Genomic DNA, 72,089 nt, shown 5'->3' with positions numbered 1-72,089 from the left:
TAGGATTAGACACAGGGCTGAGCAGTCAGTAACACACGATAGGATTAGATACACAGCTCAGCAGAAAGTATCACACAGGAGAGAATTAGTTACACAGCTCAGCAGACATTATCACACAGGATAGGGTTAGATACACAGGTCAGAAACAGGATGTGCCAAAGGAGAGGACATTTTCATTCCAAGAATTCCACTCATTCCATCTGATTTGTTTTTTCATTTTAAACGCCTCCAGTTTCCAGTTCAACTGCTATTTGCAATGTCCATTAACAATGCTCAGGGACAGTCCTTGAAAGTAGTAGGGATCGATTTAAGCAGTAGGGATCGATTTGCAATCTCCATGCTTTTGTGGCGCCCCCAGGAATATGGCCGCCACAGTGGCTTTGCCTTCCTCCAGGGAGGGTAATGCCAGGCTTGGAATCAGTGAGGGGTCTCTCTCGCAGTTAACCTATACATGCAACACAGTTCCACTCCAGGCCAGCAGGGGGTCTCTGAACTGGAATTAAGGGGAGGAGTGCTCTCTGAGGACCAAGAGGGAGGAGTGGTTAGTTAGTCTGAGGAGGGTGAAGTGTGCAGATGTGAGGAAGAAGCGCGGAGATCGAGCAGGGAGAAAAGGCTCATCTCCAGTGAGAGCGCATGAACTGGAGCCTGGTCTCCATGGTTGTATGGATACTGAAGGTCCTGCAACACACACCAGAGGAGTAGGAGGCTGTAAATGCACTACTCCCATTTAAGACTTAGAGGCACAACAGCACGGAGTGAGTAGAGAGAGGAATAGCGGCTACAGCTGTCTGCCATACGAGGACTGCTAGGGGAAGAGAATTAGGAGGAACTTCAGTGTAACTCGGTACTGGAGACACCTCAAATAAGTGCTAGGAAGAAGACTGCACAGCCCATCTGCTGAGAGAGAATCCCTGCGTTGCTTCCAGGCTGGCCTGCTCTGGTACCATCTGTGATCAGGACCCTGGACTGCATTTGCCAAGTAAAGGTACAGAAACTGCACCCCGCTGTGTCTTTGTCTGCTTCCTACCCTTCCAGCACTGCTACGTCCCCAAGCCAATCACATCTACACTGCCCTGGGACTATAGCTTCACCTGTGGGGAGCTTTTACATCTTTGCTGCACCATACCATCAGTCCCAGTGGATCTGCATGCAGTGTCGGCTTAACACCTCTCTTGCCGAACACCACAGGTGGCGTCACAAACTATTCATCTAACTACATTCACATCTTCCTATTACTTGGGCACCCAGGGCCACGGTCCGGGTCACCGCTGCTGTGACACATCCCACTGATACCGGCCCGGTACCGAGTACCCCACAGCTCTGGGAGGGCGACCCAATTTGGCGTCATAAACAGGATTACGGAGCCCGGTACCCCCCCGGGTCCTGTGTGCCATAGACTGTGTTTGTGTAAAAGACTGTTGGCGCCATTGCCGCGCTGCTTGGCGCACGCGGGAAACCAAAGAGGCGGGCCTTCGTGGGTGGAGTCTGCCGGAGAGCGCAAAACAGTGAAGTCTCGCGCGGGAAGAGGAAAAAGCGCGCGAGAGGTGGGAGGAGCTGAGGCCTGCAGCCCGGAGTCTCCAGCCTGCGAAGCGGCCGCCGGTAAGCTCACACCACCCCCGGCCCTGGCTAACGTTAACTAGGGAGGGAAGAGAATGTCTGCGCCACGCAGCAATGCAGCGGCGGACGCCGCCGCCAACCCCTCAGCGCCGCAAGGAGTAGCGCCCACCGCAGCGGTCTCCATAATGCCGCTGTCTATGCCCTACCTTCCGGGAGCCGCGTGGCTACCGCAGTACTCGTTGAGTCAAATACCCTGAGTGAATTCAAAGAGAGACTGTGCAGTTTGTTTGAAGTATACCCCCTGTCTGAAAGCCAGAACGTGAACATCCTTATTGGACAACTAACGGGTGCAGCACAGAGAGAGGTAAAAGCCTGGCAGGACACTGACAAAGTGACTGTTAAAAAGATTCTAGCCAAGCTGAGAAGCACCTTTGACACCCGCCCTGCAGCTGAAATCAAGATGCGATTCTTTGGATGCAAGCAGAGAGCGCAGGACAGTATAAGGGACTATGCTCTAAATCTGCAGGAGGCGCTGCGAGCAGTTAAGCAAGTTGATCCTGACAGTGTGAAGGAAGAAGATAAACTGTTAAAGGAGCAGTTCATTGAAGGACTCCTATCCAGTACCCACAGAGGACAGTTGCGCATCATAACCCTGCAAAACCCTGATCTGGACTTTGCTGATTTCAAGGACAGGGCTATTCGGGTACTGCTGGAGCCAACTGACAGCCGTCCAGCGCCCCCGAGGCGCCCAGCGATCACCTACCACCAGGAAGCAACATCTTTCGCTTCCATCCCTGTGGAGGCTGATGCACAGACTCTGGATAAAGATCCAACTGAAGAGCTACGTCTTCAGGTCCAGGAGTTGACCAAAGGAATGGCTGCACTTACTAAAACTGTGCAGTCCCTGCAAGTGTCCTCCAAGGAGAAGATCCAGCTTGCCTCCAGTCCAGAGGATGTCCCGTGGCTCCAGAAGAAGAGGACTCCGCCACTCCAAGGGAGAATCAACGATCGCTATGACCCGGACGGACGTCCCATCTGTCGTAACTGTCGCAGGACAGGCCACATCGCCAGGTTCTCTCATTTAAATGAGCAACCCCTGGGGCAGAGGGCCAACCCCCAGGAATAAGATCCCCAGGCCCAAAGAACTGGAGAGCCAAGTATGTTGGTGGGAGACCGATCCTTCCAGTGGTGATTGACGGCATCCCCATGAACGCTTTGCTGGACACTGGCTCTCAGGTGACCACTATGCCCTATATCCTCTACAAGCGGTATTGGGCTGACTCTGAACTCACCCGTGGCCCAACTGATGAACTAACAGTAGTTGCCAGTAATGGCCAGTCTTTACCCCAAGTAGGATGTAAAGAAATTACTGTTAAAGTGGGTAGAGTAGAGTTAAAATCTCAAGGCCTGATAGTTGTGGATATTGATCGACATGAATGTAATCCCATGATGACTCTTGGTACCAATGTAATTGAAAATTGTCTTTCCGAGGTTATTGTCTTGTTGCAACAGGTGGCTGAGACTGCTGGTTCCAGTGAACAACGAGTCCTGCAGAAAGAGATCAGAGCCCTAATGCAAAGACAACAGGTAGAACTCTCTGGCGGAGAAATTGGCAGTGTCAGAGTGAGTGATCCCTTCCCCATTGCAATACCCCCCAGATGTGAAATGTTGGTTTGATGTCGGGCAGCCATAGGTCTCAGAGGGAAAGACTACCAGGCGTGGGCAGCACGGTGGCTCAGTGGTTAGCGCTGCAGCCTTGCAGCGCTGGGGTCCTGGGTTCGAATCCCACCAAGGACAACATCTGCAAGGAGTTTGTATGTTCTCCCCGTGTTTGCGTGGGTTTCCTCCGGGTACTCCGGTTTCCTCCCACACTCTAAAGACATACTGATAGGGAATTTAGATTGTGAGCCTCATCGGGGACAGTGATGATAATGTGTGCAAACTGTAAAGCGCTGCGGAATATGTTAGCGCTATATAAAAATAAAGATTATTTATTTATTTATTTATTATTGGTAGAACCAGCATACTCTGATAGCAGACCCACTTTCCTAACAGTCAGAGGGGTGGTTGATGTCAGAAAAGGGAGAGTACCTGTACGCCTTTTGAATTGTGGGGAGGAGGAGGCCACAATACCTCGGTACGCCACAGTTGCTAAGCTGCTCACCGTTAATAACAACTCATTGCAGGCAGCAGAGCCCTTGGTCTCATCTGATCGGGTGGAGGACAATGACTCTGTGAAGCAGCCAGAGGAGTGGTGCCAGCAACTGCAGGTGGGGACTGACTCTACACCTTCATACCAGAAAAATGGGGTTTACAGAGTGACACAAGAATATGAGCGGGTATTCAGTAAACACCCACTAGATTTTGGGCAGGCAAAAGGGTTCAACATCATATCCCTACTGGAGATCATCCACCCATTAAAGAAAGGTACCGTCCTATACCCCCAATACAATACCTATGTGTTAAAAGTATGTTGAGAGAGATGAAGGAAGCTGGGGTTATCAGAGACAGTTGTAGCCCCTTGGCAGCTCTCATAGTTTTTGTAAAGAAAAAGGATGGTACCATGAGAATGTGTGTTGATTACAGGAAAATTAACAGCATTACACATAAACATGCCTACCCATTACCTAGAATTGAGGAATCATTAGCTGCACTTAAAACTGCTAACTACTTTTCCACCTTGGATCTCACTAGTGGGTATTGGCAGGTTCCTGTGGCAGAGGCAGACAAGGAGAAAACAGCATTTACCACTCCAATGGGTCTCTGTGAGTTCAACTATATGCCATTCGGGCTCTGCACCGCTCCAGGAACATTTCAACGGCTGATGGAGTGCTGCCTGGGACACATGAACTTTGAGACAGTCCTGTTGTACCTTGATGATGTCATTGTCTTCTCCAAGACGTATGAAGACCATCTGGGACACCTGGCTGAAGTGTTTGAGGCTTTGTCCAATTTTGGCCTAAAGGTGAAGCCTTCCAAATGCCACCTCCTGAAGCCTAAGGTACAGTACCTCGGTCATGTGGTGTGTGCAGAAGGTGTGGCACCAGATCCTGACAAAGTCACAGTCATCAGGGACTGGCAGAAGCCCAGCAACCTCCATGCAGTATGCCAATTCCTTGGACTGGTAGGCTGCTACCGAAGATTCATCAAAGGGTTTACTGAAATAGCCACCCCTATGCAAAATCTTCTGGTGGGGCAGTCCAAGAAGACCAAACAGAAAAATTCCACCTTTGAATGGACTGAGGAGTTGGAGAGATCCTTCACTTGACTGAAGATGGCTCTCACAGGTGATGAAGTTCTGGCCTACCCAGATTATGACAAGCCCTTTGTGTTGTACACTGATGACAGCAACGTGGGACTTGGAGCAGTACTGTTGTAGGTACAGAATGGAAAAGAAAGAGTGATCTCCTACGCCAGCAGGAAGCTGCGTCCCACTGAAAGGAACCCGGACAACTACAGTTCCTTCAAGATGGAGTTCCTTGCCATAGTCTGGGCTGTCACCAAAAGATTCAAACATTACCTAGCCTCAGCCAAGTTCACCATCTTCACGGACAACAACCAGTTGACTCACTTGGAAACTGCAAAACTGGGTGCACTGGAACAGCGATGGATGGCTCGGCTATCTAACTATGAATTCACCATCAAGTACCGAGCAGGGCACACAAATGCCAATGCTGATGCGCTGTCCAGGATGCCTAACTTGCCAGATGCAGGAGAAAACCCAGAGGCTCTTGAAGAAATAGAGTTGCTTCCCTTCCACCGGCCACTTGCGGCCCAACGTGCTCAAGGAGTGAGAAACAGACAGTTTGGCTTGAAGGAGGTCACCCTGAATCCATTGCCCCATCATGACTGGGCAGAAACGCAAGATAGTGACACTGCAGTCTGCCTGGTGAAGGAGCTACTGTCACAAGCTGACTCATGCCCAGAATCGAATGCTCCTGAAGAAACCCAGAAGTTGTGGAAGGAAAGAGGCCGGCTGTTCATCTATGAAGGAAAGCTGTGTCAGAGGAGTATCAATGCCCGCACTCATGAGCTGGTCTGGCAGGTGGTAGTCTCAAAGAGAGAGGCATCAATGGTCCTGGAAGCATACCACAATGGAGCTGGACACTTCGGATGGAAGAAGTTGGAAGCCTTGCTCCGGGAGAGGTTCTACTGGGCTGGTATGAGGAAAGCCATTGAAAAGTGGTGCCGAGAATGTGGACAATGTAACCTGCGCAGAAAGGATCGAAACAGCCAGAGAGCTCCTATGCAGCCAATAGTAACCAAACAGCCACTCGAGTTGGTAGCCCTGGACCATGTGAAGCTGGTTCCAAGCCGGTCAGGCTACATCTATGCTCTTACCATTGTGGACCACTACTCAAGATTTCTGGTAGCTGTGCCTGTCAAAGATCAAACAGCCAGGACAGCAGCCAGAGCATTCCAACAACACTTCTGTAGACCACATGGATATCCTGAAAGAGTACTTACAGATCAAGGTCCAGCTTTTGAAGCAGAAGTATTCCAGGAATTCTGTAACTTGTATGGTTGCAAGAAGATCCGGACAACCCCGTACCATCCACAGACCAATGGCATGTGTGAGAAGATGAACTAGGAAGTGATTGACCTACTGAAGACATTGCCTTTTCTGTGGCCAGAAAAGTTGCCAGATCTGGTAGACCTCAACAACCATATCCCTGTGAATTCCACCAACTGTACCCCAGCCTACCTAATGAGAGCGAGGCCTGGTAAGCTGCCTATTGATTTGGACATGGGAGTCCTGACACTTGAAGTAACGTCACCAGATGCTGACTGGGATACAGAAAGACAACAGTACAGAAGAGTTCAAGAGGGTGTGGAAAAGAGTCTAGCTCAGGCAAGACAAAAGCAGGAGAAGCTTTACAATCAAAATGCGCCTGCCGTTCCCTTGTCACCAGGAGAACAAGTCTTAAAAAGGAAAAGATGATTGCATAAATTGGATGACCAATGGGAAGCTGAACCCTACACCATTCTACCCTCAAATTTCGACAATACCAAGGTGTGCCTTATTAGTAAAGACGGTGGAGAAACCTCAGTAGCCGTATCAAGGGATCATTTGAAATTATGCCCTGACCAGTTAAGAGAAAGAATGGAAGAACAGAATAACATCCAACCCATAGAAGAAAAGGTCAGCACCATACTTGGAGAATTCCCTGCAAATTGGACTAAAGTAAATGATGCTATAGTGGTGCCAGTGTTGACATTTCCCCAATTGGTAGCACAGGAAGACGTGACTCAAGAAAATCCTGAAAATCAGGAAAATCAGGCAGCAGATGCCACACCAGCAGTGGAGCCAGAGAACCCTCGCCCTGCCAGTGGCGAATGTGTTATACCCATGGTGAGTCTAAGAGCTCCTAGACAATCTAGTATCCCTGTGCTACACAGAACCACCAGTAGTGTATCCAGTACATCACACACTACACCAGTAGTTAGCACCAGACAAACAGAGATTTCCAGTCACACCAGTGTTACGCAGGTCCACCCGTACTACACAAGGTATACCGCCCATCAGATATCGCGTATAGATAAGTAAATGTAAATGTTGAAATTGTATGTATATATGTAACTGTTTTCATGTTTTGTGCCTACAGGTATTCTGTAAGAGTTTCCTTTGAATTTTCCAGTTTTTACCTTGTTTCATGGACACTGAACCACAGGACTGTGTGCGGTCAAAAACTTACCTTGTAAATAGTTCACCATTTGCCCAGGAATGGACCATGGTCATTGATGCTGGACTTATCATCATAGGACTATTTTTGGAGCTTTTGGTTTTTGTAAATTTTTCCCTTTTTCAAATCTTGTAACCTTTATAATTGTTCATATTGTTTCTATGTTTGATATGTTTTTCATCAGCCCAGGAGTGCTGACTTGCACTAATGTGGCGCCCCCAGGAGTATGGCCGCCACAGTGGCTTTGCCTTCCTCCAAGGAGGGTAATGCCAGGCTTGGAAGCAGTGAAGGGTCTCTCTCGCAGTTAACCTATACATGCAACACAGTTCCACTCCAGGCCAGCAGGGGGGACTCTGAACCGGAATTAAGGGGAGGAGTGCTCTCTGAGGGCAAAGAGGGAGGAGTGGTTAGTTAGTCTGAGGAGGGTGAAGTGTGCAGATGTGAGGAAGAAGCGCGGAGATCGAGCAGGGAGAAAAGGCTCATCTCCAGTGAGAGCGCATGAACTGGAGCCTGGTCTCCACGGTTGTATGGATACTGAAGGTCCTGCAACACACACCAGAGGAGTAGGAGGCTGTGAATGCACTACTCCCATTTAAGACTCGGAGGCACAAGAGCACGGAGTGAGCCGAGAGAGGAATAGCGGCTACAGCTGTCTGCCATACGAGGAGTGCTAGGGGAAGAGAATTAGGAGGAACTTCAGTGCAACTCGGTACTGGAGACACCTCAAATAAGCGCTAGGAAGAAGACTGCACAGCCCATCTGCTGAGTTGCTTCCAGGCTGGCCTGCTCTGGTACCATCTGTGATCAGGATCCTGGACTGCATTTGCCAAGTAAAGGTACAGAAACTGCACCCCGCTGTGTCATTGTCTGCTTCCTACCCTTCTGGCACCGCTACATCCCCGTGCCAATCACATCTACACTGCCCTAGGACTATAGCTTCACCTGTGGGGAGCTTTTACATCTTTGCTGCACATACCATCAGTCCCAGCGGATCTGCATGCAGCGTCGGCTTAACACCTCCCTTGCCGAACACCACTGGTGGCGTCATGAACTATTCATCTAACTACATTCACATCTTCCTATTACTTGGGCGCCCAGGGCCACGGTCCGGGTCACCGCTGCTGTGACACATCCCACTGATACCGGCCCGGTACCGAGTACCCCACAGCCCTGGGAGGGCGACCCACTTTTCTGATGGCCAACATTACTGATCTGTTCAAGAGTTGGAACTGCCAAAAATCTGTTCATCTTTGCACCGAAAGGAAAAACCAAACATGTTGTTTATCAAAAGGCTCTTGAATGAGTTGAAAATAAAATACTATCAATACTTGGGTAATCGTTTAGTTAATTTGTGTTGCAAATCTGTAGTGTTGAATATATGATGTGAAATGTTTTTATGTGCAATATAATCATTATAATTTGTTATAACTAACCACAGTTGGTTACTATGCCCAGGCAACGCCGAGCTCTTCAGCTAGTATATATATATATATATATATATATATATATATTTATAAAATTATAATATAATATATAAATAAATACTATAATATAAAATAATATAATATGTACATACACACACAGTGGCTTGCAAAAGTATTCACCTCCTTGGCATTTTTCATATTTTCCTACCTGACAACCTGGAATTTTACTCTTCTTTTTTAGGATTTGTATCTGTTCATGTAAAGAACATGCGTATAACTGTGAACATTTGATTTTCGTTTTATTGTGAAGCAAACAACAAATAGGACATAAATAGTGAAAACTTCAGTGTGCAGAACTATTCACCCCCCCTAAAGTCAGTACTTTGTAGAATCTCCATTTGCAGAAATTAAAGCTGTAAGTCACTTTGTATAAGTCTCTATAAGCTTTCCACATCTTGCCACTGGGATTTTTGCCCATTCCTCAAGGCAAAACTGCTCCAGCTACTTCAAGTTAGATGGTTTCCTCTAGTGAACAGCAATCTTGAAGTCTGACCACAGTTTCTCCATTGGATTAAGGTCTGGACTTTGACTATGCTACTCTAAAACATTTAAACGTTTCCCCTTAAATCACTTGAGTGTTGCTTTAGCAGTATGCTTTGGGTCATTGTCTTGGAAGGTAATCCTCCCAGTTCCAGTCTCAAATCACTGACAGACTGAAAGAGGTTTTGCTCAAGAATAGCCCTCTGTTTCACACCATTCATCTTCCCCTCGACTTGAACCATTTGCCTTGTCCCTGCTACCAAAAAACATCCCCACAGCATGATGCTGCCACCACCATGTTTCACTCTGGGATGGGGTTCTTCAGCTTTGTTGGTTTGGCGCCAGACATAGCGTTTAGCCAAAGTACAATTTTGGTCTCATCTGACAACAGCACCTTTCTCTATACATTTGGGTAGTATCCCACATGTCTTTTGGCAAACTCAAAAAGAGCTTTACAATTTGTGTATGTAAGTACAGGCTTTTTACTGTCCACGCTTCCATAACGACCACATCTATGGAGTGTATGACTTATTGTGGTCGTATGGACAGATACTGTACTCCAGTCTCTGCTAGGGAACGCTGCAGCTCCTTCGGGGTTACCTTTGGTCAGTATGCTGAATCTTTGATTAATGACCTCCTTGCCCAGGCTGATAATTTTGGTGGGCGGCCCTCTCTTGGCAGGTTTGTTGTGGTACCATTGTGGTAGGGGCCGGGATTGGGGGGAAGACCGCTGCTTACCAGACGAGGTACAGACGAGACGGAGACAGAATCCAGTTGTAACAGTTCCAGGTTTATTTCGTCGTCCTCCTGACGACCACTGCCACGCACCGCAGCCGCCTGTACAATTCTCCGTTTCTAAGCCCGGGAACCTTTTCACCTGTCTTTAGTCGTGTTGGCGTCCCTCGTGGATCTTTCACTGGGGCTGTCCTAGACCCATCTACCGCCAGCGCTTCACCTGCCCGAGGTCGCCGTCCCGTCGGTACTCCCGGGGCCTCACTTGTCCTGCGGTACGTCACCTCGCCTGTCCTGCGGTACATCGTGTCAGGGCCACCCCCCTGACTGTCCTCTTTGTCAGTCCCCTGGCCGAGCTTTCTCTGTTCTTTGTCTTCCACCTTCTTCTGCTAAGCTCCTCCCGAGACTGACTCTCTGGAACCCCAGCCACTCCTGCTTATCCCCTCTCTCACCGGGAAGTCCCCTCCTGGGTTCTTATCTCCCCGCCCCCCATGACTGTGCGTTTCTCGAGCCATAAGCTGCTGTAAAGTCCTCAACTAATCTCCCCTGCCATCTTGTGGTCACTTCTCAGTACTACACCCTCCTATCCTGCCTTTCCTAGCTGTCACCCTTCTATCCTGGCAATCTCTGTCTCTGGTGTACAAACCGTGCCCTCCTACTGCCAGTCACGTCTGTCCGTCAAGTCACTATCCCCACACCATATTCTTTCCATTTGATGATAATGGATTTGATGGTGCTTCGGGAGATCATCAGAGATTGGGATGCTTTTCTGTAAACCAACCCTGACTTGTACTTCTCAACAACTTAATCCCTGACTTGTTTGGTGATCTCCTTGGTCTTCATGGTGTTTGGTTAGTGGTGACTCTTGCTTAATGATGTTACAGCATCTGTGGCCTTTCAGAAAAGGTCAGAAAAGATGTGTATATGCTGACAGACATGTGACACTTAGATTATACACAGGCAGACATCCTGTCACTAAGCATGTGACTTATGAAGGTGATTGCTTGCATCACAAATTTTAAGGGGCTTTGTAGTAAAAGGGATGAATAAATATGCACATGCAATATTTAGTTACTTGATCCCAAATATGTAATTTATGCCTGTATTTTTATCACTTTACGTTACCAACTTAGACTATTTACTGCTGATGCATCACACACAATCGGATTACAAAGATATTTAAACACAGGTTGTAATGTAACAAAATAGGTAAAAAGCTAATGGGGTGAATACTTTTGCAAGACACTATATATACTGTGCAAACATTTTAGGCAGGTACGGGAATATTGCTACAAAGTAATAATGTTTTAGAAAACACAAATGTTAATAGATTAGTTTTATCAATTAACAAAATGCAAGATGAATAAAAAAAAGAAATATATAAATTACAGTATTTGGTAATAGCCCTTTGCCTTTCAAAAAGCATCAGTTCTCAGTCACTTTCACACAAGTTTTGAAGGAACTCGGCAGAAAGGTTGTTCCAAACGTCTTGTAGCACTGACCCAAGATCTTCTGGGTATGAAGCAAATCCTTCTGTCTCTTCATGCAATCTCAGAAAGACTCGATGTTGAGATCAGGGCTCTATGGGGTAGAATCATTACTTCCAGGACTCCTTGTTCTTGTTTACACTGAAGATATTTAGGCTGTGTGCCCACGATGCGATTTTTAAGCGTTTTTGCCGCGAAAACGTTTAAAAATCGTGTACAGAACGCACCCCATGCATTCCTATGGCATTCCGCACATGCTGTGCTAATGCTGCGCTTTTTTCCGCGGCGGAATCGCATCGCGGAAAAAATCGCAGCATGCTCATTCTTTTGTGCGGAATCGCAAAGAATTGCCGCGATTCCGCACCCATAGGAATGCATGAGAATCGCTTACTTCCCGCATGTGGCTATGCCCACCATGCGGGAAGTTAAGCGTCTCATGTGCGGTTGGTACCCACGGTGTGGAGGAGAGGAGACTGTCCTCCAGGCCCTGGGTACCATACCCCTGTAAAAAAAAGAATAAAAAATAAAAAATCGGGGTATATTTACATTCCGACGTCCCGCGCTGCATTCCCGGCCTCAGCGTTCCCAGTAATGCCTTGCGGCAAGGTCCTGTGATGACGTAGTCTCGCGTGACTCTAGCGGTCTCGTGAGATCGCTATAGCAACGCGAGACCAACGTCATCACAGGTCTCGCAAGGCATTACTGGGAACGCTGTGGCCCGGGATGGCAGCGCGGGACATCGGAAAGTAAATATACCCCGATTTTTTATTTTTTTATCATTTTTAACATTCTATCCTTTACTATTGATGCCGCATAGGCGGCCTCAATAGTAAAAACCTGGTCACACTTGTCAAACTATGTTTGACGAGTGTGACCAACCTGTCAATCACTTTCCAAGCGATGCTTCAAATCGCTTGGAAAGTGCTTGAGAAAATCGCGGCAAAATCGCGAACAGAATCACGGTAAAATCGCGGTGAAATTGTGCAGAAAAAAACGCGCAATTTCTGGGAAGGAGTCCGGTTTTCAGTGTGCGTTTTAACACGCAACGTGGGCACATAGCCTTAAGATATTTCTTAAATGACATTGACTGTATGTTAAGTTCTGAGCTGATGGCTTCCGATTTCAAAGTAAAGTAAGCCTGATGTGTCTTTCATCAGCTGCATTAATTTTCTTTGGCTGACCATTGCGTCTTCAGTCCTCACTTACCTACATAAATCTGGCGACATGGGTCATGGACTATACATGCAAATGTCACCACTGAGGCCAATTATTTCTGTGGTCCTTATGTGAACATTCAAATACTCATAAATACCTATGTGCTACATTTAAGGGGGTTTTACAAATAGCGATATCGCTAGCAATATCGCTAAAGCATCACCGATTTGGTGACGCAGCAGCGATATCGCTAGCGATATCGCTATGTGTGATACTTACCTCCAACCGGCTCCCCCGCTGTCTGTCGCTGATCGCGCAGCTCCATTTCTGGACGCGGACGGGAGGACGTCAGGATCGCCTCGTCTGACAGGTAAGTAACGACCGCTGCGTCGCTGCTGCATCGCTGTGAGATCTGCCTGTTTGGCAGCTCACTAGTGACCATTTAGCGATGCACCAGCGATCCTGACCGGGTCATATCGTTGTCGGGATCGCTGGTGCATCACTAAATGTAAAGGGGCCTTTAGGTTAACACATAAATACCTTCATGCTATGTGGAACCACAGTAACTGTCAACAAGATGCTATTGATAGATTCGCTATTCGTTTGAGACAACCATGATACAGACACTTTTATAGGATCCCTTTAACTATGGCAACACTGAACCAACCATGATAACATCCACCAATGGTTTGGGGGTTGTAGCCATAATACAGAGTTAGTCTAAGTGTATGTGCAGACGATGTTTGCATGTTTGCTGCGTCCAAAGCGCTGACGTCTATTGAACACAGGTTAATCGGCATTTGATCACTGAACTGTGCAGATTCACTGTGTCCAATAGATTGTCATGGTGAAATTTTGTTTTGTGGAAAAGAGAAATTGACCTGTTGCGGTCTGGAGAGACGCGCCGCATGTCTGTCTCCATGGGTGAGCTGCAGGCGTCTGTGCACGCAGAGTGTACATGGAAGTTCTTAAAATCTCATACACTATGCTGTAACATCTGGACTCCACGGGTTGAATGCTGCGGATATACACAGTGTCCAATCCGCAGCAACTCCAGATCGTGTGCGCATACCCTAACTGATCAGTCAACAGCAGCTTGTTCACAGTTTCCACCTAGCAAATGCAAATTAAGTGTGTACATTTTGGCAAAATTAAAATTTTGTTTTGTCCAAGCAGGCTTGCCAGAGGCAGTGTCCCCTTTCCCTTTGGGCACTATGCTTTTGATCAGGTCACAAGTGGTTTTCCCTGTCAGGGTAGCTATTTAGGGAGGGCTAAATTAACCCTTCACAGTTGAGCCAGTGATTTCCAAATTGATCCACAGAGTTTTGCTAGCAACTCAAATGACCACACGGAGACGAGGGTCTCTGTACAGGAGGATTGAGACAGATCGCCAAGCCCCTTTATTTTAGTCACTTCTTTTATAACATTTTGCTTAATTATGCAAAGTTCTCAACTACCAATAACATCATTTCACTTTATAAGCCAATAGTATTGCAAGAAAACCGGAAACTACATATATGTCCGTATCCAAATAGAAAGTAGTATAATGGCATATTCTTCAGAGTTTTACACCCCCGACTCCCTTATCTTGCACCTGATGGGAACAGTCTGGTTTCATGACAGCCCATCCCAATTACAAAAATGTATCTTACAGCAACAAAATGGAGAAACGAAACCTTCAGAGAGTGGACAAAACGCAACTTCAGCTCTGATTTTAGTTTTAACCCTTCACATCCCCACTTTTGTCATGAATGATGAGATATTTCCCCCTGTACAGTCAGGACCTCTGCATGACATATCAGCTGCATGACATCCACTAAATGTAACAAGTGCAGATTTCCTTCATTACGCAATGAGGAAGCGATGACACTGACCCTCCCCAGTGGAGGGAATCCACCTCTGATGCACAGTCCTCCACTCAGCACAGCAAGGACTACAGCAGCATGAAGTAACTGGACAGGACTCTGCTTGGACCTCACAACATGTCCACTATGGACAACAAACCTCTCCTGAGCGACCCTGAAAAATCAAATTATCAGTCTGTGGGGAAAGCCCTGAGAGAAGCTGAAAAGAAATATATCAAGTGAGTGATCAATCTATGTATCCTATCTATCTGCTTATCTTTTTATCTATCTACTTATGTATCCTATTCATCTACTTATGTATCCTATTCATATTTCATATTTTTCATCTATGTATTTCATATCTATCATTTATCCATATTTTCATATCTATCTATTAGCTAAGTAACATTATTTCATATTTTCATGTCATTCTATCATCTGTCTATCTAGTTATATGTTTTTCTGCCTTCTATCCATCATATTTATCGGTTCATCTTTCTATTATTTATGTTTCTTCTCTATCCTTAACTATCTCCTCATGCCTTTCTGTCAATATATTTATATTTATCTACCGTAGATCTATCTATTATATATCTATCTATCTGTCTATCTATCTATGTCTATCTATCTAATATCTATTATCTATCCCATATCTATTATCTATCTACTATCTATCTAATATCTATTAACTATCTATCTATCCCATATCTATCTATCTATCTATCTTATTATCTATCTATCTATCCATCCCATATCTATCTATCTAATATCTATCTATCTATCTATCTATCTAATATCTATCTATCCCACATCTATCTATTATCTATATATACGTATATATATCTCATATCTATCTATCTATCCCATAGCTATCTATTATCTATCTATCTATCCCATATCTATCTAATATCTATCTATTATCTTTCTATCTATCTAATATCTATATATTATCTATCTATATATCTATTATCTATCTATCTATCCCATTTCTAGCTATCTATTTATAATAATAATTTTACTTCTATAGCGCCGACACATTCCGAAGGACTTTACATTTCAGAGGGGACTTCTACAGACAATAGACATTACAGCATAACAATAATCACATAAATTATAACAGATACCAAGAGGAATGAGGTCCCTGCTCGCAAGCTTACAGTCTATGCGTAAAAGGGGAGACACGAAAGGTGGACAGTAACAATTTCTTTCGTTGTTTGGACCAGCCAAAGTGTAAGAATCGGGTGTTCACGTAATGCTGCATGAACCGGTTTTCAGCTTAAGTATGTAATAGTACAGACACAGAGGGCTATTAAATGCATAAAGCATGTGAGATCATGATGTGAGGAACCTGGATATGGTAAAAGATTTTGAATGGGCAACAGAGGGATAGTTAGATTAATGCGTTGAGATGGTAGGCCAGTCTGAACAAATGCGTTTTTAGGGCACGCTTAAAACTGTGGGGATTGGGGATTAATCGTATTAACCTGTGTAGTGCATTCCAAAGAATTGGCGCAGCATGTGAAAAGTCTTGGAGATGGGAGTGGGAGGTTCTGATTATTGAGGATGTTAACCTTAGGTCATTGGCAGAACGGAGGGCACGGGTAGGGTGGTAGACTGAGACAAGGGAGGAGATGTAGGGTGGTGCTGAGCCATGTAGTGTTTTGTGAGGGTAATAAGTTTGTACTGGATTCTGGAGTGGATGTGTAACCAGTGTAATGACTGACACAAGGTAGAGGCATCGGTGTAACGATAGGCGAGGAATATTATCCTGGCTGCAGCATTCAAGACAGATTGGAGAGGGGAAAGTTTGGTAAGAGGGAGACCGATTAGTAGAGAGTTACAATAGTCCAGACAAGAATGAATAAGAGAAACAGTAAGAATTTTTGCAGTCGAAAGTAAGAAAGGGTCGAATCCTGGAAATGTTTTTGAGGTGCAGATAACAAGAGCGAGCCAGTGATCTGATGTGGGGGGTGAATGAAAGCTCGGAAATCAAGTATGACCCCAAGACAGCGGGCATGTTGCTGGGAGTAATGGTGAAACCACACACAGAAATGGCAAAGTCGGGCATAGGTACATTAGTAGAGGGAGGAGACACAAGGAGTTCATTTTTTGACAGGTTCATTTTCAGATAGAGGGAGGACATGATGTTAGCGACAGCGGTAAGACAACCACCGGTGTTTTCTAAAAAGACAGGCATGATATCAAGAGAAGTGTATAATTGGGTGTCATCAGCATAGAATTGGTACTGGAAACCAAATATATGGATTGTTTGACCAATAGGGGCAGTATACAAAGAGAAGAGAAGGGGGCCTAGAACGGATCCTTGAGGAACCCCAACAGTAACGGGAAGCTGAGAGGAGGAGGAGCCAGCAAAAGATACAGTGAAGGAGCGGTCAGAATGATAGGAGGAGAACCAGTAGAGAATGGTGTCCTTGAGGACGATGGAGCAAAGCATAGTGAGGAGGAGCTCATGATCCACAGTGTTGAATGCTGCAGAGAGATCCAAGAGAATTATCATGGAGTAGTGACCATTAGATTTAGCTGTTAGTAGATCATTAGAGACTTTAGTGAGGGCAGTTTCAGTAGAGTGTAAAGATCGGAAACCGGATTGTAACAAAAGGGGGATATTGATATAGAAGGGTTAATGGTTTGCCTTTAACTGCCTTTAATTTTTCAATTGCCTTTTGTCTTTCATTGCTAGAATTTATTCTTATGACACAGCAGTTTGCCAGTCTCCTCTTCAAGGAAACTATGCTTCTTATCAAATATGTTCTCAATAGTCAGCCACTACGTGTTCTGGGTACATGGTAAATAAAGTATGACCCTGAGGTGACGGTGGGGGCTACATGAGCTCCATAGAGTTACATATTTGTTGTAAATGGTATAAAAGATTGCCTTGTGCTTCATTACGTCAGATAAAGTGACTTTCTCACAACCTGTGTGCAGTTTTCTTTTTCTCCAAGCGCTTGAAAATTAAGGGTGTAAACTCCTAATTTGGCCTCACTGGTGATCTGGCATGCCTGACTTTGGGTCAGAACGAAAACAGCTACAACAGGGTTGAGAAGAGTTATCTGAGAGATAGCGGATAAGACGGGAGTGGACCAGGCATTCCAGGAGTTTAGAGATGAAGGGAAGATTAGAGACAGATCTATAGTTAGTGGCACAGTTTTGGTCGAGGGATGATTTTTTAAATAATGGATGTATGATGGCATTCTTAAATGAGGAGGGAAAGATACCAAAAGAGAGAGAGGTTGAATATTTTTGTTAGGTGAGCGATGACAGCAGGGGAAAGGGACTGGAGGAGATGTGACGGAATGAGGTCACTGGTGCAAGTGGTCAGGCGAGAAGATGCAAGGAGCCTGATTACTCTTTCTTCTGTGACTGGTTCAAAGTCAGAGAGTGAGCTAGATGCAGTGGGGGAGGGAGGACAATGCATGGTATGATGGGATTGAGAGATAATTTCCTATCGGATATGGTAATTTTTTTCTTTGAAATAATTGGCCAGGCCGTCAGCGTGGAGATCCGTGGTTGGGGCCTGCACTCTTGGGTTGAGTAGGGAAAGAAAACAGTCAAAAAGATGTTTTGGGTTATTGGATAGTGAGGTGATGAGGGTGTTGAAATAGGTTTGTTTGGAGAGGTGAAGGTCAGTGTTGTATGTTTTAAGCATCAACTTATAATGGATGAAATCTTCGGGTAGATTGGATTTTCTCCACAGACGTTTGGCGCACCAGGAGCACCACTGCAGGAAACATGTTTGCAGCGTGTGCCACGGTTGTCGCCGTCTGTGCCGTATTGTTCTGTGTATAGGAGGTGCAGTTTCATCCAAGGCACTTTGCAGTGTTTCATTGTAATGCTTCAGTGCAGAATCAGGACATGAGAGGGAGGAAATAGGAGCCAATGATGACTACAAGTTCTTTATACGTTTCTGGGTGTTAATGTCCTATATGTTTCTATAAGTGTGGAAAGTAGGGGTGACCGGAACGGGATGGCAGTTCTTGATAGAGAATGAAAGAAGGTTGTGGTCAGAAAGCGGGAGAGGGGAGTTTGTAAAATCATCCACTGAGCAAAGCCGGGCGAAGACCAAGTCGAGGGAGTTTCCGTCTTCATGTGTTGGTGAGTTAGTAAGCTGTGAAAGGCCGAAACAGGGGGTTAGAGATAAAAGGTGAGTTGCAGATGGGTAGAGGGGAAGAGCAATGGGGATGTTGAAATCACTCATAATGAGGGTGGGGATGTCACAGGACAGAAAGTGTGCAAGACAGGTGGCAAAGTGATCCAAGAACTGATGGGAGGGGCCCGGAGGGCGATACACCACCGCCACATGCATGGAGAAGGGGATGTAGAGTCTAACATGATGGACCTCAAAAGAAGGGAAGACAAGTGAGGGTACTTGAGGGATAACCTGAAAGGTACATTTGGGTGATAGGAGCAGACCAACACCTCCACCTTCTCTGTTGTCCAATCTTGGGGTATGAGAGAAGTGTAGTCCACCATGTGAGAGAGCAGCAGTAGAGGTGGTGTCTGACTGTTGAATCCAGGTTTCAGTAAGAGCCAGGAAATAAGAGAATTAGAAAGGAAGAAGTCATGGATGAAGGAGAGCTTATTACACACTGAGTGAGAATTCCAAAGGGCACAATTGAAAGAGACAGAAGGCATGCAGGGAATATTAATAAGAGTATAATGGTTTCTGAGTGCAGCAGTTGGGGGTTTGACTTCCTATAACATGAGGGGCCGGGGTTGGGAGACATGTCTCCTGCAACTAGGAGAAGGAGGATAGAAAGTGAGCAGATGGTTAAGTGATTTGTGAGAGCATCTCTTGTGTTGGATGGTTGAACTGAATGGATCTGTTCTGTTTAGCAATGTGAAAAAAGCATGAGTGCTATACATAGGAAAGGAGAGGACTGAGGGGCCAATATATATAGAGTGTAAAAAAGTTAGCACAAGAAAGGTGGATGTGAGTGAATGCAGCAGACAGGACATACATTATGCAAATGCATATGATAAATAATTGTTGTAGTCCAAATGTACTGGGAATAGGTTTGTATAAATGTCTTACCTATCTCCTGCCATGTCTAACTGGCATGGTATAACTGCCAAGTACTTTGATGAAATGTACTTTGATTAAATGTACATAAATGCTAACCCCTGCACAAATGCTTCCCCAGGGTGTGTCTCAAAATATAGGAGACTAGCTCTAAGATATCTCACTATTTTACCTCATTAGCAATCAATCAACTAAGTTAAGACAGCAGGAGTCCATAAATAAACTAACAAATAAACAACTATGCAGACCTACATGGATCATAAACCACTTTGAAAAAATTGCTTGACCTTACAGCATAAAGGGACAAGCAGAGTAAGTTTAAATGCCTAAATACCAATACATATACTATCTATCTATTATCTACCTATCTATTTATCTTCTATCTATCTATCTATCTATCTTCTTCCAGATTGAATTAGACCATTTCTTCATTGTAGGTTTCAGACAGGATACAGTAATTGTCACTTCTCGTTTTTGGAAATGTTACAACACTTCAAAATGTCATTGACATAGAAATGAGTGCTTGCTGAATGGAAGTCACTTGAGTAATAGAATATCTGTACCCTGTGTGCACAATTATTATGCAATGTATGTTTTTAATGAAGAATTTTATTATTGAACAATTACAGAACTGTTGGTCTATCCAAAAGCTAAATAAACCCAAAAACTGAATATTTAAGAAAGTAAAGGTGTGGTTTTCTCTTTCTTAGGCTACTTTTACACATGCCAGGATTTTTGCCGTTTTTGCAAATACGGGCCGCAAAAAAACCTTCTCGGATCGCCGTTTTTCCCTGTTATAACAAATAGCAGGGAGAAAATGGTAATCCGCAAATACGGTGTACCACAAAAACAAGCAAACGTTGTTTTTGCGGTACCATTGAAATGCATTGCGGCCGTGTCCATAAGCCATGAAAACTATCGAGCAAGCTCGATATTTTTTCACGCCTGCAAATACGGCCCTCACGGCCATACGGAGCACGGCCCTCCTACTAAATTTTGCGGGCAGATTTTGCCGCCCCATAGAAATCTATTTGGGTTGCAAAAACGGCCCGCAAAAATACGGCAAACGTAAAACCAAGAGAATATCTCTGTGTGCAGAATTTTTATGCAACTATATGAAAAATGTAAAATGTCAGTCTCAATTGTTTATTTTCATCTGTGAAAGTGAGAATAAAAACCAAACAACTCAATATGTACAAATATAAATGTCTGATATTTCCATAAAAATATCAGTGACCAATATAGTTGCCCTTCATTTTCATTTTCAATAAGCTGTCCATCCATGCCGTCTGTCAGTTTCTTAAAGGGATTTTCCCATGAAGGAACTTCATTTTAATCAACATTAGAATCAATAGATCTTGGAATAATAATAAGCTACACAATTGGATGCGTTAAAAAAATGCTCCTGTGTTGAGATAATCTTATAAATGTGCCCCTGCTGTGTACTGTGTAATGGCTGTGTCTGACCGTGCAGGAACATGGTCTGATCATACCACAGCTCCTGGGCAGGGGAGGAAAGAAAAGAGTATACAGACAGGACAGCACGGGATCACAGCCAGTTATTTCTTTGAGGTAAAGCACAGCTTGAAAAACAGGCAGAGAAATGTTTTACCTCAGAAAAAGAATAATTTGTGATCCCCTGCTGTAATATATGTATATTCTCTTTAGGCTGGAGTCATACTTCTCGTATAAAAATACAGTTTGTATTTTATGGTCGTAATACGCAGAAATGTTCCCTGAACAGTAATACGTATGTGATATTTTGGCAAGGCATTGCTGCATTTTTTGCGCATGTAAACATCTGTATGACATCCGTATGGCATCCGTATGCCGAGATTTTCTTGCCAGTTTGAAAAATCGACATATAATGGATCCCAATGACAGGTTAAAACACAAATGAAAGAATAGATATAGACACATAGAATACATATATATATACATGTCATTGAGACAGACACATATATATATTTATATTTCATAGAGTTGTAGATAGCAGAATAGCCGCTAAATCAATTGCTGGCTTCTGTAAAATCAATACAAAACAAGACATGAAATGACACCTGGTTTACATACAGTAAACCATTTTTTTTCAATTATTTTTTCATATGTCTTTGACTAATAATTCGATTAGGGTATGTGTGTAAAATTGGGAACATGTAGGTGTTAAATTAAAGGGTTAATTTGTTGAAAAAAATTGTGTGAGCTCCCACTGTAATTTCTCCACCAGAGAGGGAAACCCAGTAAGTGTGAGCAGGTATTAATAGCCTAGAGAGGGACCATTGTTTTTGCCCCCCCCCCCGACTAAAAAAATCTGCCCCCAGCCACCTCAGAAAAGGCGCATCTATAAGATGCGCCTTTTCTGGCCCTTAGCCTCTCTATTCACATTGCCTTGTAGCGGTGGGTAATGGGTTAATAATAATGGGTTAATGTAATCTTGCTTTTTGAAAGGTGACATTAAGCTGGGTTAATAATGGAGAGGTGTCAATAAGACACCTATCCGTTATTAATCCTATAGTAGTAAAGGGTTAAAAAAGACACTCACATACGCATTAATTAAAAAGAATTTTAATGAAATAATCACACCAAGTTTTTGACAACATTTATTAATCTGCTAATCCAAAAAAAGCCATGCATGGTTCTGTAAAAAAAAATAAAATAAAAGAACAACAATATACATACCTCTCCGTCTCCGCTGTTCAGTCAGGTCCCCCACTGCAATCCATCAATGATTTTACAGAAGCCGACAATTGATTTAGTGGCTATTCTGCTATGTAGAACTCTATGAAATATATATATTTATGTGTGTGTCTCAATGACATGTATATGTATATATATTTATATATATGTATGTATTCTATGTGTATATATCTATTCTTGATTAAACATGTCAGTGTGATTTTACTGTATCGCAAAATGAATTGCCGGCTTTTGTTAAAGGACACCGATGCGTATTTCTCGCATGTCACACGTCTGGTCGTGTGTAATCCGTATTTTTCTCGCCCCCATAGACTTGCATTGGCGTATTTTTGGAGGAATACACTGACAATCACAGCATGCTGCGATTTTCTCAGCCTGTAAAATACAGCCGAGAAATATACGACTGATGGAAGCTGCCCCATAGAGAATCATTGGTCCGAGTGCAATGCGTGGTTTTTACGCCTCTCACTCATCCATATTTCTCTCTAGTGTGATGCCGGCCTTAGCGTCTTCACCTGCCCAGGAGCTGTGGTATGATCAGACCATGTTCCTGCACTGTCAGACACAGCCATTACACAATACACAGCAGGGGCACATTTATAAGATTGTATCAGCACAGGAACATTTTATTTAAACACACTAAATTGTGGAAGTTATTATTATTCCAAAATCTATTTATTAAAATGTAATTTAAATATTTTACTTTGCATGTGATATAACCCTTTTAATCTGTTGATGATCAACTTTTTTGGCACCAAGCACAAAGGTGTCTGTCTTGCTTCACCATAAATCTCCTGTTTAAGAATGGCCCATAAGTGTTCAGTAAAGTTTAGGAGGCGTGAGGAAGTAGCCATACCTATATTCTTTCATCTTTAAAGTGTACCTGCCGTTTTAATTTTTATTTCATAAATAAATAGTACACATGAAAATAAGGTAAAATCTGTATTCAGTGTAGACAGACTTTCCCATTACTGAGGTAGGAGATGGCAACTGCTACTGATGCACTTCTATGTAGATGGGAGGAGGGATCAGCTCTGTCTCTAACTCTTACCTCCTCCCATCTACATAGAAGTGCATCAGTAGCAGTTGCCATCTCCTACCTCAGTAATGGGAAAGTCTGTCTACACTGAATACAGATTTTACCTCAGAATTGAGATTTTTGATAATGACCAATCAATTTTGGCAGAGATAAAAGAAAATGTATCTGATAAGATATATTACAGAGTTGCTTATTTTCACGTGTACAATTGATTTATGAAATGTTATGAAATGTTAAAACATCGAATACGCTTTAAGGTCCATATTGGCACACAAGAAGTGGAGTTTTCATTGCTGTAATGGAGCATGTCCTCCATAAAAATCCCAGTTTTCTTGAAAGATGCAGACTTTTTCCTCCACCACTGCCAGAAGAAAGTGTCTTCTAAAATTGGCAGTAGGTTTGGGAGTTGATTTTGAGCTCATCTTTAACCCCAAAAGGTCCAACTACCTATCTTTAATAATCCCAGCCCATAGCTGTACCCCACTTCCTCCTTGCTTGTGTCTGAGTGCATATGGATGTCTGTGCCCGTTACTTCTCAAGCCATGGGCCATCCAACTGGTCTGTCAAGTGTCATTCTCCTCTCATCAGTCCATAAACCCTTTGAACAATCTGTCATCTATTATTTCTTGGTTCAGTGGTGATGTTCCACCTTCTGTGTCTTGCTTAGTGGTGGCCTGGTTCAGGATCATCACCTCGGCCATGTCTCTGAGCACTGAACACCTTGTACTTCTGTGTCTTGATCAATGCTGGTTAGGTTCAGCCTCCTCACCTTGGCTGTGTCTCTGAGCACTGAACACCTTGTACTTCTGTGTCTTGATCAATGCTGGTTAGGTTCAGCCTCCTCACCTTGGCTGTGTCTCTGAGCACTGAACACCTTGTACTTCTGTGTCTTGATCAGTGGTGGTTGGGTTCAGCCTCCTCACCTTGGCTGTGTCTTTGAGCACTGACCACCTTATACTTCTGTGTCTTGATCAGTGGTGGTTGGGTTCAGCCTCCTCACCTTGGCTGTGTCTCTGAGCACTGACCACCTTATACTTCTGTGTCTTGATCAGTGGTGGTTGGGTTCAGCCTCCTAATCTTGGCCATGTCTCTGAGCACTTAACACCTTGTAATTTTGTGTCTTGTTCAGTGGTGGTCGGTGTCAGCCTCCTCACCTTGGCCGTGTCTCTGAGCACTGAACACCTTGTGCTTCTGTGTCTTGCTCAGTGGTGGTCGGGCTCTGCCTCCTCACCTTGGCCATGTCTCTATGTACTGAACATCTTGTCCTTGTGGCAGCTCCAGGGAGACTGAAGCTCTACAATGTGTCTGAAGGGATGTCACAGTGTAGAGGTTTCCATCCTTAATCTTATTTGCACATGAAAATGAAACTGGTAGAAGATACAGATTAAATATTAGAAAAAACTTTTTGATTTTGATGGTGATGAATGAGTGAAACAGGCTGCCACAATGAGTTCTCCTTCAATGGAAGTCTTCAAACAGAGGCTGGACAGACACCTGAGATGGTTTAGTGAATCCTGCATTGAGCAGGGGGTTGACCACGATGACCTTGGAGGTCACTTCCAACGCAAACATTCTAGGATTCTATGAATATGAAAGCACTTGAGCATAATGGTTTCCTGATTGCTTCAAGTTTGATTTTTCTCAATCATTGGCAGTTAATCTTTGCCTTTTGTTCTCAACACATTTTTTGTGACCCTGTTGTCCATTTGCAAGAAAAAAATTTTGATGGTTCTGTGATCGCCCCAATATCTAATCAACATCAAGAGCACTGCATCCTCTGTAAGATGTGTAACAATTTGTGATTTTTCCTTCAAATAAATCTCTGTTTTGGCTCATTTTACTTAAGGAAAACAAGCTGCCTAATAATTCTGTACACCTTGATAAAGGACATTGATATCTTTAGGCCAGACTCTCCTCATTACACAAATACACCTCACCTGATCTGCTTCGTCCAATAAGCAATCAAGTTTATACAAGCTTGGAGTTGAAAAATCGGCAAAAATGATGTTATGGTCACAGTACCCACTGCCTAATAAGTCTGTACGCAGTGTATAACAGTGTTACATGCTGATCAACTCTGGGTCCCCCTATTCCTTAGTAGAGTCCCAGTAAAATGTGTAGTCATATGGTATAAAATCTCAAGTATATCCAGGCATGGACTGGTCCACAGGAGAATCCTCCGATGGGCCCCATGCAGGACTGGGCCAGCACCCTCTTATGTGATCAAAACTTGGCACTATATACTTGAATCACTAAGAACATATACAGGCAGCATTGCATTCATTTAATCTACCCAGTTCATTATTATGTACATTTGTGATGAAGGATAATGATACATTTGTATGTAGCTGAAAAGTTGGGCCTTGGAGTTGGTTACTAGTGGGCCCTTGGCACTCCAGTCCGACGCTGTGTATAGCAATTTCATAATTTTTTTACTTTCTTCTATTCAGTTTTGCACAAGTAACAGCTGCGGTGCAATAAACCATTGATCCAAATTGTATGTCCACAAAAAGAGTTGCCCTTGTCAACAATGTTGAGATTATTTTCCATACCCAACTTCCACATATGTGGAAGAACTGAGTATGAAGGACCCAGTCATCAGAGTCGTACCCCATTTTTGTCTCTCCAATGGCTGAAAATTGCTACTGGGGTACGAGCTCTGAGTCATCTCATCCACTAGGTCAAGATTTGATGACAAGAACCATCACTAAGTTGGGGGTCCCTATTTTGAAACTCTTCTTACCTTTTCCCATACAGAACACTAAACAACAAGAAGATGTTCTTGGCTGCCTTTTCCGCCGTTCTTGGTAACTTCTCCTTTGGTTACGGTCTGGTTTACCCCTCACCTGTGCTGCCAGTTCTGGAAGAAGATACTGATCCAGTCTTGCACATTACAGATGCAGAAAAGTCATGGTTCGGGGTACAGATCTTTTCTCTCTTTGTATCTTTCCATGAGTTCTGAGTGGTATCACAGCTTGGCTACATTGAAGTGAATATGACTAAGCTGCAATACCACACACAACCTGTGAGCAGCTGTGGTGCTATTATTAGAAGAAATCAGCCATGCTTTTCTGATCCTGAATAATGCTTATAAATGTAATTTCTTTTTTTCCTGAACAGTCCATCTTTGCTCTGGGATGCTGTGTCGGAGGGATAAGCTCGATGTTCCTAAATGACCGACTAGGGCGTAAACTGAGTATCATGTTCTCGGCTTTTCCCGCAGCGGTGGGCTTCCTGCTCATGGGCAGTGCACAACACGTCTCAATGTTACTTTTGGGTAGGATTCTAACGGGTCTGGCCGGAGGACTGACATCATCCTCTATACCGGTAAGACGTCACTTGTGTTTACTAAAATCTGATTAATAATACAGAGACATGTGAATAATAATACAGAAACAACAGATTAATAATGCAGAATAATCTAATTAATAATGCACAAAATAATACGAAAAACAGTTAATTCCCTTCTAAGGCTGGTTTCACATTTGCAGACGGAGGGCTGCGGACTTCCTCCGTGAAACCCCGTCCCCTGCCACGCCTCCTCCGGTTTGCTCCGCATGTTTCTGCATGCGGCTTCATGCAGCTTGCGTACCCTATCTTCAACATTGGGTACGCAGGTCGTGCCGCAGTATGCGGATGCCGCTGCATGCAACATTTTGACGGTGTGGCGACCCACGTAGAACGCATCATGTTGGAAATTTATGCTGGCACCGCATCGTCAATGTTAAAGATAGGGTACGCAGGCCGCATGAAGTCGCGTGCAGAAATAGGCGGAGCAAACCGGAGGAGGCATGGCAGGGGATTCACATAGGAAGTCCACAGCCCTCTGTCCGCAAATGTGAAACTAGCCTAAGCAGGATCCATGCCCAATTCCATATTACAGATCTAATATCAATATCTTCCTGTCTCCAATTTCACATACAAAATTCTGTCATGTGGCTGTCATGATCTCAGTGCGGGTTTGACTCGCACACGTGGGTTAATGTCTGGAACCAGTGCTGATGACTGGCATTTCTGGGGTTAAAGGTTGTGATCCCAGTGCAGGCTTACCTGCACACCTGAGGCTATGATTGTGGCCTCTCCCTGGTTCTTGGAGAGGTTTCTTATTGCCTCAGGATGCTCCCATCCCCTTCAGTTATACTTTCGCCCTTGGCATTGTGTGGTGACCCCTGAGTGTGTTTGTGCTGTGTTCTGGTTGCTTGATTCTCTGCGTACGACTCGGTCTGTTCTCTGGATATTGCTTTGGATTCTGCTTGGTACCTTCTATGTCTGTTTGGTTTTGACTTCTGCTTGGCCCTGACTATCCGTTCTGTCTCATCCCTGGTACTTCACTGATATCTCTGTGTATGACCTCCGTTTTGCCTGACTCTGAGTATTTCTGTATAGTGTCCTGCCATCTCTGAAAGCAGGGCGCTAAGCCCCGCGCCCTTGCAGTCACATGACCGTAGGTCCTGTGACTGCTTGCTAAACTTCAGCGTGCACAGGTCCTGTGTATCTGTACTTTCCGGCTGTACCTGACCCCGGGCCCCCTACAGTGCAGCTGAGTCCCTGCTCAGCGGAGGCTGCACGCCGGCGCTGACAGTATCCTGACATTATAACCGACTGTTAAGTTTTTGGGGTTTTTTTTTCTTTCTCTGCTGAGAAATATGGATCCCATACAATCTCTTGCTGAGCAAATGACAAATCTGAGTCAGATGTTTCAGGGTTTATCTCTGGAGCAGCAAGCTCTGGCTTGTTCTCAGCAGCAGGTTTCTGAGACAGTGCGGGGGGCTTTAGCTGCTGGGTCTCTGGGGACTGGGGCGAGTGATGTTGTTTTGGTGTCCCCAGAACCACCTGTTAAACTGCCTGACTTCTTTTCTGGGAACAAAAAGGAGTTCAGGGTCTTCGTGGAGGGGTGCAAACTCTTCTTTAGTTTGAGGCCACGTTCCTCTGGGGACGAAAGTCAGAAGGTTGGGGTCATTATGTCTCTGTTAAGAGGGTCCCCACAAGCTTGGGCTTTCTCCCTTCCTCCCACTGCCCCTGAGAGAGTGTCTGTGAATGCGTTTTTGAGGCCCTCGGGCACATATATGATGAGCTGGACCGAGTGCGATTGGCAGAGGACATGGTGATGAGTGTCTGTCAGGGGAAACACTCGTCTGAGTGGTTTTGTACAGAATTCCACCGCTGGGCCGCAGAGGTCTCTTGGGACGATGCCGCACTCCGAGGACTCTTTCGCAGAGGCTTGTCCGAGCGGTTACAGGATGCCTTGACATTACATCCCCCACCTAACTCAGTCGAGGACGCCATGACCCAGGCCGTCCGGATGGACCGCAGGCTGCGGGCCAGGGGGGTGATGCAGGCGGAGACTCCATTGTTCCCTAGTGGAAAAGAGACTGTTTCTGTGCCCATGGACGTAGGGGCTCTCTCCCTGAAGGAAAAGGAGAGACAACGCCGGAGAGAAAAGCAGTTATGCTTCTACTGCGGTAAAACGGGACATTGGAAAAGGGAGTGTCCTGATTGTCCATCCTCAACCCGGTCGACGGGAAACGACCAGGTCTGGGTAGTCAGCGGGGAGACTACTCAGACCCTCAGGTACCCTTTTCCTCGTTTTCTAAGGTGTTGCTTCATGTGGAACTGTTAGTGGACGATTGTTGTTTTCCCTCTACAGCTTTCGTGGACTGCACATCATCCATCAATCTCATTTACTCCCAATTTGTCACACGCTGTAAGATAGGGGCAGTTACACTTAAGGTTCTGATCAAAGTGGTGGCCATTGACTCCTCCCCCCTCACTAAAGAGGGAATTCTCTTTATGTCTGACTTGTTTTCGCTCAAAGTGGGCGCTACCCATGTGGAAAACTTAAGTTGTTTGGTTCTGGACAATCTACCAGCTGGATTGGTGTTTGGCATGCCCTGGTTACAACGCCATAACCCAGTCATTAACTGGAAAACGGGGGAGATTATTCAGTGGGGGTTTAATGATTCAATGTTATGTGATAAGTTTGTACTATTGGTTGAACCTGTTAAATCTGTATCTGTGTCATCTGTCGAGCTGGAAGGTATTCCGGAGTACCTGAAAGAATTCAAAGATGTGTTCTCTGAAAGCGAGGCCGAGACATTGCCGCCACATAGACACTTTGACTGCGCTATCGAGTTAGTCCCTGGGGGCTAAATTGCCTAAAGCCCGTCTGATTAATTTATCTGGCCCTGAGCGCTTGCCCATGAAAGATTACATTGCTGAGAGTCTTCGCAAAGGACACATACGTCCCTCAGTCTCACCTGTGGCGGCAGGGGGTTTTTTTGTAAAGAAAAAAGATGGTGGTTTACGTCCCTGCCTCGATTTTCGTGAGCTCAACAAGATTACTGTACGCAATACGTACCCCCTTCCGTTGATTCCCGATTTGTGTAACCAACTATTGGGGGCAAAATGGTTCTCCAAACTGGATCTTCAGGGGGCATATAATTTGATAAGGGTCCGGGAGGGGGATGATTGGAAAACCGCGTTCCTCACGACCGAGGGACTGTTTGAAAATTTAGTCATGCCGTTTGGTCTTACCAATGCCCCAGCCATATTTCAGAATTTCATCAACGTGGTATTCTCGGATCTCATTGGTCGTTTTGTTGTTATTTACTTAGACGATATTCTGATATACTCTCCCGACAGTCAATTTCATCTGGATCATAAAACACAAATATCCAGTCTGGCCTAACCTGTTACAAGTGGTTCAGCCGCTCGACCCTTATTCACATTCACGCCACTTGGCAAGTGAAAAGGTTTTAAATACTAGAGTAGGGACTGTCCCACAAGGGTTGCCGTGACGTGGCGGGATGGCTTGTACATTATTTTGATCAAAATTATGTTTACTAAATACCCTTATTATTATTATTATTATTACCTTTATGCATTATTTGCAGTATATTTTTTACTTTTAGTTCAGGATATTTGTGTTTTTTGCTTTTTGTTTTCTCTGGTTAATGGTCATGTGTTAATATGCACTTACATTGTGCATACACATTAACTTACTTTTCTCAGTTCAGATTTGTTTTTTATTCATCTGAATCATGTACGAACCGTTCTCCAAAGACCGAGGGAAAATCATCTGTATGCCAAATTGGAGAAATGTGTGTTTTTTGTTCAAGAATTGTCTTTTTTGGGATTAATTGTGTCCTGTGAGGGTTTTCGCATGGACCCCAAGAAGGTGCAGGCCATTGCGGATTGGGTGCAACCCCGAGACCTTAAGGGTCTTCAGCGCTTCTTGGGGTTCGCCAATTACTACTGCAAATTTATTCGGGGATTTTCACAGGTGGTCAAACCACTCACAGATCTTACTTGTAAAGGTGCGGATGTGAGAAACTGGTCCTCGCTTGCAAAAGAGGCCTTTGCGACCCTGAAAAGAAGCTTTATGTCTGCTCCCGTGTTAGTACAGCCAGATCCGTCCAAACCATTGGTCGTGGAAGTGGACGCCTCTGAGGTGGGGGTGGGGGCGGTGTTGTCCCAAGGGCCTGCCACTCTAACCAACCTCAGGCCATGTGCTTTCTTTTCCAAGAAGTACTCTGCTGCGGAAAGAAATTACGACATAGGTAATAGAGAGCTTCTTGCGGTCAAATTGGCGCTTGAAGAATGGAGGCACTTTTTGGAGGGGGCCAGTCACCCGGTTACAGTGATCACGGATCACAAAAATTTGTCATACATTGAGTCTGCTAAAAGACTTACGCCCAGACAGGCCCGTTGGTCACCTTTTTTTTCCCATTTTCAGTTTACAATTACATTTCGTCCAGGGTATAAGAATGTCAAGGCTGACGCCTTATCGCGCAGTTTTCAGCCGGTATCGCCCCCTGAGCCACCGTCCTCCATTCTTCACCCTGGGGTTGTGATAGCAGAGGTCTCATCTGAATTGGAACGGGAGATTGAGGGGGCCCAGTCGCGGGCCCCGGCGGCCAAGCCGGAGGGGAAGTTGTTTGTCCCAGAGCAAATTCACCTGAAACTCTTGCAGGAGTTCCATGAATACAAGCTGAGTGTTCACCCTGGTATTTCAGCCACGCGTCTGGCGGTGGCTAGGATCTTTTGGTGGCCTACCCTTGGTTCAGACATAAAAAAATTCATTGCTGGTTGTGCTGTCTGCGCTCGTTCTAAAAGCTCTCATAGCCGGCCGGCAGGGGAGCTGATGCCATTAGCAGTGCCCGAAAGACCATGGACTCACTTATCCATGGATTTTGTTACCAATCTCCCTCCATCTAAGGGTAATGCAGTGGTATGGGTAGTGGTGGACAGGTTTTCTAAGCAGGCTCATTTTGTACCACTGTCCACAGCTGAGACGTTGTCCAGGTTGTTTGTGCAGCATGTGATCCTGTTGCATGGGGTACCCCTGAATGTGGTATCTGATCGTGGTGTGCAGTTTGTGGCTAAGTTTTGGCGTGCTTTCTGCAAAAAATTAGGGATGTATCTGTCCTTTTCGACTGCATACCATCCTGAGAGCAATGGTCAGACGGAGCGCACTAACCAGTCCCTGGAACAGATCCTCAGGTGTCTAACCTCTGCTAGACAGAATGACTGGTGCGATGCACTGCCGTTGGCTGAATTTGTCTTCAATAGTTGGGTGAGTCAACCCACAGGTATGACTCCTTTTTTGATCAATTATGGGTTCAGTCCTCATTTTGGTGAGTTTTTTCGTCTGGACTCGGGGTGTCCCGGGGCTGAGGGCTCTGTTCAGCGATTACAGAATATGTGGGCAGAAGTTCAGCGGAGTATATCTAGGTCTCAGGGCAAGTATAAGTTTTTCGCGGACAGGAAACGAACACCAGGGCCCACGTTTCGCTCTCCATGCGAAACATTAAGTTGAAGGTTCCTTCAGCCAAGTTGGGGCCCAAATTCATTGGCCCATACAAGATTGTGGAAAAAATCAATCCAGTGGCGTATAGGCTGTGCCTTCCACCCTCTTTCAAGATCCCTAACGTCTTCCACAAATCTCTACTGAAACCTTTTGAAGCAGTCCGGGGAGCCTCCGAGTCCGCTGCTCCTCCTGTTTTGGTCGAGGGGCAGGTAGAGTATGAGGTTGGTCATATCGTAGATTCCAGGTTGGTACGGCGGTCGGTACAGTACCTGGTTCATTGGAAGGGGTATGGACCGGAAGACAGGTTCTGGGTACCGGCCCGGTTGATGCATGCTGATCGCCTGGTGCGGGCTTTCCATGCTAAGTACCCAGGCAAGCCTGGGGGTCCAGAGGCCCCCCGTTGAGAGGGGGGCACTGTCATGATTTCAGTGCGGGTTTGACTCGCACACGTGGGGTTAATGTCTAGAACCAGTGCTGATGACTGGCATTTCTGGGGTTAAAGGTTGTGATCCCAGTGCAGACTTACCTGCACACCTGGGGCTATGATTGTGGCCTCTCCCTGGTTCTGGGAGAGGCTTCTTATAGCCTCAGGATGCTCCCATCCCCGTCAGTTATACTTTCACCCTTGGCATTGTGTGATGACCCCTGAGTGTGTTTGAGCTGTGTTCTGGTTGCTTGATTCTCTGTGTATGACTCGGTCTGTTCTCTGAACATTGCTTTGGATTCTGCTTGGTACCTTCTATGTCTGTTTGGTTTTGACTTCTGCTTGGCCCTGACTATCTGTTCTGTCTCATCCCTGGTACTTTACTGATATCTCTGTGTATGACCTCCATTTTGCCTGACTCTGAGTATTTCTGTATAGTGCCCTGCCATCTCTGAAAGCAGGACGCTAAGCCCTGCCCCCTTGCAGTCACATGACCGTAGGTCCTGTGACTGCTTGCTAAACTTCAGCGTGCACAGGTCCTGTGTATCTGTACTTTCTGGCTGTACCTGACCCCAGGCCCCCTGCAGTGCGGGTGAGACCCTGCTCAGCGGAGGCCGCACTCCGTCGCTGACAGCATCCTGACAGTGGCAATGTTCGTTTCCTGCAGTGGTGCTCCAGGTGCGCCGAACGTCTGTGGAGAAAATCCAATCTACACGAAGATTTCATCCATTATAAGTTTATGCTTAGAACATGCAACACTGCCCTTCCCCTCTCAAAACAAACCTATTTCAACACCCTCATCACCTCACTGTCCAATAACCCTAAATGTCTCTTTGACACTTTTCATTCTCTACTCAACCCAAGAGTAAAGGCCCCAACCACGGAGCTTCAAGCTGACGATCTGGCGAATTACTTCAAATAAAAAATTGACCAGATCCGACAGGAAATTATCTCCCAATCATCTCATACCATGCACTCTCCTCCCTCACCCACTGCATCTAGCTCACTCTCTGATTTTGAACCAGTCACAGAAGAAGAAGTAAGCAGGCTCCTTGCATCTTCTCGCCCAACCACTTGCACCAGTGACCCATTTCCGTCACATCTCCTCCAGTCCCTTTCCCCTGCTGTCACCCCGCGCCTAACTAAAATATTTAACCTCTCTCTCTCTTCTGGTATCTTTCCCTCCTCATTTAAGCATGCCAACATACATCCACTACTTAAAAAACCATCCCTCGACCAAAACTGTGCCACTAACTATAGACCTGTCTCTAATCTTCCTGTCATCTCTAAACTCCTGGAACGCCTGGTCCACTCCCGTCTTATCCGCTATCTCTTTGATAACTCTCTTCTCGACCCTCTCCAATCTGGTTTCCGCTCTTTACACTCTACTGAAACTGCCCTCACTAAAGTCTCTAATAATCTACTAACAGCTAAATCAAATGGTCATTACTCCATGCTAATTCTCTTGGATCTCTCTGCAGCATTCAACACTGTGGATCATCAGCTCCTCCTCACTATGCTCCATTCCATTGGCCTCAAGGACACCATTCTCTCCTGGTTCTCCTCCTATCTCTCTGACCGCTCCTTTACTGTATCTTTTGCTGGTTCCTCCTCCTCTCATCTTCCCCTTACTGTTGGGGTTCCTCAAGGATCAGTCCTAGGCCCCCTCCTCTTCTCTTTGTACACTGCCCCTATTGGTCAAACAATGACTAGATTTGGTTTCCAGTACCATCTCTATGCTGATGACACCCAATTATACACTTCTTCTCCTGACATCACGCCTGCCTTTCTAGAAAACACCAGCGATTGTTTAACATCATGTCCTCACAATAATGTATCTGAAACTGAACCTGTCAAAGACTGAACTCCTTGTGTTTCCTCCCTCTACTAATGTACCTATACCCGACTTTGCCATTTCCATGTGTGGTTCCACTATTACTCCCCAGCAACATGCCCGCTGTCTTGGGGTCATACTTGACTCCGAGCTTTCATTCACCCCCCACATCCGATCACTGGCTCGCTCTTGTTATCTGCACCTCAAAACATTTCTAGAATTTGACCTTTTCTTCCTTTTGACCCTTCAAAAACTCTTACTGTTTCTCTTATTCATTCTCGTCTCGACTATTGTAACTCTCTTCTAATCGGTCTCCCTCTTACCAAACTCTCCCCCCTCCAATCTGTCTTGAATGCTGCAGCCAGGATCATATTCCTCACCAATCGTTACACCAATGTCTCTACCTTGTGCCAGTCATTATAATGGCTACCCATCCACTCCAGAATTCAGTATAAACTTATTACCCTCACCCACAAAGCTCTCCATGGCTCAGCACCACCCTTCAGTATACCACCCTATCCCCACTCTCCGTTCTGCTGATGACCTGAGGTTAGCATCCTCAATAATCAGAACCTCCCACTCCTGTCTCCAAGACTTTACACGTGCTGCGCCAATTCTTTGGAATGCACTTCCCAGGCCAATACGACCCACAATTTTAAGCGTGCCCTGAAAACGCATTTATTCAGACTGGCCAACCGCCTCAACACATTAACCTAATCTATCCCTGTGTGGCACAGCCAAAAGTTTTACCATAACCAGGTTCCCCATATCATGTTCCCACATGCTTTATGCATCTATTAGCCCTCTGTGTCCGTACTGTTACACACTTAACATTATGGCTGGTTCTTATAATCAGGGCAAATGTTACCACCCACCTTTCGTGTCTACCTTTTCCCTCATAGATTGTAAGCTTGTGAGCAGGGCCCTCATTCCTCTTGGTATCTGTTATGATCTATGCTATTATTGTTATGCTGTAATGCCTATTGTCTGTAGAAGTCCCCTCTGAAATGTAAAGTGCTGCGGAATATGTCAGTGCTATAGAAATCAAATTTGTTATTATTATTATTATTATTATTATTATTATAATGTTTGCTGAGTTATGGAGGAGTTCCCACCTGAAATCACCTGAGACACTGCACAGTGGCAACATATAGTAGATACGTCTTTGTAATACACAGGCATAATGCCTTTATGTGCCATCGTACAGGGTCGGGGTATGTGACTAACTGTCTGCATGCACTGACTCCTATGCTCCTATGCTAACTAATGTAAGACAGACTGTTTACTATAGATACAGTGATAAATCATTGTCAGATAGCATATCCATAGCCACCAGTCTGGCTCTAAATGCTGATAAGACATGCAAACTACAAAACGGGAAAAAAGGCATGGTTGCGGCAAAAGTAGAAAAACGGCAACAATAATACTTACACCTGGATTTCTATGGGAACAAAGATAGATCAACATTTAATGATATGGACCAGGGAGTTCTACTGAAACGGACTTACATCAACATGTAGTAACATGGACCGGGGACCTCTATTGAAACGGATGTAGATCAACATGTAATGATATAATATGGACCAAGGAGTTCTACTGAAATGGACTTAGATCCACATGTAAATAATATAGACCAAAGGTACTACTGAAACAGACTTATGATATGATGGATGTGAAATTAATTATATATTATGGTCCAAAGAGTTCTAGTGAAACGGACTTAGACTTGTAATAATATAACATGGACCAGGGGGTAATATAGAAACTGATTTTTTCAACATGTAATAATATAATATGGACTAAGAAGAGAGGAAAATGTTTCTGCCATGTCTTTGTTGGATAAAGATGAAGGGATAGACGGAAAGTAACATTTCTAAAGTCTCAACTTCCAAATTACTACATTTACAATGACACTTATTTGATAAATATATGGACACCTTCTACCAAAATGAATACTTCTTATGGGCACATACATCTTATGGTTCCCATATCCCATAATTGTCCCTCTGTTCCTCACACATAATATGGACATCCTGTCACATACCGTGGATATTTCCATAAGCATGGGCTATGCATTCCAGGATTTCCACTTCTTAGCCTTTTTAATGTACAATATGTTCTACAGAATGAGGACCGTACCATAGCAATCCCCATATCTCAGTTCCCTATTTGAGGCTTTTAGGCCCCCATGCAATACCCTGTTCTAATCTATGGTATGTGTAAGCTGCTCTCCTCATATTTGGGGACAGAAGGGTCATTTATGGTAACTAATCAGCATAGCAAATTTCAATACCATGCTGAAGTCCAATTTTAGAGCGACAGGATTTTTTTAGGGTTTTGCAAGCAAGTACAGTATATCCCACCGCCATGGAAATGACTCGCCATCTAATATTTATTGATTTCACAATTATGAGTCAGTGTCGACTTCAGTTCTGGAAATCTTTTAATGAATCAGGAAGTGCAGGATGAACAGTTAAGGTCATGACTCACAATGCTGACATATATGATGTTTTGTGTGTTCTAGGTTTATATATCTGAGATCTCCCACGCTGGCGTACGGGGGACATTGGGGGCCTGTCCTCAGCTGATGGCTGTTTGTGGAGCTTTGGTTCTCTATGCATTGGGTAAGGCTACTTTCACACATCAGGTTTTCGGCGTCAGGCGCGATCCGGCGTTGTGCCGGAACGCCGGATCCGGCAAATGTTTAGTAAAACCGGATGTGACGGATCCGGTTTTCTGCCGGATCCGTCTTTTTCTTGACAGACAAAACCGGATCCGTCTCATCCGGTTCATCCGTTTTTCGACGGATTACGCCGGATCCGGTTTTTAAAATTGACCCTTGTGGCCTTCCGAACGGGATTGGCTACTGGAAAACTATATATAGCATGTTCCTACAGCCCTTCTTTGACAGGTTGTAGAGGAGAAAGTACAGGTTGGAGAGAAGAGCAAGTTTACTGGCGAAGATGGATGTTGTCATTGGAAATATTTTGAAGAATTTGGCGGATTTTACAGCGGAGGCAAATCGTTTGAGGGTGATTGTTCTGGAGAAGGAGAGAGCGAGACAGCAGCGCATCAGGCATCGTAGACGACGTTTGTGGATCCACCCCATCACAGCCAAGAGAATGACGCGTGGGGTCTATTCTACACTATGCATGGACCTTCGACGAAACCCGGATAAATTTTTTGGATATGTTAGGATGAAAATGGAGAATTTTGATTACTTGGTGGAGCGCATTGCACACCTCATAAGAAAAGCGGACACCTATTGCCGCTTCTCCATTTCACCCGCAGAGCGTCTGATGGTGACTTTAAGGTAAGCCACATTTATTGGATATGATCGCATCAGAGCACACTTTCACTGCAATCTTGTTGGTGGTAATTTGTATCTCCAAGTGTTAGGTCAGTTTTGGTATGTAATGCTGTGATTTAAAACTAATTTATTGTTTGTTAATTCCCCACAGATTTCTTGCAACTAGAGAATCCCTTTCGTCACTGCATTTCCAGTACAGACTCGGGATTTCCACCATATCTGGAATTGTGAAGTACACATGCCGTGCACTGTGGGACTCCTTAGCTGAAGAGTTTTTACCAGAGCCCACAACAGAGAGGTGGATTGAAATTGCTGACAAGTTTCAACAGATATGTCAGTTTCCAAACTGCTTGGGCGCTGTGGACGGGAAACATATCCGCATTGTAAAGCCAGCTGGATCTGGATCGGAATATTTCAATTACAAGAAATATTTTTCAATTGTCCTCATGGCCATCGCTGACGCGGAATACAAATTTATTGCGGTTGATATTGGGGCCTATGGCCGCTCCAATGACTCTCAAGTTTTCAAACTGTCTGCCATGGGGCGTAAACTGTATGGAAACACCTTCCAGTTCCCACCACCTAGACCGCTGCCGCAAACATCTGGTCCACCTATGCCATTTGTCTGTGTAGGGGATGAAGCCTTCCAGCTGTCAGAACACCTTTTGAAACCGTACTCTAGCAGAGGATTGACAAGACCAAAACGCATTTTTAATTACCGCCTCACAAGAGCAAGAAGAATGGTTGAATGTACCTTTGGTATTCTGACAGCCAAATGGCGGGTCCTATTGACTGCGATCAACCTCAAGACAGAAACTGTGGACGAGGTGATCAAAGCGTGCGTGGTACTCCACAATTTTGTTATCTGCAAGGAACCCATTTCCATTGAGGACACCTCTGAAGAAACCACCTTGCAAGATTACCATGACATTACCACTAGAAGTTCTGTGACGGTTTCAGTAATGAGGGACAATTTTGCACTATACTTTATGTCACCTCAAGGCAGAGTACACTGGCAGGATGACAGAGTGTGAAAGATTTGTGCCCTAACCAAACTTGTGTACCTTCTGTACCAACAGTATATACCTTTGCCAACCAAAGTTGGCTATCTTGTCATGGTCTCTATTTTTAGCTTTAGGCCACAGGTGTGTACCTGGTTGTGTTTTATGCAAAGTATTTCACCTTTTAACAAAAGTTGTGTACATTGTTCGGAAATCACCAACAATAAACACAACTTTTTAGGTGAAATACTTTGCTTCAAACACAACCAGGAACACAACTGTGGCAAAAAGCTAAAATTTACCCACAGTTATATACCTAGTTTTGAATACCATTTCACCTTTTAAATACCCTGTATTTAACCTTTTTCGCCGCAGAAAGAAATGACAGACAACCAGTGTAAAATAATTTAACTTTTATTGAAAAATGTTTTTTTTAGTAAACTTTTTTAAAATTTTAATAAACATGTTTAATAAAAATTTGAAACTATAAAACTGAAACCATAAAACTGGTCATTTTTATTTAAATACACACATTATAATTCTGTGTAGTGTGTGGTGGAAATACTGCTGTAGGGGCTGCGGGACACTTCGACACTGGGAGTGTGGAGAGAGGACTGGGATCGTTGTGGGGAAGGAACAGTTAGAGGTGAAGGTGTGGAAAAAACTACTGAATGGGTGGACATGTGGGAAGCAGAAGAGGTGGTGGGTGGTGGAGTGGAGGGTTGGGCAGGGACTGTAGGAGCAGATGATGTTGATGGCAAGTTGTATGGGGAAGGAGTTTGGTACGGGGCAGGTTGCTGGAAGTGGGGAGATGTCTGGTACGGGGCAGGTTGCTGGAAGTGGGGAGATGTCTGGTACGGGGCAGGTTGCTGGAAGTGGGGAGATGTCTGGTACGGGGCAGGTTGCTGGAAGTGGGGAGATGTCTGGTACGGGGCAGGTTGCTGGAAGTGGGGAGATGTCTGGTACTGGGGAGGTTGCTGGTACTGGGGAGTTTGCAGGTACTGTGGAGGTTGCTGGTACTGGTGAGGTTGCTGGTGCTGGGGAGGTTGCTGGTGCTGGGGAGGTGGCTGGTGCTGGGGAGGTGGATGGTGCTGGGGAGGTGGATGGTGCTGGGGAGGTGGATGGTGCTGGGGAGGTGGATGGTATGTAATAGGAGGGGGAGGATGGAAAGTGGCTGGAGGTGGATGGTATGTAATAGGAGGGGGAGGATGGAAAGTGGCTGGAGGGGGTGTAGATGTAATAGGAGGGGGAGGATGGAAAGTGGCTGGAGGGGGTGTAGATGTAATAGGAGGGGGAGGATGGAAAGTGGCTGGAGGGGGTGCAGGTGGAGGAACTACTGTGGTGGGAGGAGGAGGAGGAGGTTGGGAGGTAACTTGCTGGAGAGCAGCGTGGCATGAATGCATTACATGCATCTGCTGGGCAGGAGAGAGCGTTTCCATGCGCTCCACAACAGACCTGAAAAAGGTGTGGTTTGGCGAAGATCTTGATTCTGAATGCATGGTTTGCAGAAGTGTCTTCACCTCCAGAATGCTGGAGTTGATCTGCTGATAGCCTGCGGAGATTTGCTCTGACAAGACTTTTAGACAGTTCTGGAAAGATGCATTCAGATGCAAGAACTCTGGCGCATAAGTCTTTTCCTGACCCCTCTGCCGCTGCCGCCCAGTACCCGCAGGTGTACTAGAGGTGGCAGGGGCAGAAGGGTGGGGTAAAGGGAAAGCGATCTCCTCACCAGCAGCTTCATGTAATGTAGGCGGCCACGATGCTCCTGTGCTGGTGGATGGGACAGATGGGTCGAATGTGTTGGAAGGCTGGGAAGGTGCAGATGTACCGGGGCGGTCGAAGTGTCCCTCGGTGCCGGTCTCCTCAGGGATCGCCTCAGAAGGGTCCAATCGTGCCGGCTCCCGAGTGCTGCTCACCGTGCTGTGGAATAAAGAGAAAAAAAACAATTAAAATACTGACATGGTATGGCCCTGGCTGAAAAAAAAATTTACATCTAACATTTTTTTTCACATGTGGTGTGTAATATTTACCTTCTGGTGACCATTGTTTCCCGGAGGAACGACAGGGCTTCTGCGTACTTGTACTTGCTCCTGCGTCCTCCAGATCCACTCGGGGCCCGCATCTCTTTATTGAACTCCTTCTTGAAACGATCTCTCACAGACCGCCACCGATTCACAATTCTGTTCCCTGAAACGAGAAAGGAGTGGTTAGTATACAACATCAGTGTTTCCCAAACTCCAGTCCTCATGGTCCCCAGGGGTCATGTTTTCAGGATTTCCATAGTAAATAGAAATCCTGAACACATGATCCGTGGGGACCACGAGGACTGGAGTGCGGGAAACACTGGTTTAAATCAAGCAACCGGTACTGTATATACTTACGCTCTGTAATCTGGGCCCGAACATCGAGGTCCTCCCAGCGGCCCACAAGGAGCGAACAGATTTCCTCCCAGAGTCGTCGGGTAACGATCAGGTCAGCGTGGCGGCGGTCAGCCATATTCCAGAGCGGCTCCCTTTCTCTGACGAGATCGATGAGGCGGTCCACATCAATCCCTCCATCCTCAACGTCAGAGTCGGGAGCACGCTGTGAAGGCTGTTAAAGAAAAAGACAAAAATAACATAATTAGCCTCCACAAAAGAAATGAAATAAAAAGTGCAAAAAAACAAAGCAAAAATATTTATACTTACACGCTGGTGACCGCCGCGTTGCTGTCGCCGACGACCCTGGGAGGCACTGCGAGCACCTCTTGGCCAAGCACCAGATTGGGAAGACTAGAGAAGAAAACAAAAAAAGTTATGTCTTTGGATGTAGGCATTTGTTTGCTGTGTGTGGTCTGCAGAACATTGTTTTCTATGTGTTGTGTGTAGTGTGATGTTGTGTTTCTGCGTTTGATGCAAAAAACTTACCAATTGTGAGCCCACTCCAGGTGTCTGTCCACCCCTTCCTTCTTCTTCTGGGAGCTCCTCTTCATCTTGTGATTCCTGTTTTGAAATAAAAGGCCATGAATAGACATATATTACAGAGAAGATGGATTTTGGAAATAAAAACTTACCGTCAAACGCTGACGATGCGAGGGAGGGCTCCCAGAAGATGATGTGCTGTCTTCCTGGTGGCCACACTCCATGCCTGTGGGTGGTGTTCCAGCTGCTGCCATTGCTGCTGCTGCTGCTGCATCTATTGGGCGGCTGTTGAATAAAGAGAAACAAAGGGCCAATGAATATCTTGATATTCAATAGCCCTAGTTTGGAGGAATGGGTGATTTGATAATTACCGTCTCTCATCTGCTGCTGGACTCCCCTCCCGTTGTTCAGCATGCTGCTCCAATTGGGGTGGTGCTGATGGTGCTGCTGCAGATGTCTCCTGCCTTCTCCTGCGCCTGGTTGCTGTCTTGGGTGGCATGTTGGGTGTGGCTGTGGGTCCCACTGTCTTGCTTTTATATATGTCTTGTGGGCAGAGCTACTGAGCATGCTCAGACCCAAAAACCGGATCCGTCCGCCGGATCTGGCTTTCGCCGGATCCGGCGCATTGCGGCGCTCATAGGCTTTCATTGTGTGAACGTTACAGTAGAACGTTACAGTAGACGTTTTTTCCAGACGCCGGATTGCGACACATTGCGACACATTGCCGGATCCGGCGAAAACCGGATGAAACGCATGGCCATCCGGCGCGATCCGGCGCAAATGCAAGTCAATGGGGGGGAAACCGGATCCGGCATTGCATTTCGCCGGATCCGGTTTCTGTCAAAAGCGCCGGATCGCGCCTGACGGCGAAAACCTGATGTGTGAAAGAGGCCTAAGTGTAACTGCCAAGCTGCAGTTTTTAATCCCTCAATTACATGTGACGTACTAGTTATGTCATATCATATGCCATCTCCCTGACTTTGATGCAGTTGGAATTTTTTCCCATTTTGCAGTACGTCACATGATAAAACGGATACAAAAATACAACTCGTCTCGCAAAAAAACAATCCATCACATGGCTATGATGGAAAAAAAGAAAAAGGAGCGGAAAAAAATGAAAAATTGTCAGGCATTTAATGAGTTAATCCTATGTTTTTTGGGTCCAAACAACATTTGAATTGCTTTTTATTGGATATTTTTGAGAGGAGGTTTGGGAGACAAAAAAAAGCCCAGCAGTTTTGTGATTTTTTTGTGATTTAGATTTTTGTTGCTTTATGGTGTATGAGTTAAATAATTTTATTTCTATAGATCAGATCTTACCAGATATGACAGAACCAACTATGCTCAAACTAAGGTCTCAGAAAATGGCGACACAAATCAAATTTCTTTTTTTATAAAGTTCAGAATTTTCTTTGTACACTAAAATAATAATTAATTAAAAAGCTCTACAAGTTTTGTGTCGCCGTAATCGTTCTGAGCCGAAAAATCATGTCTCCAGGTCATTTTTTTTATTGACAATTTACCCCATAAAACAAAACCCCATAAAAATAATGGAAGAATTTCAATTTTTTTTTTCCCCTGCGCATGGACATTTTCTTTGTCTTTAAGTACATTATATTGTAAAATGAATGGTTTCATTTAACACTACAAGTCATAGCGCAAAAAAAACAAACCCTCATATGGGTAAAAAAAAGTTGTCGCTCTTGGAAGAAGCGGTGGAAATGAGAAAGCGCAATCTGACAGGATTAGTGCTGGCCATTAGTGATGAGCGAGTATACTCGCTCATCATTACTGGCCATCTTTGTGTCTTCTGGAGTGAGTGTTCCTCTGGTAATCAAGAAACCACTGGAGCCATAGGCGGAGGAGGACATGATTTGGGGATGGGTGGACCTTTACTCCTGCAGCTTTTTTGGTATAGTGTAGATTTTTAATCAAGAGTGATGTTGCATTCAGAGTAAGAAGCACAGTATGTCTGTGCCTGGTGGGTTACTGTGAGGAGGGGGGGGCTTATATAGAACAGGAGATCTGTGTCTCTTCCTCTTTCATGGCAGCACAGGATGAACAAGAGGAAGCATTTCTGCAGTGTCAGGGAGTATAATACTGGGGTTATCACCTCACATGACAGATGATAGGAGCACATTCACCTCAGACATCATGTACTAGTGTAGTATCAGCTCCTACATTATGTATGGGATCAATATTACCTCAGCAATTCATGTAGCTGCCATGTCCCTCATGTGCATGCTACATTTTCCTCACAGACTGTGAGCTTCTGGGTGACCTCCCTGCAGACATGTTTGATATACGACTCTGCATTCACCTCAGACATTGTGTAGTGTGTACTAGGGTAGTATCAGCTCCTACGTCATATCTGGGATCACGATTACCTCAGAAATTCATGTAGCTGCCATGTTCCCTCACTTATTGCAGAGGCAGCTCTTGTGTGTCCTCCCTGCAGACATTTCTGATATACCACATTAATGCTGTATTGTACAGAGTCTTCATGAGTTCTGGGTTTATGTATGATAGGACAGAGCAGGGACACATACAGTGTCTGCCATTACTATGGTGGAGCTGGGCAGTCACATGTATTAGAGACACTGGTGAGAGGAGCAGTCGGGGGATGGTATATGTATGATGATGAGAGGCTGCACTTCATGTCAGTGCACTGTATACTGACCCTGCTGTGTGCTGATTATCCCCCCTTCCCAGTTATGGAGTCTGATGATCTGTATGTGACCTCATCTCTGTTACATACTGTGAGGCTGGGTGTGCAGATCCAGTGTAACCAGGTTACTCGCTATATGAGGTATATGTGTAAAGGCTCTATTCCTGTGCTGTATACTTAACCTGTACCACAGGTCTGTATACATGATATCACTCCTCACTCTGCTATATACGGATCATGCTGGGTATAGACATCCTGTGTCTCCAGGTTATTTTCCTGGCTGTACATATAACCTGGACATGACTTCCAGCTTAGTGCTTGATTTCTGTAGCTATTGCTGCCTTTAGTCCTCCCTCATATGTTGCATGATCAGGGTATACCCACCAAGAGCTTATTTTATATTACCTAAGATGGTGGATAGCACAGGCCTGAATGGTTTATGTTTTATCATGTGTAAAATAAATAATCGGGGAGTAACTCGGCACACTTGAGTGGGCACTAATAACTCAGCACATGGCAGGCAGTGAGTGGGCACTAATAACTCAGCACATGGCGGGCAGTGAGTGGGCACTAACAACTCAGCACATGGCAGGCAGTGAGTGGGCACTAATAACTCAGCACATGGCGGGCAGTGAGTGGGCACTAATAACTCAGCACATGGCAGGCAGTGAGTGGGCACTCCTAGTGTGAGGCTGCACATTGCTCTGGAGGACACATCATGGGCCCAGTTTTCAGCCCTGTCTCTCGTCTATTGTATGTAGTAGAGTGACTGGGATACAGAACTTGCAGTTTTCTGCTCACACACCTATGGCTGCAGGCAGCTTATATTAGACCTACATATTTCTTACCATTTATGCACAGCTGGTGATTAGAGTCTGTAACTGCTGTAGAGGAGCAGGCGGCTTCTCATTTATTGTTACAGCATATAACACAGCATTGCCCATCTCTGCCTATTCCTGGACCTTACGATGGGATATTTTCCATTATTAACCTGTTGTATACCTTGGTTGTAAACCTGCATGGTTTTCACCCTCACTTATCCCACATGTTTTTGTGCGGTTGGAGGGGTCCTTGAAGTTGGTTAAATATGGTCTGGGGATCCATTGGGATATGGTTTCCTCCTTTTGAAATTCAATATGGTTCTGGATCTGGTGAAAGGTGGAGGGGAGTTTCGGCAAGGGTTTGTCGGATCCCCAGGAAATTCAAGTGAACATTGGAACCCTTGTGGTTATGGTGCTCCCAAGCTAGTGGGGTAACAGCTGGGAGTAATTGTTGGTACATTTCATGTTCACTTTATATTTGGTAATCACCAGATTTTTTGGGAGCTTCAAGGACTCCTACCAGCGTGTTAATATTATTTATGCTTTGATGTTTTATGGTATGTTTGTTTTAATGAAGGTGTGAATAATATATATATAAAAAAAAAAAAAAAAAAAAAAGGGATCGGTGTATACCCACCAAGTGCTTCTTTTATATTACTTAAGATGGCAGATAGCACAGGCCTGAGTGGATTACCTGGAGCCTGGTGGTTGGGGGGGGTCCTTGAAGTTGGTTAGAAATTGGTCTGGGGGATCCATTGGGATATGATTCCTCTTTTTGGAAGTTGATATGGTTCTGGCCCTGGTGAAAGGTGGAGGGGAGTTTCGGCAAAAGTTTGTCGGATCCCCAGGAAATTCAAGTGAACATGGGAACCCTTGTGGCTATGGTGCTCCCGAGCTAGTGGGGTAACGGCTGGGAGTAATTGTTGGTACATTTTATGTTTGGTAATCACCAGATTTGGGAGCTTCAAGGACTACCCCCAGCATGTTAATGTTATTTATGCTTTGATGTTTATTTTATGTTTATTTTAATAAGAACATGAATTTAAAATTTAAAAAAAAAAAAAAAAAGTTATTTGTTTCCTTTTTAGTGGGTCCTTGGAAGTTATTTATAAATTGGTCAGTAGGGGTAACCATATTAAGTATGGACCTCTGGGGTGGGGTTCTTGGAGTTGACGCTGAATCAGCGAAAAGGAATTGGAAGTTAAAATTCTGGATCTGGCTTTTTGGTTACGGCTCTGGACGGGTAACTCTGGACGGGGTGTTACCCGGGAGCTTTTGGATCTGGCTTTTTTGGTTACGGCTCTGGACGGGTAACTCTGGACGGGGTGTTACCCGGGAGCTTTTGGATCTGGCTTTTGGTTATGGCTCTGGACGGGTAACTCTGGACGGGGTGTTACCCGGGAGCTTTTGGATCTGGCTTTTGGTTATGGTTCTGGACGGGTAACTCTGGACGGGGTGTTACCCGGGAGCTTTTGGTGGTTGGACTTCCCGGAACGGGATGTTTGGTGCCCTCAGGCTGGTGGTTTACGGCTGAGGGTAACGTGGATTTTTTAAGTTCTTGTGTTTTTGCCAAATATTTAGCCAGAATTTTTGGGGCTCCAAGAACCCTCCCCTCATGTCGTATAAGATTGTGTATTTCATACTTATTGTAAATGTTTGTTATTTGTAAATAAACTGGCCGCTGACCCCCCCCTGGGTTTGGAAGGGTAACCATTTCAGGTATGGCACCCTGGTTTTGAGGGGTAACCATCTTAGGTATGGCCCCCTGGTGTGGAGGGGGTAACCATCTCGGGTATGGCCCCCTGGTATGGAGGGGTGACCATCAGGGTATGGCCCCCTGGTCTCCAGAAGCATTTTTATTTTATAGGACCCTGTCAGGGTAAAGGCCCTGGGGTCATGGCAATCATATTTTGCATGCCTACAGAAGAAATTGCCTCCTCTGAGCCAGGAACAGCGGCTGGAGGGGAGAAGAGAACTAGGTTGTCGTCTGGACAATGCAGTTATCTAGAGCATGAAACTGAAGAGCAATGGGGCAGTATGCCTACTCCCGGTGCCCTTGAGCCAGTGGGAGCGGCTAAGGGTAAAGTAATGAAGTGAATAGAGGTCAACAGTAAATGTTATCAAGCGCATGAAAAACAATGAACAATGGCGTGTCAGTTTTATTAATAATGCCTTTGTAGACTTTTTCTGCTTTAGGTTTATTTAAATTCCTACTTCCAGATATTCTGAACGTTATTTTATGGTCGGTTATAATGTTGTTATATTGTGTATAGTTTTTAATTACTCCCGATTTATAATATCTTTCTATTGATATGTTCATCACTTTTCGGGTAGTGATAGTAAGTGGGTCTAAGAAATTTTACTGCACTGCTACTGTAAATAATGGTGGTTTCTAGAACAAAAATCTGTGATTTGGTGAATTATTAGAGCTGGCTACAATACGTGCGGTATGATCGTTTTTTGAGGCATGACAGATGTAATTATACAGGTATTCAGATTGTGGCTACGGCCTTAATTATGGTTTACTTTCCACATTCCCCATTATGGGATCCTCATTGCATGATGTTTAGCAACTGCTATTTTGCTGTAGTTACAGTATTATCGATCATAACTTGGTAGCATGGCATTGATAAAATTAATCTGTCTGAGCTCTGGAATTTTAATTTGATTACTTGTGTGCACAGACTTTCCATAGCATGTAGAAATGGTTGGTGGGGGTCGAGTCCATTTAAGGTGTCAAATGGCCTCTCTGGTGGCGGTTTAGGAGTCAGGTGGAAGTTGCAGGCAAGTTAAGGGGGACTCATTTTAACTAATAGAGGATGTAAAACCTCATGGTGGTGAACAGGCTCGGCTTTGGTGGCCAGCCTCAAGGACGTTGTAATGGTAACGTCAATCAGGGGCAGGCACAGTGGTTAAGCACAGGAGTGAGGATAATAGGGTCATTGGTGCCCTGAAAGTTTACTGGCTCTGCTTGAATGGCAAGCCAGTGCGTGCCTCCCCTTTATGGCTGTCTGGCCTGGTTCTGTATGTCAGACAGCTGGGGATATCACAGTACTTGTGAATCCCAAGGTACTAGCACTTCACCTGACTCCTACTGTGATTGTTTTAATCCTGTGATTTAAATAAAGCTGTGGCCATTTTGACAACCAAAATAATGTGTTGTGTATTTATTCTAGTGCCTAGGTTTACTGTAGTTATGGTGGTTTTAAGATGGAGTGGGGGTCCGTCCCATATCCATAAGTCAAGAAACCACTGGAGCCATAGGCGGAGGAGGACATGACTTGGGGATGGGTGGACCTTTACTCCTGCAGCTTTTTTGGTCTAGTGGTGTAGATTTTTAAGCACGAGGGATGTTGCTTTAAGAGTAAGAAGCACAGTATGTATGTGCCTGGTGGGTTACTGTGAGGAGGGTGGGGCTTATATAGAGCAGGAGATCTGTGTCTCTTCCTCTTTCATGCACAGGATGAACAAGAGGAAGCATTTCCCGCCCTCCCGCCCTGTATATAATCATTGTCCTAAAATGTTTTAATTAATGCTTGTCCGATGAATGCTTTATTGTATTTTTGAACTTACCATTGTATATTTTGTTCCAGGTTCAATTTTATCATGGCTATAAAGAGTTAACAGCATTAACCTTCTAAGCCCAAGGGAAGGGCAATCCTTCAGCCATGGTTCCCTAGAGGTTTCCTCCACAGGGGGTTTTTCCTCTCCTGAGTGCTGTAGGATGACTCTGTGTGAGTCGGAGGTTTGCCAAGTTAGTCCCCTTAATGCTTTTGCAGGGACTTCTAGCCTATAAGTTTACTAAAGTGATTTATAAAAAAAAAAAAATAAAATAAAAAAATAAAAAATAAAAGGTGTCAAATGTGAATTTATAACCCGTCACAGCTTTGCGGTTTAGGAGTCAGGTGGAAGTTGCAGGCAAGTTAAGGTGGACTCATTTTAACTAATAGAGGATGTAAAACCTCATGGTGGTGAACAGGCTCGGCTTTGGTGGCCAGCCTCAAGGACGTTGTAATGGTAACGTCAATCAGGGGCGGGCACAGTGGTTAAGCACAGGAGTGAGGATAATAGGGTCATTGGTGCCCTGAAAGTTTACTGGCTCTGCTTGAATGGCAAGCCAGTGCGTGCCTCCCCTTTATGGCTGTCTGGCCTGGTTCTGTATGTCAGACAGCTGGGGATATCACAGTACTTGTGAATCCCAAGGTACTAGCACTTCACCTGACTCCTACTGTGATTGTTTTAATCCTGTGATTTAAATAAAGCTGTGGCCATTTTGACAACCAAAATAATGTGTTGTGTATTTATTCTAGTGCCTAGGTTTACTGTAGTTATGGTGGTTTTAAGATGGAGTGGGGGTCCGTCCCATATCCATAAGTCATGAGCTGTCAGTAGCAGATTGTTGCAGACATACAGGGGTTGGACAAAATAATGGAAACACCTAACGTTTTTGCATCATAATCTTCGAACATGTTATAAACATGCAAACCGTGACATATGGTAATGTTTTGTAGTTGATTATTTGTGTTATGTGATATGTGTATGTAAATTAACTGTTTGTTTTGCAGAATTGTAAGAACATTGATGAGAACCTGATACCAATGGCAGACCTCTCGGATTTTCAAAGCGGCCAAATTGTTGGTGTTCGTATGGCAGGCGCTAGTGTAACAGAAAGTGCCCGAATGCTTGGCGTGTCAAGAGGTACTGTCTCCAAAGTAATGAATGCGTTTGAAAGAGAAGGAAAAATGTCTGCAGCAAAGCACAGGTCCACCCGAAAGTCGAAGTTGACAGAGAGACCGTCGGACTCTAAAGCGAATTGTGAGAGAGGATCGCAAGACCACGGCTCCAAAACTCACTGCTGAGTTCAATGAACACCTACAGAACCCAGTTTCCACGAAAACTGTTCGTCGAGAGCTGCACAAATCTGGATTCCACAGAAGAGCTGCAATTAGAAAGTCGCTGCTCTCAATGACAAATGTTTCCAAGCATTTAGAGTGGTGTAGAAACCTCCAGAATTGGTCCCTCGAGCAGTGGAAACATGTGATATTCTCAGACGAAGCATCATTTACCCTATTTCCGACCTCCGGCCGAGCGTACGTTTGGAGACAGCCGAAAGAAGCATTCCATCCAGACTGCCTTCTCCCAACCGTAAAACATGGTGGAGGTTCTGTGATGATCTGGAGTCCTACTTCGTGGAGATCCGCCGGGCCAATGATATCCCTTCATGGAAGAGTTAACAGCCGCTATTATTTAGGCATTTTGGGCGACCAAGTGCATCCTATGGTTCAAGCACTGTTCCCGGAGGGGAATGCCATCATTCAGGATGATAATGCACCAATTCATACAGCTAGAATCGTTAAAGCATGGCACGAGGAACATTCTACTGAAGTTGAGCATCTCATCTGGCCCCCACAATCCCCAGACCTCAACATTATTCAGCAATTATGGTGGATTTTAGAGATTCAAGTTAGACGTCGATTTCCGCCGCCATCGTCGCTCAAAGAACTGGAAGGTGTTTTACCTGAAGAATGGGCTACAATTCCTTTGGAAACAATTCACACCTTGTATGAATCCATACCTCGGAGAATTGAGGATGTAATCGCCGCAAAAGGTGGACCTACACCATATTAAGGCTGTGTGCCCACGTAGCGATTTTTAAGCGTTTTTGCCGCTATTTTCGGAGCGAAAACGTTTAAAAATCGTGTACAGAACGCCCCCCATGCATTCCTATGGCATTCCGCACATGCTGTGCTAATGCTGCGCTTTTTTCCGCAGCGGAATCGCATCGCGGAAAAAATCGCAGCATGGTCATTCTTTTGTGCGGAATCGCAAAGAATTGCCGCGATTCCGCACCCATAGGAATGCATGAGAATCGCGTACATCCCGCATGTGGCTCTGCCCACCATGCGGGAAGTTAAGCGTCTCATTTGCGGTTAGTACTCACGGTGTGGAGGAGAGGAGACTGTCCTCCAGGTACTGGGTACCATACCCCTGTAAAAAAAAAGAATAAAAAATTAAAAATTCGGTGTATATTTACCTTCCGGCTTCACGCGCTTTATTCCCGGCCTAAGCGTTCCCAGTAATGCCTTGCGGCAAGGCCCTGTGATGACGTAGTCTCGCGTGACTCTAGCGGTCTCGCAAGATCGCTATAGCAACGCGAGACTACGTCATCACAGGTCTCGCAAGGCATTACTGGGAACGCTGAGGCCCGGGAATGCAGCGCGGGACGTCGGAAGGTAAATATACACCGATTTTTTTATTTTTTTTAGCATTTTAACATTCTATCTTTTACTATTGAGGCCGCATAGGTGGCCTCAATAGTAAAAACCTGGTCACACTTGTCAAACACTATGTTTGACGAGTGTGACCAACCTGTCAATCACTTTCCAAGCGATGCTTCAAATCGCTTGGAAAGTGCTTGAATATCGCAAGCGAAAATCGCGGTGAAATCGCGCGGAAAAAAACGTGCGATTTCTGGGAAGGAGTCCGGTTTTTAGTGTCCAAAATAAAACGCTACGGGGGCACATAGCCTGAACTAACTTTTGTTGATGTTTCCAGGTGTTTCCATTATTTTGTCCAACCCCTGTAGCTTGGCCGCGTTTATGGCTACTCATGCTAGCGCAGAACAGTATTTCTCTGAGTATTTTATCACACCATGACTGTCAGTCAGAGAGTACAGGAGCGTCTCTGCCCTGTGCTCTCTCTGTCACTTTGTCTGTGAGGTAATTTTTTTTACACCTAACTTTATTAACAACATGTCATGGCCGACAGACAGTCATGTACACAGCCATATAGTTATTACCGCAGCCAACCCACAGTCATAAGTAACGTGTCAGCATCCAGCTCTCTCGTATGCTTTGTGTTACAATTCTCCACCATGTTTATGATCTCTGCTTCCCATTAGTGAATGAAAACCAAAGTGTCTTAAAGTTGGTGCAAATCGATTCACATGTCCTGTCCATCAGCCATGATAGCAATGAGTACCGACATTTACCTGATGACATTTGCGGCCCTTCTTTTGATTAGCTGGCCTCGCACTGCAAAGATGACTTTGCTCCAGGCTGGCTAATGAAAATGGCTTCTGTCTGATGGCCTGAGATTACTGACTTGGCCGTTAAACCGAGTCATGCAAATTAATTTGCACCAACCCTAGCTTTCACCCCTTCCCGCCACAGCCAATTTTTATTTTTGAGCTTTCATTTTTTTCTTCCCTTCTTTCCAAGAACAATCACGTTTTTTTTTTTCCATCCCCAGAACCGAAAGAGAGCTCAGTTTTCTTTTTTCGGCTGGGCGGGTTTCAGTTTGGAATGACACTGTTTATTTCACCACATAATGTACTAAATGATGGGGGGGGGATTCCAAGTGACAAGGTGAAAAAAAATACATTTTTTGGGTTTCGTATTTTACGACTGTCATTGTGCCCTAAAAATGACCTGGAAAGGTTATGTTCACACATTGTGTTGTTGTAGCCTTTTCCATGCGTTTTTTTAGGCATATTTTCAGCTGTGTTTCACAGTACCAGCAAAGTCTATGAGATTTCACAAATCTCATTCACACAACTTGTTTTTTTTTCCTGACTAAAATGTAGCATGTCACTTCTTTCATCATGTATTCAGCGTTTTTCACCCATTGACAGTGGGTGGTGCAAAAAAACCTTGCAAAAACGCAGGTATCAGGTTTTGCTGTGTGCCAAAACCTGATGAAGTTGAATCAGATTTTATTTTTAGCGCTAAACTTTATCAGCATGCTCAAGAGACAAATGTACCCTGACAAAAACACAGCAAAAAAACACAACAAATACTCAGCAAAACCTGCTTTTATGACATTGTGTCTTTACTGCCAAGAGAGTAAGTTTTGCCTGCAAAAAAAAAACCACATCAAAAATGCAACATGTAAACACAGCCTAACATAATTCTCCAGGTCAGGTCAGTTTTTTATTTACGTGTTTTATGTCGCCATTTCTGAGATACGTAACTTTTACTTTTTTGGTGGAGCTAAGTGAGGGCTTGTTTTGTTTTTTGTTTTTTTTACTTTTTTGCTTTTTGCATGGTGAGGTGTAGTCCTTACTAGTACCATCCCAGAGTACATATAGTGTTTTAAACGCTTTTTAGTGGAGGTGCAGCCTCTAAAAATCGACCGTTCTGGAGCATTGACATTTTTTGCTTTATATCGATTACTGTATGGGTTTAATAATTTTATACATTGATAGATTGGACTTTTACGGACACTTTATGCTTTAATTTTAAAAAGGGAGGGATTTGATTTTTTTCATTTTAGCTATTTTTAAACTTTTGGGGGTTTATTTTACTTACTTTTTATTACCCATAGGGAACTTAAACTTGTGATTACTCGTATGTAACAACAATACTGTGGTATTGCAGTGTGTAGGGAAGATGACTGTGTCCTATTAATTTCATGTGTAACACAGCTCCTGAGCATACTCCAACCACAATCAGTCTGACATGAGTATGTGCTAGGTTGAGAAGAGCTTAAAGGGATATTCCATTTAAAAGATGTCTTATCACAGGGTCGAGTTTTTGTTGTTTTTTTTATTCCCCCTGGTTCTCTGAATATTCCTTTTTTTTATTTTATTTTAGGTCCGTCATATGATTCCAGATATGTGACTTTATATGATCCTTACCAAAGGGGTGTTGCTCACAGGATCCTCTGGGGCGTGTCTTTAGGCCCCTCTGCATAATTATCCTTCAAAAAAAACAATAAAAATTAGCACTAAATAAAAAGGGACATATCTGTGGAACCGTAAGCAGATATAAAAAAAGCAACCCAAATACTCAGGGGAACAGCAGGAATAAAATAAGAGTAAAACTGTTTACTTTTGAACTGGGGACAAGCTGTGTTTTACTTTAAGAGGATAGAAATCAGTCTTATTCATGGGATCATTTCATTATGATTGATAATGGCATCATATACTTTTGTTTAACCCTCTGTTCTCTCCATCTCATCCTCCAAGGGCTCATCCTGCCATGGCGCTGGCTGGCAATAGCTGGTGAGGTGCCAGTGTTCCTCATGCTCTTCCTTCTCTGCTTCATGCCTGACTCCCCCCGTTTCCTAATATCTAAGGGTAAGGATGAGCAGGCCCTTCAGGCGCTGGCCTGGCTCCGAGGCCCCAACACGGCATACAGGGGGGAGTTCCAGAGGATTAAAGAGAGCGTCCTGAAAGCGGTAAGGTTCCAGTGGGAGTTATGGATAGATGGATGCTGGGAGTAGTGATTGAGATGATTGTGGAAATGTATCTTTCTATCTTTTCAGAGCAGTTCTCTCACCTGGCGCGAGCTCTCCGACCCATACTACTACAAGCCCATCCTCATCTCCGTATTCATGAGGTGTCTGCAGCAATTATCCGGAATTAATCCAATACTGACCTACCTGGAGCCCATATTTAACAAGACCAAAGTCATTCTGGTGAGGACTGTTGTGCCTTTGAGTTTCCCACTTACCAACGTCCTTAGTGGATATCCATTACCCTGCAGTTCTTACCACTGCTGTTGTAGTGACTTTTCAAGCCATATGTAAAATACAGCCATACAACACCTAAGTAATAACTCCATACAGTACTCAAACAATAAATCTACTTGATAATGCTCTCATAAAACTGACATACATTACAAACCAATACTTACATTCACTGCTTTGCAAAGTTACTGCGACTGACAATGATGTGGCACAATGTTGTCATTTATCGCACTAATAATACTCGCATTCACTAAAGCACACCAGGAAAGGTGGCCATACACATCAGGCGGCTGTTGTCTGAACGTTTGTTCGGCAGAGAGCTGTCTCTTACCACTTTCCCATATACACGAGCACTTGGCTTGTGTTTTCAACGGGAAGAGAGAGGAGACAGCCGCTACAGGCTTCTTCCATGAAAACAAAAGTATCAGCCTATGAATTTCCAACATCTGTTGGGGAGAGTTGGAAGACCCCATACACATCAGGTAGTCGGGCAGTCATATAAAAAATGGTGGTTTTGGCCGACTTTCATCGAATGAGTATAAATGATCACTCTGCATACTACTAAAACTGGCTTTGGTGCAGAATACTGGGAGCCCATGGAAAATGGAGGACCGAAGCAGTTGCCCAATTCTGATTATCCAGCCCAGTCCTAGTAAATTAATAGTTGCTACTACCTTATAGTCCAGAAGAAGTAGAGGGAGTCCAGCTTCACAATCACAGTAAATGCTTCATTCTCAGTGTGATCGAGTAGAATCATAGAATCGTAGAGTTGGAAGGGACCTCCTGGGCCATCTGGTCCAACCCCCTGCTCAAAGCAGGATTCACTAAATCATCCCAGACAGGTGTCTGTCCAGCCTCTGTTTGAAGACTTCCATTGAAGGAGAACTCACCACTTCTCGTGGCAGCCTGTTCCACTCATTGATCACTCTAACTGTCAAAAAGTTTTTTCTAATATCTAATCTGTGTCTCCTCCTATTCAGCTTCATCCCATTGCTTCTAGTCTTTCCTTGTGCAAATGAAGTGAAGTTAAAATATTATGATAGAAAAATAAAAATTCCATCTCTCTACTACTTTGTAATCCTTTGATCCTGACAGCAATTGTTGATATCTCAGTGAGTCTCAGATACCAGGGATATCTCACAGACTACTTTAGTGATAACATGGCACCCACCACAATATGGACTGAGATATCGTATCTACAATGATAGAAAACACAATGCAGCGTGTAGGGACAGGGATCGATGCACTGATGATGTATGAGGACAATTCCTACTGCCCAGAAATGTTGGGTAATTTTATATGTTGGATGGTGCCTGTAGGTGTTCCTTGACCTGTGGCGTCTTCTTCTAGAGAGGTGGATATGATGCTGCCCTGGTCGGACTTGTGAGATTGGTCTCAGTGCTCATGGCAGCTGCAGCAATGGATAAAGCAGGCAGGAAAATCCTCCTTTTTATATCTGGTAAGTATGTGAATCCAATCAATGCTTTTCCATGGACTCCACACATGGTGCCCTCCTCATCCGTCTCTTCTACCTCGTATGACAGGTTCTCTGATGTTGGTGTCCTCGCTGTCCATGGGCTTGTACATTCATTTCACAGTAGATATGAAGAACAATTCCACCAACTTGACAGTGACTGTGAATGACCCATACACCAATGATGCTCATGTTAACTATTTGGAAATCATCCCTCTTGTATGTATCATGTTGTATATATTAGGTAAGTGACTTGATGGCACGTATTCTCAACTCCATGTGATACCCTCTATAAACAGGTGCAGACCATCTTTTCTGTTCATGGCTCTATATACCTATCCGTGGAGAGTAGCTTGCCTCAATATTACCACTGGGGTCCAACATGAATGGGGTCCGACATGTTGGAGACCACTAGTTGCCCATTAGAAGCCTGTGCACTTCTATAGGGTGTAGAAGTGTTACTGCATAGCTTATGAAGTTATGGATAAACCTTTGTACTCTGAGCCCAATGTTTTTTTATTTTATCTCAGCTCGATGCTCAAAAACACTTTAAACTATCCCTATTTGTAAAAAGAGACCTTCTCCTCTTGCTGTAACATCCAGCAATCATCTGTAATCTGTAGCAAAACTATTCAATTTCCCTGCAGTGCCTCTAGAGGCGATTGGAAATATTATACAATGCCCATTTTTTTGTGGTTGCCTGTGTGATGCACGGCAGGAATGGTCCTTCATGGAAAAAGATGCTCGTTGTAACCACTTTCCTCTTTGACCAAGAGATGAAAATCCTAAATAGGGGGGTCCCCTTTTTATTTAATCTGAATTACCTAATGGAGTTTAGAAAAATGAGTTTTCTAAATTACACAATACCATTAAGTGCACACTCTATGGGCAGTTGAGTAATCAAAATTCTCAGTACCTGTTTCATTGTCCTAACACTATCTCCTCTTCAGGTTATGCTTTTGGCTGGGGACCTATCACCTGGCTTCTCATGTCTGAGATCCTACCACTGAAAGCCCGAGGAACGGCTTCAGGCCTCTGTGTGATGGTCAGTTGGATCACCGGCTTTATACTCACCGAAGCTTTCCTGCCTGTTGTGGTGAGTACCATGGAAGGAATGCGAGCCATGCAATGGGTCCTACTTATACAGCACAGCCCTGTCGCGTTGGTGGTTGGGTTGAAGTCTACTCTATTAAAATTTAAGCAATATCTTCTTATGTTGCAGGTGAGGTTGTTCATTATGAGACCTTTGGGCTCTGATTTTTAGAAGGGACACCTTGGCTCCACTGGTTGTGTCTATGGTCAACACATTCATCATGAGAACTAGGGTATCCCACCCTAAATTGTCCATACACCTTGAATAGCTGTTGACTCCCCATATCCATGCTTTCTTGGCTCAACCGCGCATGTACGTGTTTTCAGTTGGGAGAGACAGGGACCCTCCCCTTCTCCAATTCCCAAAAGGATCAAGCATTAAAATGTAGCTACTTTTGCCTGGCATCTGCCACTAGGTGAGAATTGGGAGGCCTCTATGCCCAAAAATCAGCAGATTTGACTGACTATTCTCTAAAGTGTATGAAGGCCTTAACGCAACCAACGGCTCCAATGTCCAAGTCCTTGTCTTCTAGGATACGTAATGGATGTAAATACTTATGTCCCCCAAAAAATTGAGAAAAGTATTCAAGTGTGATACCTTTATTGGCTAACCAGAGAAATTGCTTGCAAATATAATTTCTCTGGTTAGCCAGTAAAGGTATCACACCTTGAATACTTTTCTCAATTTTTTGGGGGGGACATAAGTATTTACATCTATTTTTCTGGCTAACACGGTACCACAATATTATTTTGTATTGTACATCGTAAGGATACGTAATGGGATGGCAATGTACAGGGTGGGCCATTTATATGGATACACCTAAATAAAACGGGAATGGTTGGTGATATCAACTTCCTGTTTGTGGCACATTAGTATATGGGAGGGGGGAAACTTTTCAAGATGGGTGGTGACCATGGCGGCCATTTTGAAGTTGGCCATTTTGGATCCAACTTTATTTTTTCCAATGGGAACAAGGTCATGTGACACATCAAACTTATTGAGAATTTCACAAGAAAAACAATGGTGTGCTTGGTTTTAACGTAACTTTTTTCTTTCATGAGGTATTTACAAGTTTATGACCACTTATAAAATGTGTTCAAAGTGCTGCCCATTGTGTTGGATTGTCAATGCAACCCTCTTCTCCTACTGTTGACACACTGATAACAATAATAATAATAATCCTGTTCTCATTGAAAAAAATAAAGTTGGATCCAAAATGGCCGACTTCATAATGGCCGCCATGGTCACCACCCATCTTGAAAAGTTTCCCCCCTTACATATACTAATATGCCACAAACAGGAAGTTGATATCACCAACCATTCCCATTTATTTGGATGTATCCATATAAATGTCCCACCCTGTAGTGTAGATGTGGTTATGTTTTTCTGACATTGGGTCTCACTAGAAAGTGTTATACTTGATGTTGTGATAAATTGATTTGAAATTTTCATCTTTTCACAGAATGCCTTTAATCTGGAGACTCCGTTCTTCTTTTTTACCATCATCTGCGTCTGCTGCATCATCTTCACTTATTTCTATGTCCCAGAAACCAAGGGACGGACTCTGGAACAAATCGAATCCTACTTCCGAACTGGTCGACGTTCCTTCATCAAGTAGCCACTGGAGCTGCAGGAAGACCGCAAAAATGGTTTTATACGAAGAGCAGAAGAAGCAATGTAACAGTGTACCTAGGAGTGGCCCTTTAAATGGAATTGGATGTGTTTTTCCCCCAATAATCAAATATTAATGGCCTATGCATAGGGTAGTCCTTCAATTTCAAAGGACCAGGAGTGTCCAGTTATGCAGATGATGGGCAGGAAATTTCAAATATGTGAGTAATTTGACCTCACTATCGGAGGAGGTTTTATCACCGGCAGTGGCATTGAAATCCCAATTAACTCTGATCATGTGCTGGGGGCTGATGGCAGAAACATCGCTGACATATAAGGGTCATGACATTGGAGTTGGCGATGTGCGGCTGGGTTGCCTCTACCAACCACTAATCCCCAATGAACTCCCAACCCACCTGAGCCCCAAATAACACCAGGACACCAGAATGGAATATAATGGCCACAGCAGCCTTTTATTTAAGTAACATACAACAGTTATAAATATAAACGCAACCTTGGGAGGGTCCTTGAAGCTCTCAAATCTAGAGACCAAAACGTAAAGAATACTTTTTGTGGACAAACACATACCATAAATTACTCCCAGCCGTTACCCCACTGGCTCGGGAGCACCAATACCCCATCGGGGTTGCACTGTCCACTTAATCCCTGGGGATCCGACCATCCACTGCCGGAAGTCCCCCCAAATCACCAGACCCAAACTACAGATAATAACATTGAGGAATTCATATTACCACAGATCACCCAAAACAAATTTAGCACCAACTTCAAGGACCCCCTCCCCCCCAAACGCCAACCGGCCACCATGACCCGTGACATTGAAGAACATACTCCCAGACACCAATCCTGCACAAAAATAGGGCGGAACCCCTCGTGGCTCCGGAGCGGGAACTAAAGGTAAACGCCCCCTCAGCCTCCTAATATACCCCCCTTTTCCACCTCCTCCACCCCCTGGTATAATTAACCCTCACTGTCATGAAGGTCCTCCACTTAGCCGCTGGGGGGGGGGGGAGTTGTGCGGCTCGCTCCGGCCCCTGTCTTTACGATATGAGAAAAGACGTTCTTTACCACAGCTGATGTGGCAACAGGAAATTTAGCAGTCAAGTAAAAAAACAACCACATACAAATCTGATCTGTACTTTACTACCTGCAAGCCACAGGATAACATCTACTATAGATACATTATGCTCTTTAAAGGACAAGTACAGCTTACATAATGGGGGAGATTCATAAAGGCTGGTGCTGATGCCCATGACAACCAGTCAGGTCTCCGTTCCACTTGATCTGAACATTGGAAGAAGCAGAAAGAGAAGCTAATCGCAGCATAATTGCATATATGCAAATTCCATGTGACGAACCAGCAACCACAGCGGAATCCTAACAGTGTTCATGTTACATACCGTTTGAATTCGGCATCATACACTGCCTGACAAAAATTGGCCCTGGCCCAGAAAATATATAATGTATAAACAAATCCAATGACTCCTCTGTGTTATGTTCTCTGATTGTAGTTGGTCATTTTCTCTTTTTGCCTTTCTAACCCAGACAGCCATGATGACTTTTTCCATCTAAGACTGCAGAATGTAACACAAATATATCTTTAGCTCATCGTTTTTCCAGCACCCTAATAACTTTTCCTCACCTCCTGCACAGATCACAACTGGTTCCCATATCCATAGTGCCATAGACAGTAGCAATATCACTTATCTGCCCTTCTCAATCTAATAATCTTTAACTCTCAAACCTCAATATTCACTGCTTTGGGCTGCCGCACAGTAATACTGCCCCCTGTGCCCAGATATGGTAATAGTATTCAGTCTGTCTCCCTACATGGTAAAAGTGCCTCCTTTATGTCTTCCTATGATAATAATGCCCTCTTTGTGCCACCACACAATAATGGTAATACTGTTACCCCCTATTTCCCATTTATGCCAATAAAAAACACGCTGAAACTTACCTCACACCACATCCAAACATAAATTTGCACAAGCACAACCGGTTTTTGGTTACCGAACTTCTCTATAAAAAATGTTTTTGCTGCTGAACATCCCAATAAAAAATTCTAGAAAAAATATCAAAATGTATGTAATTCTGTATGGTAATAATAACATCAGCTCCCCATGCAAAAAATATGCGCACACACAGGAAAAAAAAGTTACACAAAGTTATGGGTCTCAGAAAATGATCACACAAACTAAAATTTTGTTTTTAGAACGTTCTACATTTTTTTTACTCACTAAAATATAGCAAAAACTTACAATATATGAGCTTGGTATCATCTGTAAAAACAAAATTCAAAGGACAATGGCGGAATTGCATTATTTTTCACCTTTTCACCACACTTTGAATTTTTTGCCTGTTATTGGCTACATCATATTGTATTAATTAATATTATCATTCGAAACAATGTCTATAGGGACAGGAAAATAAAAAAAGTTATGGCTCTTAGGCGAAGACAAGGAAAAAGCAAAAAGTGTAAAAAAGATTATGGGCTCCTATGGGAAAAGGTAATAATGAGAAGAATGTAGGAATCCACAGAAAGGAAGGGTCTTCCAAGGTCATCGTGTCCAGTGGCGTAACTAAAGTCTGAGGGCCCTGGTGCAACATTTGGACCCGGCCCCCCATGCTGATTATATATACAGCTCTGGCAAAAATTAAGAGACCACCACATCAAAACCCTGTCATGGGCAGCCCATTCTCCAGACCTGAACCCCATTGAAAACCTCTGGAATGTAATCAAGAGGATGATGGATAGTCATGGGTCCCCCTCCCACCGGGCCGGTGTCAGTGGGATGTGTCACGGCAGCTGTGACCCGGTCCATGGCCCTGGGTGCCCAAATCAATGGTGGTTTGTGATATAGTTTATGTGACAGTTCGTGACGCCACCTGTGGTGCTTGTCAAGCAAGATGTTAAGCCAGCGCTGCGTGCAGATCCTCTGGGGCTGATGGTGTGTTGCAGCATAGATGGTGTAGCTCCCCACAGGTGAAGCTATAACCCCAGGGCAGTGTATAGGCGCAAGCGGTGTGAGGAATGCTGGTACCCAGATGTAGCGGTGCTGACGGTGTGGGCGCACAAATGACTGGAAGACACCAGGGCTTGCAGTTCCAAAGCTTTACTCACAGTTCGTGGTACACACTGGTGCCTGCCTCCGTGCCGTGTCCTCCGGGGTAGAGACTCAATCAACATCCCGGGCAAGTCAGGATTCTCCTCTCCAACACTCCGCCAACATATACCTCTCCTGAACGACTCCTCTATTGCGCCTTTTAGAGTGAAGAGCTCCAGTACCGTGGTACTCTGAAGTTCCTCCTGTCAGATGTTCCTAACAACTCTACTTGTATGACAGACAGCTGTAGCCTCTATCGGGGACTCCCTTCTCCAGAGTCCTGGCTCTCTATTCAGTTGCTGTTGTGCCCCAAGTCTTGGATGGGAGTAGTGCATTTACAGCCAACTACTCCACCGGTGTCTGCTGCAGAACCATAAGTGTCCATACAACCTCGGGGACCAGGCCCCGGCCTTGCGCTGAGAACCTATAGGAAGGGTTCCTCTTCCAACCCACAACTCCTCTATGTTCTCCTACTCCTTCGTTCCGCACTGTTCCTTCTTTCTCTTATGGAAGCTTAGGTTGCAGTTCTACGTCTTTCTCCTTCTGTTCCTTTCCCGTGCCAGCTGGCTCAGGTCACTGAGGCAGCTGCAGCACTCCTTCCTCCATCCCATCTTCCAGGGATCCCCACTCCTCCCGAGTGGCTTCCTTCCTCTCTGACCCTCTGTCAGATTGAACCTCCAGACTGATCTGACCTCTCATCCTAAACTTTCCCACACTTTTATATAAACTCCACCCACCTCCCAGCACATCTCGTGTTACGAAGCAAGGAACCACGAAAGGTGCTCTGCTACCTACCCTCTAAGCATGAAGCCGCAATGTGGTCAGTGCTGAACTATCCTGTGTGTGGGATGCAGGTGTTGGAGCGAGGAAAGGAGTTCCCAACTTACCTAGGTGGTGGGGCACTACACCTTAGGAGAAGGTGCAGTACCTCTGTGGCGACTGAGCCTCAAGGGCGCCACAGTCACAAGCCATCAAACAAAGTAGAACTGCTTAAATTTTTGTGCCAGGAGCAGTGAGAAAGACTGGTGGAAATCGTGCCAAGACGCATGAAAGCTGTGATTAAAAATCATGGTTATTTCACAAAATATTGATTTCTGAACTGTTCCTGAGGTAAAACATTAGTATTGTTGTTTCTAAGTTATTTTGAACTTGTTTTCTTTGCATTATTTGAGGTCTGAAAGCACTGTTTTTTTTTAATTTTGACAATTTCTCATTTTCAGAAAGAAAACAAAACAAAATTTATTGCTTGGAAATTTGGAGACATGTTGTCAAAAGTTTCTAGACTAAAAGAAAAATTTACATTTTAATCAAAAATACGCTATAAAGAGAAAAATCAGACAAACTGACCATTTGAAAGTGGTCTCTTAATTATTGCCAGAGCTGTATATATACATTATATATATATATATTCCCCATCCTGGTATATATGTCCCTCATACTGGTGTTTATATATATGCCCTCTATTCTGGTATTTATGGCCCTCATATTGGGCTCCATCCTGGTATATTATATGTCCCTTATCCTGGGTCACATCCTCGTATATATATTCCCCATTCTGGTATATGTCCCCCGTTCTGCCGCTGTTCTTTAATGTATAGAAAAAAAAAATTATACTCTCAAAATACATGAGTAATTCTGTTCTTATGCTGAATATGGGTAGAACTTCTATTTTTCGTAATTTGAGTTACAAATGGAAGTAAGCCCTGGTGGCAGCTGCATTTGCAGACATAATGGTAGTCACCCATCCTTGCAAGCCTGCGATCAGCTGGATCTTGAATGCTGGTCGCTTGGCATATGCTACTGACTGTCGCCAGCAATTGTAGTGTAGAAATGCAGAAGAATGTATGACACCAGCGGGTATTCGTGAGGACTGTAATGATAGACAACCTGTTTGTCTGGTTACAATGTCAGAAAAAGCCTGGTATGTAGATAAACAGACCTCCCTCCCCGGAAAAACAAATATTTATTTATTTATTTTACTCATTTATATAGCGCCATTAATTCCACAGCGCTTTACAGACATTATAAAACTTGATCATATGTTGCCTATTTGATCTGAGGATTACCCCATCAAAAATCCAGCCTAAAGTGACCATACACATTACATGAATGCCAACTGATTTTTGACAGGACCAGTTAACCATTTAATGGGGGCCCTCTTGATGCCTGAGGTGTCTGGCATCAGCTTACTCTATTTTCCCATTGAGAGAGCATGTGTATGGGGGTGGCTGTCAGACAACCGCAATTTAATGTGTATGGTTACCTTTATTCAGTGCATAAATCACAGTGCTACCATCTCTCGTAAATGCTCACAAACAAACCAAATCACATGTGATGCTTGCTAGATTAGTTGATTGACAATAGAATAACAATCACATGGATGGTGAAACAAAACACCGTGAGCACAAATAGAGGGTGGTGCTAAAGTTAGGTTCCCAAACCGTATAGTTAGTGTGTAGAAACTTAGCACTCAACTTAAGTATAAACAAGGCGGATTTATTGTAGTATGAAGGAGAACGTTTCTGTCAATAAATGACCTTCTTCAGTTACGTGTATATGCTAGATATATGCTGTAAATGCTAGATATCTTGCAATAGGATATGCACCTATTGAATAGCTTGATGTGCTCAGTCTTGGGACATATTGTCCTCAGGCTTGGCTGGTAAGCTAAATCAGAAGTGAAGCAGGGGCATACGTACCTCCAGACGCGGGATCCGCCGCGGAACACATGGATGGATCCATAATGATAGAAATAAAGTGCATAGACTAAGTGTACATATACAGTCAATATAAAATTGTATATCAAAATAATTGACAATCAGTGGCAGCTGTGCATAATATATGAAACGCATGACTCACCCCACATGCAGTAGAAAAAATCACGCCGGTAATCAGCGTTCTCAAGAAAGAAATTTGTTATGTCACATCACCACTACTTCCGCTGATGCGCAGACAAACGTTGTAGTCCTTAGCTCAGCACCATGTTAGGCAACATATCGCGCAGGCGCCAACAGGACAGGATCCAAAGAACAACACGTTCATGCGCGCATGCCCATCAGTGTATTAACAACAACATATGGTGTACACTGAGCAAGTGCAGAAAAAGGAATCCAAGTTACAGCGCTATGACATAAATCTGCTCTGCCGATAACAGCAATCAGATTAAGATCCTCCTCAGGAATTTTAGAAATTGGACATCACGGTCCCCACAGATTATTAAACGCACACATGAAAAGAACGTATTGTTGGTGTCGGGAGCACCCCCATTAGCTGGGATAACTCTCCCAAGACACCAAAGGTCGGTGGTAAAAATACCCTAAATAGGAGATCACTCAACCACCAACCAGTTGAGTAACCATCCACAATTGGTGAATTGAAACCACCGAAAAAACGTATGTCTAAAAAACGCTGATGGATTCTTTATTAAAAATATAGAGAAATACACAGCAATGTGACAACAACATAACAATAAAAATAAATTTGATAATCAGTTTAATAACTTTAAACCATACAAGTGGGACGAGTCATGCATTCAAAAAGTGGCATTAGGTCACCAATTCATCTGTGAGAAAAAAAAGAAATAAAAATGCATTAAAAAATGATCAATAATTAACCATTTACATCACAGAGGACTTCCAGAGCGACAATTAAAACACAATGAGAACAACTATCAAACTCATAATGTGATATTAAGCTTATAATCAACATTGAGACCCAATGGTTTCAGCGTATTTAATCTCTTAATCCATTTTAACTCCTTGATCTTAAGAAGTTTCTCTCTATCACCCCCTCTCCTGAGCGAGAATCTAAGATCCTTCTCTCCATGTTTATTTTCAATGATATGTTTGGGTACAGGTTGGTTGAGTGAACTGTTGTCTGAGCAGCCTTCTTACTACCTTTAGCCAGATTCATGCCAACCACTGACCTGAATGGATGCATTTGATCATAGATCGAAAGATAGATAGATAGATAGATATGAAAAAGGCACAGCAGCACCCTGTGAATGCCAAGACATATGATGTCAATGGAAATAACAACTTCCAAACGCTCTGTCCCTCAGCAAGATGTACTTACTAAAGCGAAGGTTCTTAGCGCATGATTTGGCCAATTTATGTGTGCCCGTCAACCGCGACACTTCTCTGATGGCTCCTGTCTAAACCCTTCCATATCCTACTGCATATGCCACTTTCTGGTTAAAAAACCTACTATAATGGAACAACATGTCTCTCCTGGGCTGCAAGCCTCCAATTTGAATGGGCACGTAGAATTGGTTGAGAACACCTGCAGGTTAATGGGAGGAGTGCAAGTGTCAGAGCAGAGGAAGTCTGTTAGGGGCTGGCAGAACGCACCAAATAATAAAGATGGTATTTAGGTGCATTCGCAGCCTGGGGTCCACCGTGCAGAGGTGTTTACTGCTGCTTGGTAATGGCGGACGTATATGGCGGTACAATAGTGGAACACACGGGGTTAACTCCACCCTGTGTGTTGTGAGCTCATTTTCGGGTTTGCCTCTGGCTTCTGGTGAGGGTTATGGAGCTGGCTGTGCTGACAGAGGAGTAGTGAGTTCTCTATCTGGACTCCCTCTGTTGGTGAAGGGAGGTAATGAAGCTGATCTAAATGGCAGAGACCGGCCACCTGAGGAAGAGGACTGCGATTGGACATCAGGAGTTTCTGATTGGATTTAAGGCAGCCGACTCCCTAGTTTCTTGCTGGTGATTTTTCCTGACTGTGGCTCCTGGTTTCCAGTTTGGTTCCTGCCTTCCTAAAGCTAAGTTTTCTCTGCTATTGTTCATATGAGTTTTTGTCTGGTTTACTTAGTTTTTGTGTTCAGCCAGCCCTGGCTGGGACTGGGCTGAATCCCCATTTTGTCTCTGATCAGTTGATCTCTTTTGCTCTGTCTTCAGAATATACCTGAGTGCTGATATAGTGATTTGAAGTCTAGCGACTTCAGGGCCTTTTTCTATCAGACGTGTTGGACATTCTTTTTGGCAGGGTTTTTTGCGTGATTGCAGACAGCAGCTTTTCTTTCCTGTCCTTTCTAGTTAGCGAGGGCCCCATCGTTTGCTCAGCCTATCTTTCTACCTGTGTCTGTGCTTTCATCTTGTTTCACCGACAATACATGTTGGGGGCTGTCTATTGCCTTGGGGTCTGCTCTGGGGCAGTTTAGATTTTCCCTTTCTTTCTTTAGGCTTATTTACTTCTCCGGCCGTGACGAGGCGTCTAGGACCACCGTAGACACGCTCCACGGGTACTGCTAGTTGTTGTGGATAGGATCAGGGGTCTGCAATCCGCTAGTTACCAACCTCTCCGGTTTTCTGGGCTTAGCTTGCCCAGTTGTGAGAACCACAACTTGATGTCTAGCTCCAATGTCTCCACTCCTCAAATGCCCATTTCATGGCTAACAATTCCCAATTCCCCACATCATAGTTGTGTTCAGATGGGGAGAACTTTCAGGAAAAGAAGGCACAGAGATTCATTTTAGACGTCACTGGATCTTTTTGGGACAAAACAGCTCCTGCACCAATCTCTGAAGCGTCTACCTCCACCTGAAAAGGAAGTGAGACATCAGGTTGCCTCAAAACCGGAGCAGAAGTGAACCTCCGCTTCAGCTCCTGAAAGGCCGAAACAGCCTCTGAAGACCAATTCAGCACATCAGCACCCTTCTTAGTTAAATCAGTCAGTGGTTTAGCAATAACAGAAAAATTAGCTATAAATTTACGATAAAAACTAGCAAAACCCAAAAACTTCTGGAGAGCCTTCAAAGAAGTGGGTTGAACCCAATCACAAATGGCCTGTACCTTGGCCGGGTCCATTTCAATAGTTGACGGAGACAAAATAAATCCCAAAAATGAAATCCTCTGTACACCAAAAAGGCACTTCGATCCCTAAACTTGCAAGGAATTCTCCCTCAAAATCCGGAACACAGTCCGAACATGTTCCACATGAGAATCCCAATCCCTGGAAAAGATCAAAATATCATCCAGATAGATGATCAAAAACTTATCCACAAAGTCCCGGAAAATATCATTCATGAAGGATTGGAAGACAGAAGGGGCATTAGTGAGCACAAAAGGCATCACCAGGTACTCAAAATGTCCCTCCGGAGTATTAAAAACGCCGTCTTCCATTCATCCCCATGCTTGATGCGAATAAGATTATATGCCTCCCTGAGGTCAAGCTTAGTAAACCAGCAAGCACCTTTAACTCTGGAGAATAAATCAGAAATCAGGGGTAATGGATACTAAAACTTAACCGTAATTTTGTTGAGGGAACGATAGTCAATACAAGGCCTTAATGAACCATCCTTCTTGGCCACGAAAAAAAACCCAGCACCTAAGGGCGAAGAGGATGATCTAATATGACCCTTCTCCAGCGACTCCTTAATATAAGATTGCATAGCCTCGTGTTTGGGTACAGATAAATTGAAAAGTCGACCCTTGGGAAATTTACACCCAGGTCTCAACTCAATTGCACAGTCATAACTCCTATGAGGAGGCAAAGACGCAGACTTACTCTCACTAAATACATCATAAAAATCAGCCAAATAGTCAGGAACATCATGCGACTGGGGAGAGGTGGAGAAAACAGGAGTGTCACCAAGAGCACACCGACAACCCCAACTCACCACAGACACAGATTTCCAATCCAAAACCGGATTATGGATTTGCAACCAGCGAAAACCCATAACAATGGTATCATGTAAATTATGCAACACCAAAAATCTGCAATTTTCTTGGTAGTCTGGGGCAACTCGCATTATCACCTGGGTCCAAAACTGAGGTTTATTCTTCGCCAAAGGAGTAGCATCAATACCCCTCAAAGGAATAGGCGCCCGCAGAGGTGTCATAGGAAAATCACAACGTTTAGCAAAATCCAAGTCCATTAGATTCAAGGCCGCTCCTGAATCCACAAAAGCCTTAGTGGAAAATGTGGATAAGGAGCAGATCAGAGTAATTGCCAAAAGAAACTTAGGTTGTACACCACCCACAGCAAATGTGTGTGCAAAACTTTTCTCTCGTTTTGGGCAGACAGAAATAACATGAGAGGCCTCTCCACAGAAAAAACACAGCTTATTACGCCTTCTAAACTCCTGACGTTGCGCCCTAGACAAAACTCCATCACATTACATAGGTTCAGACATTTTTTCAAAATGTGGCAGCGCCTCCCGTGTAGTCTTGCGTTCACGTAAACGTCGATCAACTTGAATGGCTAATGACATAGAATCGTCAAGACCAGAGGGAACAGGAGATCCCACCATAGTATCTTTTAAAGTCTCAGACAAACCCTTCCGAAAGAGAGCTGCCAATGCACTATCATTCCATGTAGTAAGGACCGCCCACTTTTGGAATTTCTGACAGTATAACTCTGCAGGATCCTGACCCTGGTTCAATGCCAATAGGGCTCTCTCAGCTTGATCAATAGCATTAGGTTCATCATATAACAACCCCAAGGCTTGAAAAAATGCATCCACATTAGTCAAAACAGGATCTTCAGGTGTCAAAGAAAACGCCCAATCCTGGGGATCGCCGCGCAGCAAGGAGATGACAATTTTAACCTGCTGCGCAGAGCTCCCTGATGAGTTAGGCTTCAAGGCAAGAAATAATTTACAATTATTCTTAAAATTCAAAAATTTAGACCGATCCCCAGAAAACACATCAGGAGCAGGGATCCTTGGTTCAACAGCATGTGAATGAGTGAGATAGGCGGAAATTCCCCGCACTTCAGCAGCGAGCTGCTCCACACAATCAGACTATTGCTTAATCTCCATCAAGGAGAAAAAGGAAAAAAAATAGAATCCTCCTACGGCCCCAGAGAAAAAGAGGAGAAAATATACATATAAAAAAAAAATTCTGACACTTTTTTTTTTTTACAATTCTCTCCTGCTTTTGAGTACCCTAGAATCTGTGGTATGGCTGGTGATTCTGTTATGAATGAGTCACCGAGAAGGAAAGAATAAAAAGCAAGCTAATCCCAGAAAACCGGAGAGGTTGGTAACTAGCGGATTGCAGACCCCTGATCCTATCCACAACAACTAGCAGTAGCCGTGGAGCGTGTCTACGGTGGTCCTAGACGCCTCGTCACGGCCAGAGAACTAAATAAGCCTAAAGAAAGGGAAAATCTAAACTGCCCCAGAGCAGACCCCAAAGCAATAGACAGCCCCCAACATGCATTGTCCGTGAAACAAGATGAAAACACAGACACAGGTAGAAAGATAGGCTGAGCAAACGATGGGGCCCTCACTAACTAGAAAGGACAGGAAAGAAAAGCTGCTGTCTGCAATCACGCAAAAAACCCTACCAAAAAGAATGTCCAACACGTCTGATAGAAAAAGGCCCTGAAGTCGCTAGACTTCGAATCACTATATCAGCACTCAGGTATATTCTGAAGACAGAGCAAAAGAGATCAACTGATCAGAGACAAAATGGGGATTCAGCCCAGTCCCAGCCAGGGCTGGCTGAACACAAAAACTAAGTAAACCAGACAAAAACTCATATGAACAATAGCAGAGAAAACTTAGCTTTAGGAAGGCAGGAACCAAACTGGAAACCAGGAGCCACAGTCAGGAAAAATCACCAGCAAGAAACTAGGGAGTCGGCTGCCTTAAATCCAATCAGAAACTCCTGATGTCCAATCGCAGTCCTCTTCCTCAGGTGGCCGGTCTCTGCCATTTAGATCAGCTTCATTACCTCCCTTCACCAACAGAGGGAGTCCAGATAGAGAACTCACTACTCCTCTGTCAGCACAGCCAGCTCCATAACCCTCACCAGAAGCCAGAGGCAAACCCGAAAATGAGCTCACAACACACAGGGTGGTTAACCCCGTGTGTTCCACTATTGTACCGCCATATACGTCCGCCATTACCAAGCAGCAGTAAACACCTCTGCACGGTGGACCCCAGGCTGCGAATGCACCTAAATACCATCTTTATTATTTGGTGCGTTCTGCCAGCCCCTAACAGACTTCCTCTGCTCTGACACTTGCACTCCTCCCATTACCCTGCAGGTGTTCTCACCCAGTTCTACTTGCCCATTCAAACTGGAGTCTGGCAGCCCAGAAGAGACATGTTTTCCATTATAGTAGGTTTTTTAATCAGAAAGTGGGATATACAGTAGGATATGGAAGGGTTTAGACAGGACCTGTCAGAGAAGTGTCACCTTGCCGCGGTTGACGGGCACACATGAATTGGCCAAATCATGTGCTAAGAACCTTCGCTTTTGTAAGTACATCTTGCTGAGGGACAGAGCGTTTGGAAGTTGTTATTTCTATTGACATCATATGTCTTGGCATTCACAGGGTGCTGCTGTGCCTTTTTCATATATGTTTTGTAGTCGCTGCAACTTGCACCTATTCACACTTAGGTGGTGCTGGCCAGGTTTTTTTGTATAGATAGATAGATAGAAGGAAATCATCCTTCATACTCAGAGAAATGTGTAAACTTCATTGTAAATCTGCTGAAAATGGTATTAAGAAACCATTACTTCTTGCTTGTAAATGATTAATATCTACCATTACATGGGATCGCCATGGGTGCAAACATGGGGCTCTCATATGCTAATATAGTATTGGCAACTCAGGAAAGAAGTCTGTCTATGTATCCCACCACTTCAGCCATATTTTAAGGTGGTGAAGGTATCTTAATGATGTCTTCTTCCTACGGGTCATCATATTAGTAGAAATGCAGCATTTTCATACCTTTGTAAACCAATTGGATACTGATATGACATTTATGTTAGTCAGTAGTAATATATTGTTTCTTAATGTATCAGTTATGAAGGTGAATCAGTGATTGACCATTTCCTTATTTGTCAAACCGACAGACTGGAATATTTTACTCTTGACTCATTTACAGAGGCGATAAGTTCATAAAGTAAACACCATTAAGCAAGAAAATTCAATATGCCAGAATTATTTTTTTCGGTCACTGCTCATCACTTAAAAAATGCAATAAAAAGTGTTGAAAACATCATACTTAACCCAAAATGTTACCAACAAAAACATCAGATCACCATGCAATAAAAAAAACCCTCACACAGCTCCCTCAACGGAAAAAAAAAAAAAAGTTCCGGGTCTTAGAAATGACACCCAAAAAACAATGGTAGAATAAAAATTTTTTTTCTCCATTTCACCACACTTAGAATTTTGTCCCATTTTTCCAGTACATTAAATGGTAAAATGAATGGTGTAATTCCAATGGAAAACTTGTCACAAAAAAAACAAACCCCTATATGGATATATCGAAGGTCAAATAAAAAAGTTACGACGCTTGGAAAAAAAGGAAAAGGAAAAGAATTTAAAGGGAATCTGTCACCCCATTTTTCGAGTATCAGCTACCGACACCGCCATCAGGGGC

At 44.2% G+C, this 72,089-nt stretch overlaps 1 protein-coding gene across 1 annotated transcript; it reads left to right on the top strand.

Moving 5' to 3' along the window:
• Nucleotides 1–14,375: 14,375 nt before the first annotated feature.
• Nucleotides 14,376–60,117, top strand: LOC141046623 (solute carrier family 2, facilitated glucose transporter member 6-like). The gene is made up of 10 exons (XM_073541151.1): nt 14,376–14,662; nt 25,958–26,120; nt 26,321–26,527; nt 36,792–36,891; nt 53,936–54,147; nt 54,235–54,387; nt 55,789–55,897; nt 55,983–56,156; nt 56,863–57,008; nt 58,468–60,117. Exons 1-10 carry the CDS (start codon nt 14,562–14,564, stop codon nt 58,621–58,623), a joined length of 1,521 nt encoding a protein of 506 aa, XP_073397252.1. The 5' UTR covers nt 14,376–14,561; the 3' UTR covers nt 58,624–60,117.
• Nucleotides 60,118–72,089: the final 11,972 nt, after the last annotated feature.

This window comes from Dendrobates tinctorius, unplaced genomic scaffold (genome assembly GCF_039654945.1).
Source record: "Dendrobates tinctorius isolate UK_male_01 unplaced genomic scaffold, ASM3965494v1 ptg000120l, whole genome shotgun sequence".
NCBI lineage: Eukaryota > Metazoa > Chordata > Amphibia > Anura > Dendrobatidae > Dendrobates > Dendrobates tinctorius.
Note: the sequence above shows the minus strand (reverse complement) of the source record. Positions and strands in the feature narration are given on the sequence as shown.

Bases quoted from the DNA above. Each gene is read 5' to 3' on its own strand.
- LOC141046623 (XM_073541151.1), top strand. From the start codon at position 14,562: ATGTCCACTATGGACAACAAACCTCTCCTGAGCGACCCTGAAAAATCA. The intron at 26,528-36,791 runs GTAAGACGTCAC...TGTGTGTTCTAG, and splicing joins TGACATCATCCTCTATACCG to GTTTATATATCTGAGATCTC. The intron at 57,009-58,467 runs GTGAGTACCATG...ATCTTTTCACAG, and splicing joins AAGCTTTCCTGCCTGTTGTG to AATGCCTTTAATCTGGAGAC.